At 39.4% G+C, this 61,541-nt stretch overlaps 6 protein-coding genes across 9 annotated transcripts; 3 read left to right on the top strand and 3 right to left on the bottom strand.

Annotated features, from left to right (window-relative positions):
* Positions 1–6,161: 6,161 nt before the first annotated feature.
* Positions 6,162–11,653, bottom strand: hsd11b1la (hydroxysteroid (11-beta) dehydrogenase 1-like a). 2 transcript variants are annotated; one of them, XM_046856724.1, is made up of 6 exons: positions 10,731–11,653; positions 9,831–9,934; positions 8,697–8,900; positions 8,283–8,376; positions 8,043–8,208; positions 6,162–7,132 (listed from the first exon to the last, which is right to left on the bottom strand). In XM_046856724.1, exons 1-6 carry the CDS (start codon positions 10,816–10,818, stop codon positions 6,949–6,951), a joined length of 840 nt encoding a protein of 279 aa, XP_046712680.1. In that variant the 5' UTR covers positions 10,819–11,653; the 3' UTR covers positions 6,162–6,948. The 2 variants fall into 2 exon arrangements, with proteins under 2 accessions (XP_046712680.1, XP_046712679.1); XM_046856723.1 differs by having other exon boundaries at positions 6,164–7,132; positions 9,804–9,934; positions 10,731–11,646.
* A 3,181-nt stretch (positions 11,654–14,834) lies between these two features.
* Positions 14,835–18,330, top strand: micos13 (mitochondrial contact site and cristae organizing system subunit 13). The gene is given in 5 exon segments (XM_046857771.1): positions 14,835–15,004; positions 16,025–16,053; positions 16,056–16,180; positions 16,765–16,816; positions 17,907–18,330. Coding segments are annotated over 5 exon segments (333 nt in total). The 5' UTR covers positions 14,835–14,975; the 3' UTR covers positions 18,005–18,330.
* A 662-nt stretch (positions 18,331–18,992) lies between these two features.
* Positions 18,993–22,925, bottom strand: LOC124391527 (anionic trypsin-2-like). 2 transcript variants are annotated; one of them, XM_046858153.1, is made up of 6 exons: positions 21,599–22,925; positions 21,444–21,502; positions 21,198–21,348; positions 20,977–21,115; positions 19,604–19,870; positions 18,993–19,210 (listed from the first exon to the last, which is right to left on the bottom strand). In XM_046858153.1, exons 2-6 carry the CDS (start codon positions 21,499–21,501, stop codon positions 19,052–19,054), a joined length of 774 nt encoding a protein of 257 aa, XP_046714109.1. In that variant the 5' UTR covers position 21,502; positions 21,599–22,925; the 3' UTR covers positions 18,993–19,051. The 2 variants fall into 2 exon arrangements, with proteins under 2 accessions (XP_046714109.1, XP_046714108.1); XM_046858152.1 differs by having other exon boundaries at positions 20,977–21,118; positions 21,599–22,922.
* Positions 22,926–25,852: 2,927 nt separating this feature from the next.
* LOC124391525 (kallikrein-7-like) lies at positions 25,853–31,923 on the bottom strand. Its single transcript, XM_046858150.1, has 7 exons — positions 31,869–31,923; positions 28,130–28,180; positions 27,772–27,839; positions 27,393–27,543; positions 27,173–27,308; positions 26,820–27,077; positions 25,853–26,328 (listed from the first exon to the last, which is right to left on the bottom strand). Exons 1-7 carry the CDS (start codon positions 31,910–31,912, stop codon positions 26,170–26,172), a joined length of 867 nt encoding a protein of 288 aa, XP_046714106.1. The 5' UTR covers positions 31,913–31,923; the 3' UTR covers positions 25,853–26,169.
* Positions 31,607–33,133, top strand: LOC124391526 (mast cell protease 1A-like). The gene is made up of 5 exons (XM_046858151.1): positions 31,607–31,705; positions 31,891–32,041; positions 32,132–32,276; positions 32,523–32,786; positions 32,902–33,133. Exons 1-5 carry the CDS (start codon positions 31,648–31,650, stop codon positions 33,058–33,060), a joined length of 777 nt encoding a protein of 258 aa, XP_046714107.1. The 5' UTR covers positions 31,607–31,647; the 3' UTR covers positions 33,061–33,133.
* Positions 33,134–35,281: 2,148 nt separating this feature from the next.
* On the top strand, positions 35,282–37,978 carry LOC124391528 (mast cell protease 4-like). 2 transcript variants are annotated; one of them, XM_046858155.1, is made up of 5 exons: positions 35,282–35,624; positions 36,111–36,261; positions 36,762–36,903; positions 37,309–37,563; positions 37,648–37,978. In XM_046858155.1, the coding sequence occupies exons 1-5, from the start codon at positions 35,567–35,569 to the stop codon at positions 37,798–37,800; spliced, it is 759 nt and encodes a 252-aa protein (XP_046714111.1). In that variant the 5' UTR covers positions 35,282–35,566; the 3' UTR covers positions 37,801–37,978. The 2 variants fall into 2 exon arrangements, with proteins under 2 accessions (XP_046714111.1, XP_046714110.1); XM_046858154.1 differs by having other exon boundaries at positions 35,284–35,624; positions 36,759–36,903.
* The last annotated feature ends 23,563 nt before the right edge of the window (positions 37,979–61,541 follow it).

The following is a 61,541-nucleotide window of genomic DNA, read 5'->3' as shown; positions in this document are numbered from 1 at the left end:
TTAATTAATCAATTTATTAATGGTACTACTACTGATAAACACTGTAAAGGTGCACTGTGTTATTATAGCAGACATGCGCAATAAATTAATAAATAAAATGAATAATTAGTTGATTAATTAATAACTACTATTATTAATAATTAACATTATGCAATGTCTCAATTAGTAAATTTTTTTATAGTAATTTTTTTCTTAGCAGAAAAATTGCACTAGACATAACAAACTTAAATAAATAAATAAATAAATAAATAAAATGCCTCAATTATTCAATAACAATTTTTTTTAATTTTTCCTTCATACACGTCATAACCACATCTTCATGAACCATTTGTCACAAAATAATGTGTGATTTTTGCACACACAAAAAAAAAAGCAAACTTTTAACCACTGTAATAAACGAAACTGGTTTAAAATTGGATGCTGCACCGTCTTTCGCTTCAGTGATGTTCCTTGTGGCCTCCAGAGGAAAAAGAAAAAAGAAAAAGAAAAAAAGAATAAGTTCAAACTGACGAGATGACAGAAAAGCAGAAGAATGGCTTCATACAAGCTTCACCCCTTGGGTTGAATTCGGACACAGGCGATGAAACTTAAATAGAAAGTGGGAGGGAGGAAGGGAGGGGGAGAGAAAGAGAAAAATAGAGAGTGGGTAAGAAAGAAAGAAAGAAAAAATGAAAGAAAGAAAAAGAGAGAGCGATTGGGGGAGCATGGCTTTGGCCTGCTTCACAGCACCTCTGGCTCTCTTCCTCCCCTCCGCTGAGCACATAAACAATAACAGTGTTCGCTCTGACAGGACACAGGTGTCAACCATTGTGCACTTTCTGAATGGCATCATGGGGGGGAAGAAAGACAGAGAGGCAGATAAAGAGAAATGGAAAGAGAGAGAGTGAGAGAGAGGGGAGGGGGAGGAGAAGAGCCTCCTACATCACTCCCCTACATCTCCTTCAATGCTGATGTGAACCATGTTCCTGCTCAGGCCTGCACACGAGAGCATATTGTGGACCTCAAATCAGAAATATTTTGAAAGTAGAACAACATTAATCAACATTTTATTAATCATTTACGAGTAAAAATGTGTCAAACCAACAGGTGCAGTAGTTTTGTATTTCTTATACGAGATGGTATCAAAAATCTGGAGACTGTTTACAAGAAAGTACTTTATTTATCTACATTTCCACATGATCACCTTCAAAATAGTCCCCATGCACAGTAATACAGCTCCCCGTGTTCTTCTGGAACGTGTCCTTGAAGTCTTCTTCTCGAATCGTGTCAAGAATCTTCTGGGATTTAGGCCAAAAGAGTGGAGTCGACAGGAACCGAATCTGGCCAGTGGAATTCACCAGAGCTGCACAGGTTGTTGCTGGGATCCTCTTCCACTCTTCCATAATGACATCACGGAGCTGCTGGATGTTGGACACATGGTACTTCTCCACCTTCTGCTTGAGGATCCCCACAGGTGCTCAACAGGGTTCAGGTCTGGAGACATACTTGGCCACTCCATCACCTTCATCTTCACCTTCCTCAGCGAGGCAGTTGTTATCATGGTGGTGTGTTTGGGATTGTTATTATGCTGGAAAACTGCTGTTTGGCCCAGTTTCTGAAGGTAGAGCATCATGTTCTGCTTTAGTTACAGTACATGGTGGAATCCATGTTTCCCTCAATGAATCGCAGCTCTCCAGCACTCATGCAGCCCGAGACCATGATGCTGCCACCACCAGGCTTGACTGTGGGCAAGACACAAGTTTCTTGGTTCTCCTCACTATCTCAGTCTCATCAAACCACAGAACATGGTTCCAGTAATTCATGCTCTTGGACAGGTTGCTCTTCAGCAAACTGTTTGAGGGTTTTCTTGTGAGCAGCTTCAGAAGAGGCTCCTTCTGGGACGACGGTCTGCAAACCGACTTGTTGCAGTGAGCAGTGTACGTTCTGAGCACTGACGAGTGGACCTTCAGGGGTCTGTTTTTTAAAGCAGTTTTTGCACCTGATGCGCAGCATGAAGACTCAACTTCTTTGATGGTCCCTGTGAGGTCTGTTCCAAGTGTCTTGGGAATCCTCTGTATGACCTTGAGCACTGTACTGTAACTCAGTTTCAGGGTGATACTGATCTTCTTATCACCCTGGCCATTGTAGAGGACAGTAAATGTGTAATGCTTTACAAGCTGCACATTGACTTCTCTAAAATATATACATGATCATTTCTATAGAATTGCCTCTTCAGAAGATACAAAAAATGTGAGGGTGTACTTTTGTGAGATACTGAAACATTTAAGAAGGAGTCCAGCGTCAGCTCTGTGAAGCTGCCAGGATGAAGAACTTCCTGCTTTCCTCTTGCAATTTCTTGATAACATCCAGCTGTGTTGTGAACATGAAAAAAATAATTATATTAAATATAAATAGATAAAGGTGAGGTCCTGAGGTGAAGCGGAGAGCACAACCAGTCGTGGAGCATCACCTTATACCATGGTCACTTCCCAGCATTGAGGAGTTCAAGCTGTTATTGATGTTTGCAGAGTAAAACTGACTCACAGAACCATACACACACACTGACTGCAGTGCAGTTCGATTACAGTGCTCAGGGTCACATGGGAAAAGACGTATGAACGAGGCCCACACTGACATGCGTTTACAGCAGAGACAGTGATGTATGAGCCGTAGCATCACCCCGCCAGCAGCTCCTCTCTTCCTCTTAGTCTCACAGGAGATTCATGGGGTTCAACCTCAGAAGTGTTATAGCAGCTGCTCTTCAGAAGTGGAAAACATGGACCGACCGACCTGGAGACCTGGAGACCTGGAGAGCAGATATACATTAAGAAGCAAACTCCCACATCGGCATCGACTAAAAGCAGAAAACCAGCATGTAGTGATAGAAATATGCAGATATAAATACAGAGAGAGAGAGAGAGAGAGAGAGAGAGAGATAAATTAGTATAAAGGCATCATTTTAGTGGCTATTACCGCTGTAAGAGTTAACACAAGGAAACTTTGCTTAATTGCAAGGATTTATAAAGTAAAGACATACAGACAGAGAAATTAATAGAAGGATGGACAGCTGGTTAGATAGACAGACAAACAATAGATTGATCGATAGATAGAGACAGGTAGGCAGACTCAAGGGTAGATAAACAGACAGACAGATAGACAGATGGAAGGGTAGATAAATAGACAGATAGATTGACAGATAGATAAACAGACTGTCTGTCTGTCTGCTAATTGTTTATCTACCCTTCTGTCTGTCTATCCTTCTGGTTGTCTGTCTGTTTATCTATCCTTCTGTCTGTCTGTCTGTCTGACAGACAAAAGGATAAAAAAAAAAAACAGACAGACAACCAGAAGGATAGACAGACAGAAGGGTAGATAGACAGACAGACTGACAGACAGACAGACAGACAGACAGACAGACGGGTAGATAGACAGACAGACAGACAGACAGACAGAGAGACAGACAGGTGGAAGGGTAGATAAACAGATAGACAGGTGGAAGGATAGATAAACAGACAGACAGACAGACAGAGCTGTGTGTTATACTGCCGTTGAGGGGGATGGGATTTATTGCCCGCCATTAGAAGCACTAATCTGTTGCAGGTGGTTCAGGCTGTGAGCTGCAGCTCTGAGGCCTGCAGTTGTACCCCATGAGGCCCCACCATACATGTGTAAGTGTGAATGAACAGGAGAAAGTTTGTGAGGAAAAGAGAGTTTGATGAGCTGTACATAAACATGCAGAACCCAGTGCAGATTCTACATCAGGAGTGTGATGAGGGTGGCTTTGCTACATCTGGATCATCTGAATGGCTTTGCTACATCTGGATCATCAAGATGGCTTTGCTACATCTGGATCATCAGGATGGCTTTGCTACATCTGGATCATCAGTATGGCTTCACTACCCTGAGAAAGTGGGAGAAAATAAAGCTCAGTGCACATCAGCAAACATTACATCATCCTGTACATTACAGAATAAATAAATGATCTACGGAGAATATTCTCGGCTCAAATCCTTCAGTAACTGATGAGTAGAGCTGCAAACTTTTACTGCAAACGACATAATGTATAATTACACAAAGCTGATAGTGGAAGACATTAGAATTGTTCTACATTCTGTATTTTTGGCCAAAATAATGTGCACAGCCACGTGAGACTAATACACTATTATAATAAAATACTGCCTCTTGGTGGACAAGTTTAGTCATTACAACTAATCAGGTGACGCTTGTAAACAGGAGTCTACAATCCACATCCAGAGCAATATTTAAATACTGAATAAACTGACAATTATCATTTTTAAGGTGGAAATAAAAGGTCTAGCAGATCGTTTGGTCTTCTCGATTACATTTATGGTGTTTGGCAGGTACCTGTTATTGAGAGCATCTCAAGGGCTTGGCTGAAGGGACCAGCAGGTTAAGGGTCTTGCTCAAGGGCCCAGCAGTGGCAGCTTTGTTTGGTGGTGCCAGGATTTGAACCCATAACCTTCCACAGTCCAATGCCTTAACCACTGAGGTACCAGTTCCCTCTTGATAGCTAGCAGACTTATTAACTCATTATACCTCGAAGTTGAGCAAGAAAACATTCAAGCAGGTCTTCCAAAATCAAGAATAAGAAAAGACAGAACATCTTCAGCCTGACAGGACCTCCAAATCATTTCTACAGTTTCTGGTATCTACAATATGGATAAAACCTTATGTAAAAGATGTTTACTTTAGAAAGAGATTAGAATAGAGTGTAGAAAAGACTGAACTGTGATTCAGTCCCCATGTGCTCTTCTAATAAACTTCACTCTTCTGGCAAGATGTTCCACCATTAGGTAGTGATGTAGGGGAGAAATTGAGGAGATCTGGGGTTCAGTCAGAGTTCACATTCATTATGTTTAGAGCTCGACAGATCTTCCAAACCATGTAAAGCAGATCTTCATGGAGCTGGCTTTGTGCGCAGGAGCATTGTCATGCTTAAACACGTTTGGGTCTCCTAATTCTAGTGAAGGAAAAGGTTCCAGACCACCACAACCAAAGACATACAAGTGTGTATTCAGCTTTCAGAGGAAGAACCACACATGGCTGGAACAGGCAGGTGTCCTGATTCTAGAACATTGCAGGTTTGAACACGAATGAGAGCTCAGTTTATTAAAGATGAAAGTCTAAACAAAGTCTGACAAGCCCGTGGTTTTTGACCTTCTGCTGCGATATCTAATCTGTAACGTGATAAGAATAGCAGCGATCGTATCTCACCTCAGAACAGCTTGATCCTGTACTCAAAATCCTTTCATTCTCAGGTAGCGTGTCTGCTCCAAGTGTAAAGAGACACAAAGCTTGTGTTCGCGATGCTTTTACTATTTCTTTCACATCTTTTAGTTGGTTAATAAGTTCATGATGTATTGAGTCATAAACCTGCAGTGCAGCAGACCAGGAGAATTTTGCGTTGTATTTTATTCAGATTTTTTTTTCAGATCAGATCCATCAGATAATCCAGTGTGGAATTACACATTGTGCAGTGATGTTTTAATAACCAGTGATAATAATCTGTACTGTATCTCAACACTCTTATTGTCAGGGTATTTAACATCGAGCAAACAATCCAAACTGCAGAACGCTATACTAAAATGTTTCCCATAATCAGGAGGATCAGAAGAACCAGAGGGAAACCAAGAAACAGGGATAACAAACACAACATCCACAGACAGTAACCCACGATTAAGATTGCAGTCGGAGGCTGTGGAGCAGATCGAGATGAAAACAGGGTGGATGCTTTGGATATTGGTGTTGGAGGATACTATTTCTTCCTCCATGGTACATCTGCTGATCACACAAATAACTCAGTGTTCCATCACTCAGTCATTTACACAATATGGATGCAGGAGCCTGAAATTTTATTTAAACCTGTTCCAGCACGACGATGCTCCTGTGCACAAAGCCAGATCCATGAAGATCCTCCTCATCTTCTCACCTCAGTACCTGACTGACCGCTGAAGCTGTGGTATTAAAAGGTCTCTAATATACAGAGGCAACATGCAGCTTGTTTCTTGCCAAAACCTCAAGACAATAAAAATAATAAAAATGCTGTAAAGGGAAAAACCCAAACGATAAAAATGCTTGAAAAAGGAATCAGAAGCCGATTAAAACAAACCTTCAACATTCAGCCGAGGCTGTGAAATAAATACAAACAGTGTAGTATTTGGTAAAAGTATTTTTATATTTATTTCAAATAAAAATTACAATTATGTCATTAAAAAGGAAAATAGAATGATGAATGAATTAAATATTATTATTAATATATTTGTTAAAGACGTTTGCACGTTCCTTTCATTTCTATGCAACAGACGAAGTCACGAATTTTAAAACTTCGGCGAATAAAAGTAGGTTTTGGATGAATGAAATGTAACTGTTACCTTCACACGTTTATGTTTTGGAGAAGATGCTCACTCATTTTATACACATGTACGTGACATGTAGGTAAAAGCAACCAACATGGCAACCATTTCATACTTCAACACCATGCAATTCCGTCTGGACTGCGGCTAACAGTCGTCTGGAGGGAGGGAGGGGGAGAGAGAGAGCGCTCAGACTAAGAAAGAAAGAAAGAAAGAAAAAAGAAAGAAAGAAAGACAGAAAGAGAAAAAATAATCTCCAACTAGTGAAGAACATCTTTGGTGAGTTTTGCTGAAGGTTTGGAGAAATGCTGAGTGTGTGTAAATCTGAAGGGAGGATTTTTAATGAAAATAAATCTTCTGGACATTAATGGATTTGTTTGGTTGAAGGAACCGAGGTACCGTGTTTGCTGAATAGAAACTAAAAGGAACATGCATGTGTCTCTCAAAACCCAGTAACTCCCAGATGTTTCCACACTTTTCAGACACTTTATAGCATTTCTGCTTTATACACTACATCCACGTTTCCTTTTTTCAAGTTTTCTCTCCAGAGCTCCAGATGAACACTCCACAAGCTCCTCCAGTGATCAGCACCTGCTCAGGGCTTGTATTTGTAAACCATCCTAATGACCTGATCTCTGTGGTACGGGAACCAGTCTCTGAAGAGGGTGGAGTAGTAGGTGTACCAGGGGTAGAAGGCCTCGCTCTCACGAAGAGCTCCGGCCTTGATGATCTGATACGCAGCCTCGTGTGCAGGATACGCAGGCATGTCGATGTAGCCTCTGTATCGAGATATGAAAACATCCTAAGTATTCATACCCCTGGAACTGGTCATAAGCAGGAATTGAAACAGACTTAATACATCAATATAAATGAATACGATGTGGTGCCACCGTAAATCGAATCAGCCCAGATGATGTCCAGCAAAAGGTCAGTGAGACTCGATATAAAAATCAGAAGCAAGATGAATAGGACAACATCTGCTAGACACCTAAAATGGTTTATTACCCTGAGGAAACCAGGCCACAGTGAAGCATGGTGGTGGAAGTATCAAGATGTTGTAATAATGGATTTTATGGCGCATGTGCTTTTTCAACGTCTCATTCCAGATACAGTGTAGAAGATGTTCAGCTAGATTTTGTGGAGATTTATTCAGCCACAAGGCTGTTATTAGTAAAGTCAGGTAGCGAACGTGAGAATGTGAAGTGCTCACATTTATTATGTTACAATAGGGTTGGAGCTCTATAGCTGGAGATCCTGCAGAAGCAGATCTTCACGGAGCTGGATTTTGTGCACAGAGGCATGCAGAACAGGTTTGGGTCTTCCTAGTTCAAGTAAATGCATCTGTGTGCCTCCACATTTGTGGGAACAGTTTGAGGTAGAACCATACAGCTGGAAAAGTCGGGTGTCCCAATACTTTTTGCCGTGCAGTGTAAATAAATAAATACACTATGAGCAGTAAATATGTGCAGAATCTTTTGGGAAAATCTACATGCTAGAACAACGAAAGTGTACGATAACTACTAATCAATTTATTCTAAACTAAGCTGGAATCAGGGTTTGGGTTTAGAGCTTCGAATGGACCTTCTCAGATCCTCTTTGATAACCCACCACAATACAACAAATAAAATACAGCCAATAATCGTACTTATATTCAATCCACCATGACATCAAACTCTGAGCAGATCTTACTTGATCTTCTCCATGGCTGCCTCGGTGTCGATGAGGCCCAGGGTGCAGATGGTGATGCTCACGTTGCTTTGCTTCATCGCCAGCTCATGTTGGAAGCTCCCGAAGAAGCCGTTCAGGGCAAATTTGGTAGCGATGTATGGCAGAGCGTACGGAGAACACATTTTACCTGCAAAAGTTCAACAATGTTCAAAAGGACTGCTTTATCAGAACCTCCAAGTGGGAGAACAAAACTCTACTCACCCAGTAAGGAAGAGACGACTATTATCGATCCATTGGTCTTCTCCAGTCGTGGTAAAGCTTTCACAGCCATGTGCAGGTAACTGTGGAAATTCACCTTCACAGAGTACAGGTAAAGGAGAAATGCAAGAACATAGAACAGGTATGTGATTATTTCCACCAGTCAGGAGAGTGTGAATAAAATAACTACTGTTTTATTGCTCTTAAACACAGCAATCTGTCGTTGATGCTCTACTTTTAAACAGGGACGGGCAACTGACAGCCTGCGGTATCTACAGGACCATGACGGTCTAATTGTTTAAAGAAAATAATAAAAGACTTGATGTTTATTCTCCAACCAGGAGAGGGCGCTAGTTCCTGCCTGTATAGTACCATACTAATTAAAACATAATATGGTAAAGGGTTGAAAGACCTCACCTGCATGAGCCATCGAACATGATCCAAATCTTTATCCCACATCCTGTACGGACTCGGCCCGATGTGGTTAAGCACGAGGTAGTCGAGCCCGTTTAGATGCTCTTCAGCAAACTCCACCACCCTGCTCACGTCAGCCGACTCGGCCATGTCCGCTGAGATATACAGAGCTTTCTGAGCTCCAAGATCCAAACACTTCTTTACAACCTGCAATCAGATCAGCAACATGCAGATACAGTAAAACCTTTCCTGTGGAGTAAATTCCACATTTAGTCGCCATTTGCTGTTATGATAAGTTCCACTCTTCTGGGGAGATGTTCCACTAGATTTTGTGGAGATTCATTCAGTCACAAGGGTGTTAGTAAAGTTGGGTACTGATGTAGGTGAGAAGGTGAGGAGGTCTGGGGTGCAGTCAGTGCTCACATTCTTCATGTTTAAAGGGTTGGAGCTTTATAGCAGGAGATCTTTCGCTCCAACCCTCGAAAGGCAGATCTTCATAAAGCTGGTTTTGTGCACAGGGGGATTGTGATGCTGAGAACTTCTTAACCCTTACATAACAACAGAGCAGAACAGGGTATGTTCCTTCTAGCTGGATTTTTATAAAGTGCAATCAAAATGTTTCAAGACTACTTTTGCAACACACCAACAGAGGACAGCACAAGGCTGCACGCACAGTCACAGGGAGCACAGACCTTTATAAGTCTCATTGTGCCAAAAGACATCGTCCTGTGTACATCAGGAGCTGTGCAATTGGTACTTTTCTCCTCACACGGGAGTTTCTCTCTCTCCGGAACACTTCCGCAATAGGGTTATTTGCCAAATTTGGCTCCTGCGGACTTCACACTCTTCCCGGAAAATTAAGATCCAGCTCAGAGGTCTCCATTTTAAAAACTTTCAGGAGATCCGGAGAGAAGAGCAGAAGGTGCTGAGACACTTCAAAAAAAGTTCCAGAAGAACGCTGGGATCGTGTGCAAACGTAGATGAATAAAGAACTTTCTTGTAAACAGAGCGACTCTCCAAACTTTTTGACTCGACCTCGTGTTCTTCAACATCGTAATCACATACAAATGCGAAAGGTTTTATAATTTCAGTAACGTCCCACCCACTGACCTCCTTTAATACATGTTCTCTTCTCGCCGTGATGACGATCTGAGCTCCCATGCGAGCGTAGTGGTACGCCACCTGCTCCCCGATGCCGGTACTCGCACCCGTCACCAGCACCCTCGTTCCTTTCAGAGACTCTGGTGGAGAAGAAAAATGCAGACTTTCAGGTAAATTTACATTCACGTGAAACAGGACTCAAGACAAAACCCCACCCTGAGCATAACAACCTTCCTGCATGTGAGTGCAACAAACCGGTTTTATTCACAAAGAAAATGAATCGAAGGAATGAAACTGTACCACAAACTTCCTCTTTTTCACAATCGCACAGATTTTGTGTTTGTTTTTCAGGCACTTTTCTGTCCCTCTTTTAAGAATCAAATACAAGATCATATCATATCATATCATATCATATCATATCATATCATATCATCGTACGTCTTATTGAAAGTGTTTCATTATTTTTTTTATTGTTTTTAATGTTTTTAGTGTATGTAAGGAGCCCATGCAAGGCGATGAAATCAGCAAACGCATGAAAATAAATAAATAAATAAATAAAATGTACTACTACTATTAATTATTATTATTAATATTATTATTTTTAATATTATTATTATTATTATAATAAAGGTGGAAAACTATTACTTCCTTCCTTACACATATTCTGTGTGATTGATAGTCAGAAATTTCCTAGACGGATAAGATTGTCTGTAATTTTTTATATTCAGTATAGGAGAAGCCGAAGAAGAAGAAGAAGAAGAAGAAGGAGAAGAAGAAGAAGAAGAAGAAGAAGAAGAAGAAGAAGAAGAAGACTCTTAATTGAATTGTTATATAATCACGTGTGAGGAACAACCCAGTAAAGTGTGAACAAGGTTGTTATCCACGAAGTCAAATACAAGGAAATAAATTCAGGAAATGAAACCACACCGAACGTACCCTCGGTGAAAGAAGGTCCACTCCATTGGAGCGCAATCAGAACTGCGCTCAGACCTCCAAAGAAAAGGATCTTCACGGGGAACTTCATGGAGAAGAGCTGCGGTGACCTTCTGTGCCGAGTTCAGGGGAAAAGCTCTGATTGTAAAACAAGAACCTTCCTGGAGGCCAAAGTGTTCCTGCAATCTGCTTAATCTCCAGCCAAAGATCTCCAACCATCTCAACATCTCATCCACATCAGCGTTCATTATTTCTAATATTTCTACTCGCGATTTTATACTATTAATATTATTGTGATGGAACCTATTTGTTTGTTTGTTTGTTTATATATGTATTTATTTGTTTATAACAGTGTTGCACTTCAAGACAAATCAGTTCCGTGTATTATAGTGATGTGTCGTTCATAAACGAGTCGGTCCCATGAGCCGATTCTTTGCAGTGAACGTGAAGAGTCGACTCCCGTTGAGGAGAGTCGAATCTTCAGCCACTCCTGCTCGGCTCTACTGAGAATCCATGCGTGCACTTTTATTTTTATGAGCAAATAATCACAGAAACATGCAATAAACACTTTGATCTAAATTCTCATAAAGTCAAAACTTTAAAATACACCGCATTATATTGCACGTGTATTAGATTTGTTTCCGTAATCCCGTCCGGTGGAAACAATACGCCGCAAAATGAGTTCCGGTAATTGCATTAAACATAATTTATAGTTTTGAAAAATATATACATTTAAAATCACCTAAAGATGTATATGCACATATTCGGTCTACTACTTTACATTGTGTAGTATCCATCTGTAACATCCTAACATATTACTACAGGACCTTGTAGGGATTTTGTAGTTCAGTCCTTAAGATGTTGGGGTTTTTATCAGATGGTTATGAGGTCAAATCCCCAAACACCAAAGTTCCACTGTTAGGCCCTTGAGCAAGGAGCCTAATCATAGAACTGCTACATTTTTATAAACAAAATAAATAATTTATCCTGATAAGAGTGTCTGCCACTTTTAGTTTTTTAGTCTCTGCTTCATATTTGCACATTTTTATTTATTCTGCTGTAAAATGAAAATCATCCTCACTGTGGAACGAATAAAGGTTTATCATATCTTATTTTAAATATGTAATGTAGTAAAGACAATACGTATGCATGGGAATCAACGATACTCAATTATATTTTTTACTACATAATCTGACCTTCATTTAGTCCATTAACAAAAACGTGGTAAAAAGAAAAAAAATCCGTTTTTTGTTATAATCTTTGTTATAGTATATATTTTATGATTGAACTATTTTACTTTGATTAACCGTATTAAGGCTAAATGGTTTGGTATATTATGTTTTTTTTTTACTTTATTATATGCTCTCGCACGTTTATTATGCCGTGTTATTTTCCACCAGCTATGTTTGCTCCTGATGGGGTCATCGCTAAAGTTTGGGTTTTATTTGCAATAAAACAAACCTTGAATTTTGGTTTGAATCAGCAGAAATAACAAGTCAAGTGAAGTTTATTTCTATTGCGCTTTTCACAACAGACATTGTCTCAAAGCAGCTATACAGAAATCAACAGTCAAAGTGAATGGTGTGTGTTTATCCCTGATGATCACCATGGAGACTGTGGTGAAGGAAAATCTCCCTTATACTTATCCCTTATATAACTCCCATATTGTTTTATTTCAGTCCCATTTACATGTTAAATAGAGATCTACCCAACAAGTGGTTTATGGAGGGCAGGGAGGCTCTCTACTTTATAGGGAGCAGAACTTTGGATCAGTAAGAGAAGGTCATGTGGTCTGTGGAGTCTGAATTCAATTCATTTGTGTTATTGTAGTGCTTTTTAACAATAAACATTGTCTCAAAACAGCTAATCACTTAACCAGTGGTGAGGGAAAAACTCCCTCAGACTTAAGAGAACTCCAAAAGGAAACCCATCATCCTGTCTGTTCATTACAGTTCCATCATTAATGAGGTGTACTCTTTAGTGATGGACGCTTAAATGCGGAACTGTTTATGATCCTGAACTATTTTAGCAGACTGTTGATATTACAGCCCAAATCCAACGTCAAAGTTCTTGAGCAAGAGCCAGAAGGTAACACAGACATGAGGGACACATGGGATAAGAGACACCACAGTGGATGGAGGAGACAATGCATCCAAAAATTCCAGTTTTAAAACACTGTCCATGATCCCTCCAGATCTGATTCTTTACCTCACAAACACCTGCTGACTAAAGACTCGACTAAATATGTTTTCAGCCTCGAACACCGAGACGGTGTTCCCAACAGTGTTCCAAAGACTGAATCCCAAACACTGATTAAAAGGTTGTTCCATAACAGGTTTCTAAGAGAAACATCTGCCCCCTGCTGGAGTCTTCATTATTCGAGGTACCAACAAATAGCCTGCACTTTTTGAACTAAGTAGGAGCACCATATTGTCATGTGTATTTCTATTGCGCTTTTCACAACAGACATTGTCTCAAAACAGCTTTACAGAATTCAACAGTTAAAGTGAATGATGTTTATTTATCCCTGATGATCACCATGGAGACTGTGGTGAAGGAAAAACTCCCTTAGATGTTATGAGGAAGAAACCTTGAGAGGAACCAGACTCAAAAGGGGAACCTCATCCTCATTTGGGTGACATCAAGAGTGTGATTATATTCTTTAAACTCTACAGAACACTGGAGAGTGAGAACTAACATGAGCACTGGAGTGTGTGATTATGACTGATGTTCTTTCTACAGTCTTTTACAGTCAGATGAGATTATGGAACCAGGAGCTACTGAGCAACTCATAAAATAGCTCAACATCTGAGATCATCACAGATCCAACACCAGCTTCTCCATGCCAGAGCCTTTAAACACTCCAGCAGGTCCAGTGTCCAAACTCCACACATGAAGTGGGATCCAATTGGCACTGGTACGTCTCTAGATGGTTCAGGATGTTTGCGAGTTCGGCATCTACTTCTTTAAAGGTCTATAATCTTCATGAGGTGGAAACAAGTTCCATAACAAGAAAAGGCCAGCAGTGTCTGCTTCTTGAGAAAGCTGAGGAAGGCCTAACTCCCACCACACATCCTCACAACGTTCTACAGAAAGAACATCATGGGCAGCTGCTTCACTGCCTGGCTTGCAAAACCCTACTGTAGATAATGAGGAAGACTGAGAAGATCACCAGGGTCTCCATTTCCTCTATTTACACCATTAGCTGCATCTTTAAAGTGAACAGCATTTTGACTGATCTCTCACACACACACACACACACACACACACACACACACACACACACACACACACACTGTTTACTGCCCCACGTCTGGGAAAAGTTTCGTTTCAGTGTGAACTGTATTGTATGTGGTTCGAATGACAATAAAAGCTTAATTGACGTGACATTTCATTATATGAATTTCCAAACAACACAGAAATAAGGCTTAGCACACTTAGCTTTACATTTGTATGAAATAAATCGAGCTCGAACAATACGTTTATTAAAAAGTATATATTTATATAATATTTAATTATATATTAAATGTTTGTACATTTATTCTTCTTTACTTAATGATTAAGGATATTTGAGTCATTTTTAATTGATAAGGTGTCAAGATCCAGAGGTTTAACAATGTTTCGCCTGTAGATGGCGCCATTGCTTCCTACACCAATATTTCCTTTGCAAAAGATAAACATTTTAGTAAATTAATTTATATTAAGCCCCGAAAGTTTTATATATTTAGTTTGATATGGAGTTTTATTTTAATTTTTTTGTTTAAACAACACCGATTAAAAATCGGAATAGAAAACTACGGAGAAGCCAACGTTTAAATTCAATTCAGTTTTATTTCTATAATAACGCATAGAGGGTTACAGAAATTAATAAATGCGACAATAAATTATATAAATTATATATATTTTTAATAATGAATGAATCAGAGGTGACTGGTGATGGAAAAACCCTGAGACTTCAAGTGGAGACTTTTATTATAAGGTATAAAATATTTATTATTTTTATTATTATTATTATTATTATTATTATTATTATTATTATTATTATTATAGACGTCACGTGGAACGTGGAAATTATTATTTTTATTTTTTAAATTAAAAGCCCACTTCCGGTTCCGGCTGCTGCCCTTGTGTATGTTGTGAAGCTCGCTAGCTGTTTGCTGCATAACCTGTTCTATTCTTCTTCTGATTCCGTTTCCACAAACTGATCAGAGACTCATATTAAGATCTGGATCAGGACTTGGAGGCGGCATGGCAGCCAGGATTCTACCAGTGGTCAAGTAAGAGGTTTTTCCCCCTAGTTTTTTACTGAAATAGTACAGTGGAGATTAGCATGCTAACATGTTAGCATGCTAGTTCATTAATAACAAGTTGTGGAACTGATGATCAGGTGTGTGTGTGTGTGTGTGTGTGTGTGTGTGTGTGTGTGTGTGTGTGTGTGTGTGTGTGTGTTAGATACAGTAGGTCATCATGCACAGGAATAATGGAGAATTTGTATTATACGTATTAAAATACAAATTATTCTGTGCATGATGACCTACTGTATCTAACACACACACACACACACACACACACACACACACACACACACACCTGATCATCAGTTCCACAACTTGTTATTAATGAACTAGCATGCTAACAGAAATGGACAGTCAGGTAATTATATTATATTAAATATAAACCTGACTGTCTCAGACTTTTATTGTGTTTGAGAGACACGTGCATGTTCCTCTTCTGTATTTATATGCACCATGTAAATCCTTTCTGAGCATAAAGAACAGATTTACCCACATTCAGCATCCGGACAATTCGTTTCTCCAAACATTCTGCTGAAATTCTTCACTAGATGGAGATTTCTTTCTTTCTGTCTTGTGATGAGGTTCATCTCAGAGCAGTTCAGTAGGATTGAGGTGTGGTGACTGGGCAGGTGATAAATATCACTGTAGACGTCTCTCTAAATAACACGTACAGAACTCAGACGTACGCCTCGGCTCATTGTCTTGTTGTACGGTGAAGTCGCTTCTAATGAGACGCAGCCCAGACGGAACTGCACAGTGATGAAGTGTGAAATAGGAGTCGTGTTGGTTCACTTTAACTTTCTGGAATCTTCTCTGCTTCAAAACAACCCCAAACCATTAAATCCTCCACCTCCATGTGTGAGTGTGGGGGTGAGGGAGTCTGATCACATCTTCTCTCCTGTTCTCCATCTTACACAAGATCTTCTGTTAGAGATAAAAACTCCCTGTCGTCCCTCCATTCACTGTCTGATTACTGTGTGTTTTCTTTGTTTGTTTTTTAAGGTTAGCCACAAAACTGGGTATCGCCGGAGGGCCGTGTACATGGCCTATGACTCGGGACTCCTCGGTGGGAGCGCTGAAGGGTCCGAGGCTCTGAGCAGAGCTCAAGCAGCCGTCCGTCCTGCCGTGGAGGAGTGGGCCAAATACTTCAGCCTGGAGGTAGAGTACACTTCCACTAATCAGACATTTAAATTAACTCTGTCCCAACCTGATCCTGTGTTCCATCAACCCGATCCTGTGTTCCATCAACCCGATCCATCAACCCGATCCATCAACCCGATCCTGTGTTCCATCAACCCGATCCATCAACCCGATCCTGTGTTCCATCAACCCGATCCTGTGTGTTCCATCAACCCGATCGTGTGTTCCATCAACCCGATAGTGTGTGTTCCATCAACCCGATAGTGTGTGTTCCATCAACCCGATAGTGTGTGTTCCATTAACCCTAGTTCCATCAACCCGATAGTGTGTGTTCCATCAACCCGATAGTGTGTGTTCCATCAACCCGATAGTGTGTGTTCCATCAACCCGATAGTGTGTGTTCCATCAACTGCGTTCTATCTGGTATTGGTACAGGATTTCTGTATAAAAGTCATCTTTCGGTATCATTAGAACTTTATAGATCCATAAAGAAGTCTGATGTGATGTTAAATATTGAATAGTAAACTGTAAAGCAGTAATGAAGATGATTCTGAGCAAATCGCTAATAAACAGGTTTTTCTTTTATCTGGTTTCTGCTTCAGCTTCCTGCAGCACCTAAAATCGAGTTTTCTCCAGGTGATGCCTGGAACACAGGTAAGAGAACAAACTTCACCTGTTTATTACAAATCAATATTTACATATAAAATAGGTGTTTTATACAGCAAGGAGGCACAGTGGTAGCGGATATTCAAAAGTATTGGGACACCCGCCACTAATGTGTACACACTACTGTATCAGACGTCTTCGGATGCAGGAGACCCGAACCTACGCCCCTGTGCACCAAACCAGCTCCATGAAGATCTGCTTTTCATGGGTTTGGAGTGGAAGATCTTGAAGCACCATTTGGGATGAATGTAAACTTGTGATGGGAAGATCGGATCATTTTAGAGGCTCGGTTCTTTGAATCTTGTTTATCAAAATGACTTTTTTAGTAATTTCATTCATTTAATCACCTTCATATCGTCTGTGGGAGTCACGTGATAAAAGAACGGACAACTCTGACTGAAAGAGTCGAGATTTAAACGACTCGGTTCTGTTTCCTTTAAATAACTCAGAGATTCACTCTTTAAAACGACTCGTTCTACTGAGTCACATTAAAGACTCGTTTAAAATGAACGACTCGTCACTAACGTGAACGCTGACTGCACCCCAGTCCTTCTCACTTTCTTACCTACATTTATCCTGCATGAATCTTCACAAGATCTAGTGGAACATCATCTGAGAAGAGTGGAGCTCATTATAACAGCAAATGGAGACTAAATGTTGGATGTTCTCCCACCCATGAAAAGGGTCTTCATGGAGCCGGCTTTGTGCATATTGTCATGCCTGAGCACGTTTGGGTCTTCTAGTCCAAGGAAGGAAAGTTTCATGCTCCTGCATCCAAAGATACGAGAAGAATCATATATGGCTGGAAAAGTCAAGTGTCCCAATACTTTTGGTACTTCTTTTACGACTCGTCGGCAAAGATGCATTTGTTCTGTAAGAATGGTTTGTGGTCTGCAGCGTTATCATGTGTGTGATAAGAGCTTATGAACATTTTGCGGTTCATGACAGATGTTTTCTCAGATGTAGATGCTCTCGTGGTTTCTCACGAGTTTGATGAGTCTGGCGCCTGAAAAAATGGAGACAAAGGACAGACAAAACGGACGGTGCGATGACTTGGTGTGTGTTTTTTCTCTCGCAGGAGTCCGTAAATCCATCCATGCTCTATCGGTGGCTCCGAGCGTGGCGTGCGAGTACACCGGTCACGGCATCCAGTATGTCAAGAACCTTATCAAATGAATGCATTAAATAAAAAGATCTGCATTTCTGATTCCTGTGTGTGAGCTGAACGCCGGATGGAACAACAATCCCAACACAAACGAATCCCATACTTTCACTTGAAATTAAAAAGAACGACTGAAGACGTGGTCAGGTTTTTATTATAATTACAATCGATACCTGTTTTAAAGGTATTCCAATAAAACGAGGAGAAGATCAACATGGGATATAAACATCTATATTATTATTATTATTATATTTATCTGCTCCTGGTACCTTCTCAGACCGCTGAGACCAAACTAATGTACTTTGTTGACTATAAAAATAAACCAGAGACTTATTTGGAAGGTGTGTGGTTTTGTTTTATATTATAATCCTGATCACTGTGATGCACAGGGTAGGTGTGTGATCTTCACTGTTCAGTTAACACACAGATAAAACACCTCACACACATTTACCAACATCGATATGGATGGATGAAGCCCTGTCTGACCAACTGTATTTATCCTACAGTCAGTGTGAATAGTGGATTGTGATTGGCTGGAAGGAGTTCAGGTGTGAATAGTGGATTGTGATTGGCTGGAAGGAGTTCAGGTGTGAATAGTGGATTGTGATTGGCTGGAAGGAGTTCAGGTGTGAATACTGGATTGTGATTGGCTGGAAGGAGTTCAGGTGTGAATACTGGATTGTGATTGGCTGGAAGGAGTTCAGGTGTGAATTCAGAATGTTGAACACAGGTAGGTAAATAAATAATTTTGTGATTCGGGGAATTGTAAATGTTATATGTCGTATACAAAAAGCGTAATGAAAATAAAGCGTTATTTTGATCCATTAATAGAATAAGGTGATGATCCACTGTGAGATGTGAGACCTTACACCATTATAATGTTCTCCACTTCACCTTAGGACCTTCTTCATATCCACATCTACACCTGGATCATTCTTCACTTTTACATTACACATTTAAATATCACCTCAAATGTTTAAAGAAAGATGCCAGAAATCTGTTTTGTTCTGCCTCAGTTTTTTATATCTTGATTTCAGGTTTTTTTTTTGCATGACATCAGTTCAAGCATTTTCTTTGATCACACTGTTAATCCAGTCAACATACGGAGCGATTTCAGTGTAGACATTAGGGACGTCTGGATAGTCGCAATTATTTCCACGATTGAAGGACACGATGCCGACCGCCACACCACTGCACACCAAAGGCCCACCAGAATCCCCCTGTCAGAAACAGCACAAATGTGTCAGCCATGAAGATCTGCTTTACATGGGATAGCGTGAAAGATCTCCTGCATGATCTCATCATGGAGATCTCCTGATCTCACCTACATCACTACCTGACTTTACTAACACACTTGGAGTCATACAGATTAACATGGCAGAGGCAGAGCTGCATTACATGGCAGAGATCATTCTCCACTCATGGTATTTAAGCCTACAGACCCTTTTTTGAAACATCATGTAGGTGTGGGTGAAAAATGATCCTCCATTAGGAGATCAAGAGAACTCTGAGACGCTCTGTTGTGAAGATCAACCAAATCTCTTCAGCTCTACCTGCATGTTAATATGTACTGTGCTGCTGCCACATGATCTGTTGATTCGATAACTGCATACCTGGCATGCTCCACTTGTGGTTCTGTAGCCTCCTGCACACAGGATGTTGTCCGGGAGTGAAATATTCAATGCATTCCAGCTCTTCTTACAGTCTGTCATATTAATGATGGGCACCTGAGCCACCATGAGGTCATTCACCCGTAGTTGGTATTCGGTTCTTCCCCATCCTGCGACTTCGCACTTGATGTTTGGATCGACTGCGCGGCTCATACTCGGGATTTTAATGATCTTCAAATCCCTGTTGTTCAGATTGACTTTCCCTGAAAGCTTATTTAGAGAATTCGTGTCAAAGGAAAAACAGGACAGGGCAATAATTAACAGGGATGTATGCTAAGTTCATTTTTTTTTTTTACTTTATTGCACATACATGCAATCCATGGTTTCTGTTATCACTTACATTATAGCAGCTGCATACAGATGTGCGTTGTCTAGACGAGGCATCATCACATCATACATATATCTATAAAATCCTGAAGGCTTTCTGGATTTCTCTTACCGACCAAATACTGACACTGGAGACTCCTTCATTATTAATCAACGCCCAGGTTTTTAAAGTTATTTCTTTTAGAAATAATCGCAAAATAAATAAATTAACGTCCTTATTATTTAATCACAATGAAATAAATGCATCAATCTGACGTTCGGAGTTAAAAAATATTGTGAATATGATTCATTTACATTCTTTCTTCTAAACTAAAAGGTTCCTTAGTTATTAATAGAGGTCGAGCAACCGATTTCGCTGTCATTAAGAGAGCGCCCTCTAGAGGCGAAGCACTGACACCACGTGCTGTTTTTAATTATACAATTATGTTAATTAATGAATGGATTCATATTTATTTCCTTTAGCACGTAATGTTTTGTATTTTATTATTTTTTAATAACGTTCAGTATTATTTTACATGCAGTGTGGTGTTTTTTTAAATTATTTATCCAGTATCCATTTTAAAAACTATCGATTGATTAATTTTTCCGGCGAGTGCAAACCACCCTGGCTACCTGTCGACCTCTAATTATTCATTATTTGTTAGATTCATTATGCATATGCATAACTAAGTAAATCTTTAATTTCAATATCAATGAATATGAAAAATGGCATTCATACAAATTAACACAAAATAACAAACTAATCCAGCATTAGAAGGTAAAACAAACTTGTTTAAACTCATAATAAAATCTCCACAATAATACTGGTGGTCACTCCGGCTCATGTGATGTTCTGTTACAGACCCCGATTGAAGAAAGGACAAATGATATGACCCTGATATGAATGATATGACCCTCAAAAACAGTTTGTGGACCCCTGGTTTAGGTCCCCCTGGTTTTGCAATGTTAATGAATAACGAGGTTAATGAATCAAATAGAGTTCTTCGTACCTTCAGAAGCATGATGTCTGACCCAAATTTGGGATGTCCCCTGTATGATGGATGTATAAACATGGCAGTCACTTGGTATCTTCTCATATGGTTCGTTTTCCAATCGATGTTTCGAGTCCCCATGACGACACTGACGTGACTGCTGATTTATAAAAGAGACAGATTTCAGCCACATTTATAGAAAAATGTTAATTAAGAAACACGCAACACGTGTAGCCTACCTTACGTAACAGTGAGCAGCCGTGAGCACGTAGCCGGGGTCTATGAGGAACCCTCCACATATGTGCTCACTTTCCCTCTGCACAGACACCATGTACTGGTGGGAGTTCATGCTGGCTTTCTTGCCATGGATGATTTCTTCTCCATGTGCAGCTGAAAAACGTTTTATAAAAGAGTCTAGGATTCACGGTATTACACTTCAGGAATCTGTTCCTTATCCTTCATTATTTTCAGAAATAAGAACTTACCATGAAAACCCACGACGCCGAGAGCTGCAGCAAACAGCAGCGCGTGCAGCGTCTTCATCCTGCCAAAGACACACAATGAGATAAAGACTCCTACGTCTTATATAGATTTCATGACTTGTGGTTTTCTAAATCAGGCCACAGTATTCACATCTCACCATCTTTACACTTTAGAGTGAAGTGTCAAGCATTCATTAAATCTTCTATTCCAATCCAAATAGTTATTCGTGTCTAAAATTGACGCTGTTATTGTTCAAGAAGTGCAAAAATTTCTACAGGGGAGACAATAAAGATTTCCAGGTTCACAAAGTAGAATATTGGGGCGTTTCTGATTATAGAAATGAAGCAAAACATGGTGGAAAAAGGCAAATGTTTTATTATCATGCCTCATATCAGGCATATTAACATTTGGTATTTTGATAAATGATTGCCATAATACCCAGTTGAAGACCACTGTACACCAAACACCCACCAAAATCAACCCAGAAACTGTTATTACTGATTCACTGTTTTATTAGAAGGCAAAAAAAAATGTCTGTGTGCTTCTTTCTGAACATCTCATTCCACATCTAGTCATTTGCTCTTATAAAATGTGCTTATAAAAGCTGAGCATCCCATCCATACTGAGCTCCCTGATCTCCAGTCCATCCACAGCACGGTCCAAAGCCAGGAAGATGGAGAAGGACCTCAGGCACTTTCCTTTCCTGAGCCCCAACACTGAGAGAACTAGGAGGTGTTTCTCCATCATCTAGAAGAACATCAAGAACCAGAGGCTGTACGCATTACACAACACTCCATACATCCACCTGAATTTTTTTGTAGATCTGTAGAAGCTTATTGATCTTGAAGTGAAACTATTTTCATATTCTATTGTTATTCTTCCACAGCGTGATAGAACATGATGAGCTGCAATGGTGTGCATGACACAAAAAAAGACAAAACCCCAAGACTCTTATCTTCTCACGGAAAACCTCAGTGTGTTAGCTCGTCTAATCTTGTTCGATCTCTCCAGACACCAGATGCACAGCGGATCACGTCTCTGCTCTTTCATGTGACCCATAATTGTATTCGTGATCGTGTGCCTTCTGGCAAATCGATTAAGATTTGAGGATTCTTTTCTGTCCTGAACCTTTCAGCAGAGATGAAGTTGGAAAGCTGCATGTTCAGTCTGATGTGGGCAACCAGACACAGACATGCACTTCGGAATAAAAACCCTGATTAGATCAGCAGTCTCTCATGCAAGATTAGAAGATGCTTCAGACAGGAAACAAACTTCTGACTACCGCTCTGGTTTGAGAATCTACACTGAAACCGTTCTTTGCTCACAGAACAACTTGAATTTATTCTGGCATGGGTTTCACGAGCTGGTGGAAACATTCCTTTTGAGATTCTGGTTCAAGCCGACATGATTGCATGATGTCACTGATGAAGATCGATCAGATGCACAGTTTTTCCAGTGCTAATATGCAGAGGTGCAAAGTAATAAATTACATTTACTCACGTTACTGTAATTAAGTAGTTATTCTGTGTTCTACTTTTTCTTTTATTTAAAATCACATTTGTTACTGAGGGAAAAAATTACAAATGAATATAATGCAAGGCTTCTGAAAAAACTCTCATTATCATAAATGACAACCATTAACGATTTTTTTAACTAATTAATTAATTAATTTATTTTTGTTATTGCACTTTAATTTGTAAAGGTGTTTCTTTTTAAGTTAAATCTGTGAAATCATATCCATTACCGAGGAAAAATAAATAAATAAATAAATAAATAAAGGATGAAAAAAAATCACTTCTGAAACTTCTCTCATGATCATCCATGACATTATAACAGATTTCTTTTATATATATATATTTATGTTTATGTCTATACACATTGGAAAAGGTGTTACTTTTTAAAAGTAGTTTTTAAAATCTGTAATTTTACCTTTATGAAGTATGCTTTATTGAAGTATTTGTACTTAAATAAATTAAAATCATATCTGTTATATCGATCATCAACAGCATGAACTTCTTCAGCAGTTTGAGCTACAGGAACTCGTCTGTTGGATCGGAACCACACGGACCAGCCTTCACTCCTCACGTGCATCAATGAGCCTCGGCCGCACGTGACCCTGTCGCCGGTTCACCACTGTTCCTTCCTTGAAGCACTTTTGATAGATTCTGACCACTGCAGACCAGGAACACACACAAGAGCTGCAGTTTTAGAGACGCTCTGACCCAGACGTCTAGACGTCACAATTTGTTAAACTCGCTCAAATCTTTACGCCCATTTTTCCTGCTTCTAACATCAACTTTGAGGACAAAATGTTCACCTGCTGCATAATGTGATAATGTGATAATGTTATAATGTCATAATGTCATAATGTGATAGTTATAATGTTATAATGTGATAATGTGATAATGTCATAATGTCATAATGTCATAATGTGATAGTTATAATGTTATAATGTGATAATGTGTTAATGTTATAATGTGATAGTTATAATGTTATAATGTGATAATGTGTTAATGTTATAATGTGATAGTTATAATGTTATAATGTGATAATGTCATAATGTCAATGTCATAATGTCATAATGTCATAATGTGATAGTTATAATGTTATAATGTGATAATGTGATAATGTCATGCCTGATCAGATCAGTAATTCTGCAGGACACATGAAACAGCAGAGGTGTGATCTGCTGTGCATCTGGTGTTTGAGAGATTGAACAAGATTAGAAGTGTCACCACACTGAGGTTTTCCTTGAGAAGAAAATAATGTCTGGGGTTTTGTTTTCTAGCTTCATGCACATCGTGTTCATTAAAGCAGCATTCAGAAAGTATTCAGAACCTTCGCTTCACACTCAGCCCTTCATAATGACAAAGTGAAAACAGAATGATAGAATTCTCTGAACATTTAATTGAACACTTCTGTGTTGTCTTGACTGTGTTTATGGTTGTTATCATGTAGGAAGGTGAACCTTTATTCCATAATCAAGTCCTGAGTGCTGTGGACCAGGTTTTTTGTTGAGGAGATCTCTGTACTTTGCTCCATTAAGCATTCCCTCAACCCTGACCAGTTGGCAAGATTTATTTATTGATAGAGACTCAAAGCACGTTTGTACATCGCTCTGGAAACGAGTGTCTACTAAATGCTGCAAATAATTGCATGAATTATTAAATGAATTAATTGAATCAAAAGGTGCAGGCTATTTGTTGGTACCTCAAATAATGAAGACTCCAGCAGGGGGCAGATGTTTCTCTTATAAACCTCACAGTTATGGAACAACCTTCCAATCAGTGTTCGGGACTCAGACACAGTCTTGCTTTTGGTCTCCTCTGATTCAAAAGGGGAAACAAAAAACAAAAACACATATTTGTGGGCTGTAGGCTGAACACATATTTATTTAGTGGAGTGTTTAGTCAGTAGGTGTTTGTGAGGTAAAGGAGCAGATCTGGAGGGATGATGGATATGGAGTGTTTGGTGAACTGGGATATTTGTATGCTGTTGTCTCCTCACTCTCACTCAGGTTTGTTGATGGTGGTGTGGTGGGTCGTCTCTTATCCCATGGATCATCATGCTACCTTCTGGCTATAAGTTTTAGTTCTGCTGTCAGAGCGAGTCTTTATAATGCTTGTTTTTCTCTTTGTTGACTCAAACATGAGGTAGCAGTGTCACATCACATCCTTTCTACTTTCTGGACCATCCTGTCCCTACAGTCCAGATTGAGTTCTTTTTAACTGAAGATCTTGTTACTGCTGAGGATGGTCCCACATGAAAATCCATGAAGTTTCTGAGCAGTATGTGGACTGTTATTGATAGAAACAGACTGTTACAATGGTTTAGGGTGACCATCTCCATGAACAGATGGAATTCAGTTGATAACTTTAACAATGATGGAACTGTAACGAATCGTAACGAAGCATTCGGTGTTGAGGATGAGGTTCTTTTTTGAGTCTCAAGGTTTCTTCATTATGAAGTGTCAGGGATTTTCCCTTGATGTTTGTATAATATTTCTTTCTGTAAAGCTGCTTTAGGACCATGTTGATTGCTTCTTTTACTTAAATATCATTTCAATCCAAATACCTTTCTATCTATTTTCCAAACACAGAGAAATATTTGTGCCCATTTATTTGCTGCTTATTTAGATTTTATTATTGATGTGTATTCGAGTCTGCTGTTATTGTATTTAATGTATTATTTTCCCTGTGTACGGTTCTCATGTGCTTCATGTGAAAGCATTGCATGAAGAGAATTCATGTGAACTTCAGTATCATGTTTGCACTTTACCCCGAGCTCATGCAAACCCACCATGTGCACAAGTGTAGCTTTATTTATGTATGTGTGTGTGTGTGTGTGTGTGTGTGTGTGTGTGTGTGTGTGTGTGTATAGATGGACCTGTTGCACAGGAGAATTTCAGACCTTTGTGTTTATTTCTAATCAAAAATGCAGAGGTTTTACGAAGCAGAGTGCGATAAAAGATCTGGTGTTACACCCATCAGATAAAAACAAAGTGTTTATATAAAGTAATTTATCTCACATTGTTGTTTCAAATTTTCCCCAGCAGTCTAAAGGATGTGGTTCAGCTTTGATGTGGTCTCTGCCGAACATTCTATAAGACCTTCTCAAGTTTCTGTTTCTTCAGGCTCTGACTCATACAATTTTAACCAAAAAAAAAAGCATCAGCTAATTTTATAAGCATTTTATGCCATTGAATGATCTTGAAAAACATAAAATACATCAAGTATTTCTCTTGATCACTTTCTTGATCCAGTCGGCGTACGGTGCAATCTCAGTGTAGACGTTCGGCAGATTAGGATAAGTGCAGTTTCTTTTTAAATTGAAGGACACGATGCCCACTGCCAGACCCCGACACACCAGAGGCCCACCAGAATCACCCTGTCAAAAGCAGAAGTTGCACAAACATAAGCTTCTCATTACCGAGGAGAAAACATACACTGTACAAAGACGGAGGTGCACAATTGTACAGGAGGTCTTTGGATTTGTTATAATAAAATTGTGTTCACTTAAACCTGGAAACCCAAATCTCTACAAGCAGGAAAAGCTTTTGTGCACAAAGCGAGCTCCATTAAGATATGGTTTGGAGTGGAAGATATCATGCTATAGAGCTCTGATCTCCTGAACACCTTATTAAGAGGAATGCGAACACTAACTGCACCAAAGGCCTCCTCACATCACCTACATCAGAACCTGATTTTACTAACACACTTTTGGCTGATGAACACAAATGTCCACAAGTGCACTCAAAACTCTAGTGGAACATTTTCCCAGGAATGTAGCTGGAATTATCCAGCTCCAAAAGCACATACCCTACTTATGACCAGATGTCCGCAAACTTTTGACAATATAGTGTATGTTCTTCATCATACCTGGCACGCTCCATTTTTGGTCTCGTAGCCTCCTGCACACAGGATGTTCGATGGGAGTTTTTTACTCCATGCGTTCCTACAGATGGAGATATCTATAGTTGATACATCAACCACCATGAGGTCATTCACCATGTTCTGTTTTTCAGTTTTTCCCCATCCTGCGACCTGGCACTTGGTTTTGGGTTTGATCGGTTTGCGCTTGTTTGAGAATTTGATGATCTTTATGCCTTTCTCTTTCGGGTTGACTTTCTCTGAAAGCTGTTTTTGAGCAGAATTCACATTATATGCAAGAACTCAAAGTATAGAATAGTATAGAGTATAGAGGGTAGAATATATCGCATGGCATCCTGTACCTTCAGAAGCATGAGGTCAAACCCAGAACTGACATTCTTGTAGGATGGGTGTTTGTATGCACTTTTCACTGCGTATCGTCTCAGCTTGCTCTTGTTTGGATCGATGTTCTGAGTCCCCAGGACCACAGTCAGGCCTCTGTTTATATCAAATATATCATCTATAATCACATTGAAATGAATACATCCAGACAATTCTTTTCAAGAAACACGTGTAGCCTACCGTTCGTAACAATGAGCAGCGGTGAGAACGTAGCCGGGGTCTATGAGAAATCCTCCACACATGTGCTCGTTTTTGAGCTGCACAGATGCCATGTACTTCAGCGTGTTCTTCTTGGCTTTCTTGCCGTGGATGATTTCCTCTCCACGTGCGGCTGGAAAATGGTTTATGAGTCCAGTATGATTTACATTCTTCAGACATTATTACATTCACACTCGTGAAGCCAAAACGAAGTCGAGCAGATAAAAAGACATGAACTCCTCATCATACCATTAATGCATATAAAAGAATATGAAAGTACAAAAATACACAACATACAGTAGTTTAGTATACGTTACAACCTGTGTATTATTCACCGTTATATTCAGAATACAGCACTTACCATGAAAAACGCAGGTGCTGAAAGCTACAGCGAGCAACACTACATGCAACACCTTCATCCTGCAACGACTGAGTCAAACACTGAGTCAAACACTGAGTCAAACACGCAACACCTCGTATACAGAATGACTTCATGAGGTGTTGTAATGGTTCAGCCCATTTTGCTTTAAAGGTAAAAAAACGCCCCTCAAATTCTTGGAAATCAGACTTGGTAAATGCAAGCTGTCAAAAATCCAGTGTATATGACATCAAACTGAGAATAACAGAGTTACAACCAATAATCCGTTTTTGATAATTTGATCCTTGATATTTGGTTTGCATGTGTGCATTTGTGTAGTAGAACAAGAGAAAATTTCTACCTGAAAGAACCCGAGGGTTTGCAGCAGCGTCTGAAGTTCCCAGATGGCTCACTATAAGAAAAATATTGTTTCATCAGCATATGTTTGCACCAGAACCTCGCTTTTTAACCTCGTTTTGTTCTTTTATCCCTCTGTCCAAAGGAACCAAATATGATCTTCTCTATGCTTCTCTATGCTTTTCTGCTTCGCATCCCAAATTGCAAAAATGGTTTGGACCAATGATTTGAGCCACACAACCCACTTTCACTTGGCCCAAATACAGCAGAATTACGGTACATGACTGGACCAGGTCTGGTTGCCAGAACCCCACAGCCAAATGTATAACTATAGCTGGCCCGATTCTCATCCTACATAGGACCAAGCAAGTTAGTTCCACGTGTCAGTCTAAAAAAAAAAACCATAATCAGCCACTTTATACCGTACACACCCATTGGCCCAGATGAAAAATGCATGAACAACAACAGTATTTTAAAACTTTTGTACTAAATATTAAAAATATTTATTGTTTTACATTTAAGCAAAACAAAACAAAAAAAAAGCTTGAATGTGAATACATGTTTTAAAAAGACCTGGAACCTCTGTTTCTGTTTATAAACAAGTGGCATTGTGCACAAAACTCAACATCCAAACCAGTCACAAGTCTTCACAAGGTTTGTTCTGCCGAAAGTTCAGCAAGTCGTCCCTGGTAAAAGTGACATGAAAGACAAAAGACAGGACAAACTAACAAAACCAGTAAAGCAACTGGAGAGCTGCAGCGCCACCTTGGTCTCGCCAGGATTCCCCTCAATTATAAATTTAATCAATTAATTAATAGACATGCGAGACTAATGCAGTTTTATTCTCTAGGTTCAGTGTAACTTATAGTAACTTTTTTTTTTCGCATTTCTATTAAAATTCTGTTTAATGCCTAATACCGTTATCCAAGCTACAATCTCTTATTAACACAATACAGCATATACTTTAATATCATTGTGGTCTAATGATAGACATAAAGACATGATGAACTTTGAGGATGGATTTAAACTGTAATTGATATCAACAGTCTGATACAATGGTCCAGAATCACAGGTTGCATTTAAACGTCCATCACTGTACTGAACACCTGAACAATGATCAACTGTATTATGTATTATAAATAAATGGACATTTGTTGTTGAAGATGAGGTTCCCTTTTAAGTCTCAAGGTTTTTCTTCATACCATCTCAGGGAGTTTTTCCTTCACCATAGTCGTCACTGGCTCAGAGATATACAAACCTGATTCCAAAAAGTTGGGACACTGAACAAATTGTGAATAAAAACAGAATGTAATGATGTGGAAGTTTCATATTTCAATATTCTATTTAGGATACAATATAGTTGACATATCAAATGTTTAAACTGAGAAAATGTCTCATTTTAAGGGGGGAAAAATAAGTTGATTTTAAAATTTCATGGCATCAACACATCTGAAAAAAGTTGAGACAAGGCCATGTCTCCACTGTGTGGCGTCCTCTCTTCTCTTTATAACAGTCTGCAAACGTCTGGGGACTGAGGAGACAAGTGGCTCAAGTTTAGGAATAGGAATGTTCTCCCATTCTTGTCTAATACAGGCTTCTAGTTGCTCAACTGTCTCAGGTCTTCTTCTATCATCTTCCTCTTTATGATGCACCAAATGTTTTCTCTGGGTGAAAGATCTGGACTGCAGGCTGGACATTTCAGTACCTGGATTCTTCTTCTACACAGCCATGATGTTGTAATTGATGCAGTATGTGTTCTGGCATTGTCATGTTGGAAAATGCAAGGTGTTCTCTAAAAGAGACGACGTCTGGATGGGAGCATATGTTGTTCTAGAACTTGGATATACCTTTCAGCATTGATGATGCCTTTCCAGATGTGCAGCTGCCCATGCCATACGCACTCATGCAACCCCATACCATCAGAGATGCAGGCTTCTAAACTGAGCGCTGAGAACTACTTGGGTTGTCCTTGTCCTCTTTAGTCTGGATGACATGGAGTCCCAGTTTTCCAATAATAACTTCAAATTTACAGGCTGACCACAGAACAGTTTTCCACTTTGCCACAGTGCATTTTAAATGAGCCCTGGCCCAGAGAAAACACCTGCACCTCTGGATCATGTTTAGATACGGCTTCTTTTTTGACCTATAGAGTTTTAGCCGGCGACGGTGAATGACACGGTGGATTGTGTTCACCGACAATGTTTTCTGAAAGTATTCCTGAACCCATGTTGTGATTTCCATTACAGAAGCATTCCTGTATGTGATGCAGTGGCGTCTAAGAGCCCGAAGATCACGGGCATCCAGTATGGTTTTCCGGCCGAGACCCTTACACACAGAGATTGTTACAGATTCTCTAAATCTTTAGATGATATGATGCACTGTAGATGATGAGAACTTCAAACTCTGCAATTTTTCTTTGAGAAACTCCGTTCTGATGTTGCTCCAATAGTTTTCGCTGCAGCATTGGGGGAACTGGTGATCCTCTGCCCATCTTGACTTCTGAAAGTAACTGCCACTCTGAGAGGCTCTTTTTATACCCAAGCATGTTGCCAGTTGATCTAATAAGTTGCAAATTGCTCCTCCAGCTGTTCCTTATATGTACATTTAACTTTTCTGGCCTCTTATTGCTACCTGTCCCAACTTTGGAATGTGTAGCTCTCATGAAATCCAAAATGAGCCAATATTTGGCATGACATTTCAAAATGTCTCACTTTCAACATTTGATATTTTATCTATACTCTGTTGTGAATAAAATATAAGTTTATGACATTTGTAAATGATTGCATTCCTTTTCTATTCACAATTTGTACAGTGTCCCAACGTTTTTGGAATCGGGTTTGTACAGTTCAGCATCAGTTCAACATCAAGCAGAACATTTAGAGACGAATAAATGATGAAGAAACTCCAGACTCGAACTCACCACAATTTTATGAAGAAGGTTTTGTGTTCATGATCATTATAATAGAAATCAATCAGTGTTTGAGTCATTAATATCATTCTATTAATAGATCAGTGTGCTGAGAGTCACATTCGAGTCTTTACACAGAAACTGAGGTGATTAAGTGAAGAATCTTGTGATAAAAATGAACATTATAGTTATAATAAATCATAATATTTTGGATACTTAAGTACATTTGAAGGCATTGTGTACTTCGTCCATCACTGCCGTTCACATTCATCCCAAACAATCCCAAAGCTTTATAACAGAAGATCCATATCTTCATGGAGATCGCTTTGTGCACAGATGCTTTGGCTTGTTGGAACAAGTTTTCTTATTCCCTTTTTCTTCATTCTTAGATCAGAAAAATATCTGAGATACTTCAGGGTTGGGTCGATGGTTTGTTGGATTTTTTTTAGAAAGTCAATTCTCACATACAGGCTACAAATGTACACTTTTTTACAGCATGTCACATGAAGCAGATACGACTGACCTTTAAAGAAGAAAACCACAGAAACAAGCTGATGTGGTGAGTTTATAAGCAGGAGGAACAGGTCTGTGCCTCAGTGTGTTTAGGTATCAGAATGAAGACGCTGCACATTTTGCTGCTTAGTGCAGCTTCCTGCATCATTGCTTTTACTGGTAAGTGCTTATTTCTGAATTTCTCAATTATAAAGCATTTATTAGAACATACTACTGAAACTTAAGTTTTAGTCGTGTATTTTGTGCACTTTGTTTATACTTTGACTTGAAATGCACCTTCAAAGTAAATGTGAGTGTGAAGTGGAAATGGCGTGAATCTTACTGGACTGATAAAACCTTTTCAGCCGCACACGGAGAGGAAATCATCAACGGCCAGAAAGCCGAGAAGAACTCACTGCAGTTCATGGGGTCTGTGCAGAAGAACAAGAAGCACCAATGTGGAGGATTCCTCATACACCAAAGCTTCGTGCTCACTGCTGCACACTGTAAAATCAGGTAGGATATTAATGTTGTTTCCTGACAAAACAGAAATGCCTGGATTTATTTAGTTTTAATATAATATTATATCTGACTTGTTTTTTAAAGTCTCAGTGAGCTTAGTGTGGTCTTGGGGACTCACAACATCAATCCGCAAAACAAAAAGCTGAGAAGATACGCGGTGAAAAGCATGCACATGCACGAATCATACGTGAAAAGTCCCGGGAACGGGTATGACATCATGCTACTGAAGGTACAGATACATCATTGATATCACATCTTTCACAATGGCGATCATTTTACAAAGGGGAATGTGCTGTTGCTTTTATACAACAATTCTATAAACAAGAAATTCTCATTTTTGTTTTCATTGTTGCTCTTATACCAACTACCTGCATTTGCATCTGGACCAGATCTAATAGTTCATTACTGTACTGTAACAGAAAACCATGTCGTGTTTGATTGCTAACATGATCTACTTTCTGCTACCAAACACAAGCTTGCAGAGAAAGTCAAGGTGAATAATGAGGTGAAAATCTCCAAAATCCCAAAAAAACGCCGAAAGATCAAACCCAACACCAAGTGCCAGGTCGCAGGATGGGGAAAAACCAAAAAAAATGAAAAATCAGTGAACAAACTCCTGGTGACCAACGTGTCAACTATAGATATTGAAATCTGTAAGAAGAAGTGGAATAAAGTGTTAAAACTTCCACCTAACGTTCTGTGTGCAGGAGGCTACAAGACCGATAAAGGGGCGTGTCAGGTACGAAGATAGAGATCTAAATATATTTGCACGTTTGTAAACATTGAGAAGGTTGAAATGGTGCTTGCAGATTCCATGTTAGAAACACTTATGCTGTTTGTCCTGTTTCTGGCAGGGGGATTCTGGTGGGCCTCTGGTGTGCAGTGGTGAGGCAGTGGGCATCGTGTCCTTCAATAAAAATAATAATTGCACCTATCCAGACGTCCCTAATGTCTACACCGATATCGCATCATACGCAACCTGGATTAAGGATGTGATCAACAAATACGCTTAAAGATTTTTCAAGATGTTTTGATGTAATTGTGGAGAAAAATCTGATCCTAAATAAAGATACAGATGCAGAAAAAGAGCGTGATTTCTCGAGTCATCATTTATTAAAGAAAAGGGAAGGTCAGAGTGCTATTTGACAGAGTGAGCAGTCTGACTGAAACCGAAACCTGACACCTCGACGCCTTGAGAGCTGAGCAGCAGAAACCAGATTAATGTCCCACCACCACTTCACATTATTTTAAAGCATTAACAAGCACGCAAACGGCAATTACTTCATGACTTATCGGCTCTAAAACGCTGGTTATGCAAATAAAATCATTTTGAGGTTGCAATCATCTCGTTGCAGTTGTAAACGTCCGCTTGTGGGAAATCGGCCTTCCGTTCGTTCTGACCGCGCTGCATGAACATGTTTCTCATCACACAATGCGCTCATAAACAAAACACTCAGTACAACACTCAATAATTATTATTTTTATTATTATTATTATTATTATTATTATTATTATTATTATTATTATTATTATTATCAATTTTCATACGTCGCCTCTAAATCAATTTATTCGTAAAGCGTTTTTGTGACATTGTATCAAAGCAGATTTACACATAAGTCTGTTCCTTCTAATTACAGTATGTTGGTGATCAGTAAATGCACCAAACGCCATCAGTTTAAAACAGAACCTTCGCTCGATCCTGATTGGTGACTCGCTGTGTGTTTCACCAGTTACGTTTTTATCCTCATTAATAAAAGATTTGACTTTGACGTTAAAGTAAAAGTCTTGTTTTATGTTTTAACAGTTTGGCTAATACCGAAACAACAATATACATAATTGATGCTAATCTGTTTTGTGGGTGGAAAAGTTTTTGGATTGAGTCATCAATGCAAAGGACCACCATTGTTCCATCAACCTTCATAAATGTTCCACTTACTCAGGTATTAACTCACTTACATCCTTTTTTTCCTAAAACCCTTCTTTGTAATAGAATGATCTGTATTTATCTGTTATGTATATAATTGTCTCAATAAGAAGTGCAGATTGATGAATTTATATTGAATGTCACTTCTACTTTGCTGTCATGTGATGCTTTTCATCAAAACTGCACCTTTAGTTTTACTTCATCCTTCAATTAAAAACCCAGAAACCGAACTGAGGCTTATAGGTTTGTACATTTTCCTAATAAATTTGATTACATTTATCTGATAACTAAGCAGCTTAAGGGCCTCGCTCAAGGGCCCAGCAGTGGCAGGTTGGTGGTGCTGGGATTTGTTGACCCAGAAGTTTCAGAAGGGTCAAATTATTGGCATGCATCAAACAAAGAAAACATCTAAGGAGATTGCAGAACTACTAAAATTGGGTTCACTGTCCAGCGCATTATTAAAAACTGGAGGAATCTTGGGGAAACCATCATCTTCGAGGAAGAAATGTGTTCGGAAAAAATCTTGATCATTCTGGATTTGGTGAAAACAAACTATAAAAAAGCAACAGTAGAACTTACGACTATGTTTAATAGTGAAACGAAGAGCATTTCCACGTGCAAAATGTGAAGAGAACTCACGGGATTGGGACTAAACAACTAAGCAAGATAAGAAAACCACTCATCAGTGCTGCTAATCTGGAAACAAAGGCTTCAATTTGTGAGGGAGCATAAAGATTGGACTCTGAAACAATGGAAGAAGGTCATGTGGTCTGATGAGTCCAGATTGACCCTGTTCCAGAGTGATGGTGCATCAGGGTAAGAAGAGAGCAGATGAACTGATGAACCCATCACGTGCTGTGATCTGGGGTCACTGCATCTGGTCAGGTCTCGGTTCAGCAACATTATGCTTCCAAAGAATGAGGTCAGCTGACCACCTGAATATACTGAATAACCAGAATATTCCATCAATGTTTTTCTCCTCCTGATGGCACGAGCAGACTCGAAGATGACAACGCCAGGATTCATCAGGCTGAAATTGTGAAAGAGTGTTTCAGGGAGCATCAGATCATTTTTACACATGGATTAAACACCACAGCGTGCAGAATCCCATTAAAAATCTTTGGGATATGCTGGAAAAGAGTTTGCGTAGAAGATTTAAAGCTGCTTTGAGACTCAAGCTACCAAGATCTACTTCTGGTATTCATCAGCACTTCACTAGAAGCAGAAATGAGTGACCACTAAAAAAAAAAACCCACAAAAAGCAGGTCAAACTGTGTGTTTATAGGAAAAAGGAAACAAAGCTTTGCCACAGTGTGCGTAAGCGTCAGGATGAAGATGTCCTACACGCAGTGGTGCTGCATGCTGGAGCGTTTTGGAATGAGATGTTTAAAGGTCAGGTATCCTTTCGTTTATGCAGTGTCATTTTCCACGATTGTACTCAGAGTGGAAATGCCGCACCTTCAGGGAGAAGCTGTAGTGTAGTCGTCAATTCTTCAGACAACGTGTGAATGTGTGAAGTGGCGTTTGTGGTTTGAACAGCGAGCTATTTAATCATGTGTTCCTCAGCAAGAAGAGCGCATTTTCTCTGAGACACCATGGCTCTCGTCTCAGCGTTTCTCTTCACTTCTGTCCTGCTTCAAATAGCACACTGTGGTAAGGGGTGTATTTATATATTTATATTCAGATGATGTTTCTTAATGTTGAATAATTTGCATGCAAAGTCTCGAATATCTATAAATAAATAAATAAATAAATAAATAAATAAATAAATAAATAAATAAATGGATAAAATCTAACCAGCATTCTCTGCTAACTGCTTTAAAATATTAAGTTCTTTGAGTTTCATTTCCAAAGTACTTCATTGGTGGGATTTTTGAAACAACATTTGATTGCTGAAGCATGAAGCATGGGTATAAAATAATTCAGAACATAGTATAATAATAAATATGCAAAATGTAATAATAAATAAGTTCAAATACACTGAAGTAAATAATTAGTATAATGAATAAGATGTATGTTGGGTGTGTAAAAACGTAAACATCAGAGCATCTGAAAGATGAAGGTACCTACAGCAGGAGCTCTCAATAACACCAGCATGTGCTCTTCTTCTGTTCCTTCTCTCTCCGTCTGTCTTTGCAGCGTACGTCGACATGCGCATCGTGAACGGCTCGGTGGTTAAAGCACATTCTAGACCCTACATGGTTTCTGTTCAGAAAGACGGAGAACATGTTTGCGGCGGCTTCCTGGTGGCTGAGAACTTCGTCATGACGGCTGCACACTGCTGGGAACAGTAAGCGTAGTAAATTGTCGAGTCATTGTTACACCCCCAGTCACTGAGAGTCATATGGGAGATAAGAGATGGTCGTTTCAACTGTTCAGTTTAAATGAAATGGCTGAGAGTTTCTGAGAAAAGGGTCTTCACGTTTGTACATTCACTTTCACAATTACACGTTATGTCTGGCACCACATTATCAGGGAAGATCAGAAAACTCTGAGGAACTCTAAGGGAACTCTGGGGAAACTCAGACAGGGTGAACGTGTAAATCCCAGCACATCCTCTGCATTGAACCAGAGGATGAATGATTTTTTTTAGCTGAATTAATAAATCAACCCAAACGTTTGCATTTAAGTGTAAATACATGATATATAGTAATATATATATATATATATATATATATATATATATATATATATATATATATATATATATATATATATATATATATATAAAGAAATGTCTCCTGGTTTACTCTTAAAGGTCCAAAATTCTCTCTATGTTCTCTCTAGCAGAGGTGTGAAGCTGACGGTTGTAGTTGGCGCTCATGATCTGAAAAAGACCAAGTCAGCTTCAAGCCGTGTGGAGGTGAAGTTCTACCACATCCACCCCAAGTTTGACTCAATAAACCTGCTGAATGATATCATGCTGCTGCAGGTAAAAAACCACCACCACACACACAATATGTTTCTCGGTTTGATGAAAACGAAAGACAGAAATATCACGCGAAAGTGTAAACGGACATTTAGAGTTCGGCAGCAGCCTCCGTGTGGTTTCACAGGGTGTCTTCTCACTTGTGTAGAACCTGGTGAAAGTGCATCATTGATTAATAGATTATAATTTAATGTTAGAATGTGAAAATACACAAATCCTTAATGCCTCGTGCTAAAAAAAACAATAAAAAAAAGAAGACAGCCTTCAGTGGAAGAATGCAGGAAATGAATTCTCAATTTTGATTGGTCAGAGGATTTCATTAGTTTTTAGATATTATGAATAAATGTAAAATCATCTTCTCCTCTCATGTTTCATTTCATAGTTAAATGTATCCTGCTTTTCTCATAGTTGAACAAAACTGTCATGAAGACCAACAATATCAACTGGATCTCCATACCGAAAAAAAAAAAACAGGAGGTAAAGGCCAAGCAGGTTTGCAGCATAGCAGGCTGGGGGAAGAAATCTGAAGACGGTGACTCTAGTAGACGTCTCATGGAGGTTGATGTCACTGTCATGGACATAAAGGAATGCGAGAAAACCTGGGGACAACCTTTTGTCGTCTCCAGTTTGGTGTGCACTAAAGGTCGTGGGGGGTTTTGCCAGGTACGCAAATTTAAACACCGACGTTAAACTTATCACACAGAATAGATGGTTAAGATTAATAACAACATGTGCATGTCGTTCCAGGGAGACTCCGGAGGTCCTTTGGTGTGTAAGAACACTGCTGTTGGTATTGTTTCATTCAACAGCAACTGCAAGACGCCAGTGGTGGCCAACGTCTACACCAAAATCTCCAAGTTTCTGCCTTGGATTAATGGTATTTTAAGACCTGAGGAGTGAGAACATTTATCTCTTTATTAATTTATACATTGTGTTTAAGTGTCTCTTCATCTCACAGTTTTGATTTGTATTTATCTTTTGTACGCGATGGACAGAAGTTTGTGGAAACCTGACCATAAGATTGTAATATGCTCTTTGAACATCCTGTTCCACAATCAGTCCTTATTTGCTCTTATAATAAACTTCACACTCTTCGGACTGGATTTTATTTTCTGGAGATTCATTCATCCACATGGGTTTTAGTAAAGTCAGGTACTGATGTAGGTGAGAAGGTCAGCGTTCACATTCATCATGTTAAATAAAGTTGGAGCTCTAAAGCAGGAGATCTTCCACTCCAACCAATGCAAAGCAGATCTTTGGAGCTGTAGATCCTAAACAATTGCTTGCCTCCAGCTTTGTGATAACAGTTTGGAGAAGAACCACACGTGGCTGAGAAGGTCAGGTGCCTCAACACTTTTGTCCAGATTAGTGTATAGAGCTTTCTATTTATACCCCAACCCTCATTTTTATTGTGCTTATGTGTAGACACAATTAAGAATGAATAAATGAATAAAAAAATTACTAAATAAACAATAAAAATATTATTCACATTGTTTAAAAACTCTTCTTTTATTATTTTATTACATTTTCCATTTTTTTGTTCATATGCTAATGACGGGTGTTTTTTAAAACATAGCAGCACAGAAAAAGGAAAATAATAAACCCGTTTATGTTTCATGTGTTTGCTTTGATTCTTTTTTTTTAACAATCTTATATATAGTATAAAAGGTGTGTTCTAATATATATATAGTATAGACTTGTGCACACACTTGTGTAGGACGAAGCATGAAGATGTGCTGCATGAAATTTTCCCTTTACAGAAATAGATAAAAACATATACATTTTACATTTATAATTTAGTCTCTTTAAGTTTATCCATAATAACCAGAGGTGACAGTAGTGTTTTAAAACTCCCTGAGATGGTATGAGGAAGAAACCTTAAGAGGAACCAAATTCAAAATTCGTTAATTAAAGTTTTATCATTGTTGAGATTTTCATCTGCTCACTGATGGAGACTCGAGTGCAAAATTGTTCATGGCGATCGCAGCCCTGAGCCCCTGTCACAGACTGTCACAGATTATCGCACACTGTCACAAACTGTCACAAACTGTCGCAAACTGTCGCAAACTGTCACAAACTGTCGCAGACTGTCACAGACTGTCACAAACTGTCACAAACTGTCGCAGACTGTCACAAACTGTCACAAACTGTAACAAACTGTAACAAACTGTCGCAGACTGTCACAGACTGTCACAAACTGTAACAAACTGTCGCAGACTGTCACAAACTGTCGCAAACTGTCACAAACTGTCGCAGACTGTCACAGACTGTAACAAACTGTAACAAACTGTCCCAGACTGTCACAGACTGTCACAAACTGTAACAAACTGTCGCAGACCGTCACAGACTGTCACAAACTGTAACAAACTGTCGCAGACTGTCACAGACTGTCACAAACTGTAACAAACTGTCGCAGACCGTCACAGACTGTCACAAACTGTAACAAACTGTCGCAGACTGTCACAGACTGTCACAAACTGTAACAAACTGTCGCAGACTGTCACAAACTGTCGCAGACTGTCGCAAACTGTCACATATGGTCACAAACAGTCTCAGACTGTAACAAACTGTCGCAAACTGTCGCAAATGGTCTCAGACTGTCACAAAGTGTCACAGACTGTAACAAACTGTCGCAGACTGTAACAAACTGTCGCAAACTGTCGCAAATGGTCTCAGACTGTCACAAAGTGTCACAGACTGTAACAAACTGTCGCAGACTGTAACAAACTGTCGCAGACTGTCACAGACTGTCACAAAGTGTAACAAACTGTCACAAACTGTAACAAACTGTCGCAGACTGTCACAGACTGTCACAAACTGTCGCAGACTGTCACAGACTGTCACAAACTGTCGCAGACTGTCGCAAACTGTCACAAACTGTCACATATGGTCACAAACGGTCTCAGACTGTAACAAACTGTCGCAAACGGTCTCAGACTGTCACAAAGTGTAACAGACTGTCACAGACTGTCACAAAGTGTAACAGACTGTCACAGACTGTCACAAAGTGTAACAAACTAGTGTTTTAAAACTCCCTGAGACGGTATGAGGAAGAAACCTTGAGAGGAACCAAATTGTTGCAAACTGTCACAAACTGTAACAAACTGTCACAGACTGTCGCAGACTGTTTATATTAATTACAGTCCAAATCCATCTTATAGGTTCTTGAGTAACCTCATGGATCTATAGACTGTTTATGTGGAGCTTTCCTCAGCAGGGGCAAGTGTTCTCTGATTAAAAAGAACTCCATCTAGTGGTAGGGCATCATAATGAATCAGACAGGTCTGGAATGAAGAGAGGGGTCAGATCACTGCTACTTTAAGTAATTAAGTACAAATACAACAAAATTGTGTGTGACAACTTTCAGCAGGAGCAACATACATCATGAAAGGAATTGACGTTCACGTGTGTGATTCCGTGTTTATTAAAATGTGTTCTGACAGGAACATCCTGCACATAACATGACAACTGTATCTGTATTTCAGTACACTTTCATTACACTAATGATTATTTATTCTCTTCACACTGATTTAGATCTCTGTTGCTTCTGTCATGAATTTCCTGTTCTAAGAAAATGGATGGATTTGAAGCATGTTTTTGATATTTATGTAGAATATGAATAATTAAACACACACACAGTCTGGGCCAGAAAACATGACCTTATACTGTATTAATCTATTTATTTATTTGTTTGTGTTTGTTTATACTCTTAAAAGTCCCTAATTAGTCAGGAATGCATCACCCTGTGTGCAGTCAAAGTGGCGGTCTTTTAGGAAGCATGCATTTTATGGTCAAAAGTATTAGGACACCAGACAATACACTGTATAAGTTGCTCTGGAATGAGAGAGTCTGTAAAATGGCAACAATGTGAATGTAAAATGGTCTTTAATACTAACAGCTGGGGACTGGAGGTGGGGGGTGTGATGGCAGCTAAAGGTTTGGGAAAGAAGCTGCACTTCGGTCTGTTTGGGGGGAAAAAAAAACTAATTCACAAAATGACAACAAAGCAAATGCAAGAAAAAAGAGAAAAGTGAAAAACGTGCACAATGTTAAATGCAGAACGTGCGATGTGAACATGTAAACACATACATATACAAAGAATTCAGTGCATTGTACAGATAAAAGTCATGCATGTGTCCAATGCTGCCATTCACAAACCTGCTGGTCCTGAAGTTCAGTGACTGTTAGTTTGACTGATAAAACTGTGGAAATGAGTTACGGGAAAAATATGATTATGGATTAATAACATAGCAACACATAATACTAAATACATTTTATTTATTTGAAGGCTAAAACCATGTGTCACACTTTCATCCTGTCTGTAACATCAACATAAACCTCACACTTTCATGACGAGTCAGCAGAGGCTTTGCTGTGGAAACCTGCGGTTGGTTTAGCAGGGTCGTTTTGTGTTTGGTTTTTTTTAAAGGTTGGTGGGCTGCAGTCACAATGCCACGACAGAGATATGAACTGTTTACCGTAAGCTTGTTTTTTTTAACAGGAAAATTGTGTGCGGTGAGAAATTCTTACTCAGCAACTCAAGACACAGTAACAGAATCTACGTATCTATCTATATGCATTCTTACCTAATCTCATTGTTGACATAATGATTCTTTATTATCTTACTGTTACACATGTAGAAAGGAACTGAGTGCAGATTAAAAATAAATAAATCTATGCAGTATAAAATGCTATCATTATACTATGATTTTCTTGTTTCAGTTTAGTTCTACATGTCATGAATTTCCCGTTCTGAGAAAATAACAGGGTATTTAGTAGGTTTTTTTATATTAATATGGAATATTATATTCCAGTGAAACTATTAGCAATAGCTGTGCATTTATATGAGAACTAAAACAATTCGATTTTATGTGCATGCAACCATTCAGTGCACTTTCAGTGACGTGCATCAGTATTTCCCTCTCCTCACATTGTGTTTTTTAGAAATTAGGATTTTAACTAATATTAATAATAATAATAATAATAATAATAAACAATAATAAGGGACAAAATAATCTAGAGATGAAATATAAATAAATAAATAAATAAATAAATAAATAAATAAATAAATAAATAAATAAATAAATAAATACACAAAAAGCAAAACCTGAAACCCATAAATTATTTGCCCTCGAATGCCCCATGGTAAGTCAAAAACCCTGAGTATAAGTTCTTTTAGATGACGTACTCCAGATATCCAAAGTGATTGTAAAAAGGTAAATATGCTTTTACTTCTCGCATGTACCTACTACGAAATTTGTTCTTCATTCAACGTCAGAAAACTGGAGTCAGAATGTAGGAACAGCCATGGTGCGGCGCCCCCTGGAGTAAAAGGTTTAAGTGCCTTGCTCAAGGGCCCAACAATGGCAAATTGGTGATGCTGGAGCTTGAACCCCCAACTTTATGATCAGTAACCCACGGCTTTAACCACCACTGCCCTGCCCTGGAACAGCTGACTCTGAAGTTAGAAGGACACGATTGTGTAGGATATCTTTCAATGTGTTAACATTACATTTTCCAATGACAATGCTATAAAACCAGATTCATGAAGCACAAACTTTTGTCCATATAATATCAGTTTCTTTCAGCATTGTTTAGCATCAAAATGAGATACACTGTACTCCATATAGAGTGTTTAACCTGTTACCGGAATCAGCAGAATCACCCCTGAGAACATTCTGAGAACATTCTGCACTTTGAGCACACGTTTGTACTCTAAAGCCACAACAAGCAGCAGAATTAGGCAGCGTGTTTCTCCTGCCACAAAACACACATCCACCGTGTACTCATCACTTCTACATGTTTTATGACCTGCTTTTTTTTCGCACAGGGCCTTTCATACCTTTTAAACGATTTGGACATAATCTGGCAACCAGACATACACAGTGATGCAGATAGAACATTAAAGTGATGAAGGATGATGATGAACGTGTGGAGGGTTGACGAGGAAAAGCGCATTAAAAAAACACAATGTGAACAAGAGTCACTTTGAGTCATCAATACACATAACAATACACACACACACACACACACACACACACACACACACACACACACATTAGCATGTCAGCATCATTTCTGTCATTAGTAATCTCTGCTTCAGAATGAGTATGGATTAATTGTAAAAGCTGACACAGATTCACAGGTAAATACTCCAAGTGTATCAGCCTTCGCTTCTCACGTGCATCAATGAGCCTCGGCCGCACGTGACCCTGTCACCGGTTCACCACTGTTCCCTACTTGGAGCACTTTTGATGGACACAGACCACTGCAGACCAGGAACATCCCACAAGAGCTTCAGTTTTATAGATGCTTTGATCCAGACGTCTAGAGGCACAATTTGTCGCTCAAATCCTTACGTTCGCCCATTTTTCCTGCTTCTAACATCAACTTTGAGGACAAAATGTTTACCTGCTGCCTAATAACAGGTGCCATGATGAAGATTATCAGTGTTTTTCACTTCACCATTTAGAATGTTATAATGTCATAATTCAATTCCTGGTCGATGTCCACCTTTGAGACAATGTCCATTGGTGAAATCGTTCAACTAATGAAAATAAATTAGCTTGAATTTAACCTCTAAAAAATGTCCACGGTGAAACAACAAGTGAAACACGTGAACTCAGTGTCTCTGGTTTACAGCTTCACGATTTGGATTTGTGTGGAGTTTCACGTCTGCAGGTTTCAATATTTCATAAATGGTTTGTTGAATTTTCTTTAAAAACACAATTCTCACATACAGGCCACGAGTGTACACTTCTGACAGCACGTAGCTTGAATCAGATACGACTGACCTCTAAAGAAGAAAACCACAGAAACAAGCTCATGTGGTGAGTTTATAAGCAGGAGGAACAGGTCTCAGTGTGTTTAAGTGTCAGGATGAAGATGATTCACATTGTGCTGCTTAGTGCGGCTTCCTGCAGCATCGCGTTCACATATTACTGAAACTGATCTTTAGTCCCCCGTGTGCTGAGCTCCTTGTATACTGTGCACTTTGTATTCTATTTTACATTAAACGCACTAATTGTGATTTAATGTCTACTTTATATTTATAAAGTAAATGTGAAGTGGAAATGGTGCTTCAGACCGAATCTCTGGACTAATAAACATTTTTAGAGAAAATCATCAACTGCCAGAAAGCCAAGAGGAACTCACTGAAGCTCATGGTGTCTGTGCAGAAGAACCAGAAACACAAATGTGGAGGATTCCTCATACACCAAAGCTTTGATGCCCTCATCCAGAGCGAATTACAATTATCTCCTTTATACAACTTAGCAGTTTATGATGTTCTGATCAGCAGTCCAACATCTGAACCACTGAGCTGCCACCTCCCCTGTTGTTTGTTTCTCAATAATCAGAAATGCCTGGATTTTTATCAGCATTATTAATGCTTTTAAGTTATTTTTAAGATCTGGCCTGTTTCTATATTCATGCATTTACAAATGACTTAATTAATCGATTAATTAATTACATTTAATCTTTTTTGTCATAATTCAGGCTCACACTTACGACCGCAATGCATTCTGGGATTGATTTTTATTTTTGCACAAGTTTTAACTTCTAGAAGTTTCTATGCTAAGCTAATCCACTTCAACCTCTCAGTGATTAGCTTTCAGAAATGAGCTTCAGAGGGTTTGTGTCTGTTCTGCAGCCACACTGGGGGACTTTAATGAAAAAAACTCATAAATAATTATTCATATTAGAATAATATACTTATATAAGCTTATTGAGCATCGGTTAGCTTTCCATTAGCATTGTCTTCCCCGTGAGGAGAATCGATAAGCGGCACTACGCCAGATGGAAAAAACATTGACTTTTTCTTCAGAATAAAACTTATAGATGGTATGAGAAAGAAACCTTGAGAGGAACCAGACTCAAAGTGGAACCTCATCATCAAGAGTGTATTTATTAATCATTAAAACATTACAAAAAACAGAGAGTGATAAAGATCATGAGCACTGGAGTGTGTGATTATGAGTAATGTCCTTTTTACAGTTTTATACAGTCAGTTGAAGTTGTGGAACCAGGAGCTACTGAGCAACTCATAAATCAGATCAACGTCTGAAATTATTATAGATTCCACAATGCCAGAGGTATTAAATGTTGAATGATGGAGAAACAGCAGAAGTAGAAGTTTATTTTGAGAATCAATTAAGAGGTTGTTTATCCTCAAAGTCCAAGATCTAAAATCTTCATGAAGATGACATATCCGTCATCTTCAACGGCAGGTGTTGAAATTTAAGTGTGTGTGTGTGTGTGTGTGTGTGTGTGTGTGTGTGTGTGTGTGTGTGTGTGTGTCCGCATTATATCTGAATTAAATTAATAAAAAATGTATAATAAATATAATTTTCTGTATACAAAATATATAAAATATACATAGATTAGGGCTGTCAGAATGAATGCATTAATAACGTGTTGACGAAAATTAATTTTTAATGCACAACTTTTATTATTGCCCAATTAATGCAGCGTGCACTTTTATTTACCTGTTTTTATTTTAAAATATATAAATAAATATAAAAGAGGCGAAATTAAACCCTTCAATGCAACACACATTTATTCACGCCATCCTTCTTTACTCAGAATTATAAAAAAGTACAAACTCCACCAAAAAATCATTTTTAATCACTAAACATTTGTTTTACTGATGCGCCGAGTCGGAAATCGAGCACCAAAATCCGCCATGATGCACACATCCGGCAATTAAAACCGTCCGTGTGGAAACATAGCAAAAGTTACATTAGGTGTCCTGATGAGTCCTGATTAAAACATCATAATTACTTTAAAACATTTACAAGAATATTTAGTCTTCATGCTCTATGTTGTGTTTGATTTTTTTAATAATAAACATACATATGCGTAAAGCATCAATATTTGTCCATGCGCATGTTGATTGGAGTATTAAAAACTTGAAAAGTATTAATTTAAGGTTCATTCAAAACAGATGCAAATGTGCAATTTAGTTGTGATTAATCCTGAGTTAACTCGTGACAATCATGCGATTAATCGCATCAACACAGCTGCTGCTGAGAGTGTACCCAGCTTTAAGATCTTAGGAGTCCACATCTCTGGGGAGTTCACCTGGTCTCTGAACTCTTCTCTCCTGGTCAGAAAGGCACAACAGCACCTGTATTTCCTGAGGAGACTTAAAAAGTCCCGTCTGTGCTACAAGATACTGGAAAACTTTTACCGCTGTAACATTGAGAGCATCCTCACTAACAGCATCTCAGTGTGGAACTGCAGCTGCACTGCTTCAGACCGTGAAGACCTTCAAAAGGTGGTGAAAACTGCCCAACCAATCATCTGCACTCAGCTTCCCACCGTGAAGAACATTTACAATAAACGCTGTCTGCAAAGGGTGAGGGGCCTCATCAAAGATCCCTCTCACCCCAACCACAGACTATTCACCCTTCTCCCATCGGGAGGCGCTACAGGTGCCTCAGAGCCAAACAAACAGACTGACGAATAGCGTTTTTCCTGTAGCTGTTCCTGCACTGAAGATCTGATTCAATACTGCAGTCACTTTCTGTGTTTTTCACACCATCCACACGGTAAATTCCACCCATATTTATACTGTATATTCTGCATCATACTTACATTTATACATGTACATCACTACATGATGTCATTGAGGATATTATCTACTAACATGTTTATCTATGTATAATCTTATTACCTACTGCATCTTCTGTACATTATTCACCCTCATCCCTGTATATATGAACCCCACACCCTCATTTATCACACTGATATTCATTTATTGTAAACAGGCCACTAATGCACTTCTGGTTAGATGTGAAATGCATTTCATTGGCTCTGTACATGTACCTTGCTCAATGACAATAAAGTTTAATCTAATCTAATCTAATCTAATCTAATCTAATCTAATCCAATCTAATCTAATCTAATCTAATCTAAATAGTCTGCACATTGAAATGTAGTACACTGGTTGTGCCAGATGATGGAGCCACTGGGGTGGGGAACCTCACTACCTGCTGCACACTAAGTCATTATTATTATTATTATTATTATTATTATTATTATTTAACAAAATCACGTGTTTGATTAAAAAACTTCATTTTGCATGAGATTTGAATTTAATCTGTATATATCACAAAATCACAAAATCACAGTATAACAGCTGGACATCTGAAATAAGCAGTTATTATCTAAATCTGATCTCACTTCCTCTCTCTTATACAGTTCACGATATCAGAAATCTGATAACATGAAAACTTCAATCTCTATATTCCTTCACCTGTCACCACAATGCACTCTGATTTTGATGTTGATTGATTGTTTCCTTCACTGCAACCTGAGATGGTGCAAAAGAAAATGAAAGATGGCTGATGACAACAGTGGAGGTGGCAATATTTACAGATAAAGATTACAGTTTTTCTCAATTGCTAAAACACTAAACTCTATTGTCTGAACCAAATGCTCAGTTGCCTGAACCCACTGATTGAATCAATCACTCTTTTGGCAAAACCATAAGCACTTTTCACCTGTTTAGACACAACTTGCCAACACATTTTCATTGTGATGCACCCGTGCGGCATAATGGTGAGCACAGGTGACAAAAGTCAAACACAATTAAAGCACAAGTGTCACCACTTGAACACAACAACTCAAAATGGATCACACTTGTGGCTAATGATGTGAGGGAACATATAGAGTAAGCCAGTTCAGAGAGCACTGGTTTGTGAGACCCTACAATGGATAGAAATCTGAGAGGAAGAGTTTGTGTGAGAGAAGGTGGAGGTGGTCAGCGAAGACAATGAACAGTAATATCTGATGAAATCAGAGCTACTGTGATTGACCATGTTCTTGTTCATGGTATGAGCATGAGGGAGGCTGGACAAAGGGTACAACCAAACATCAGTAGATTCACTGTGTCCACCATAATCCGAAGATTTAGAGAAGAGAACAGGTAATTACCTTGTTTTGACATTATAGTACAGTATGTAAATGTTGACAGCAATTACTGTATGACAGACTATATACTGTACCACAGTATACTGTAAGTAAATATATATGTTTCAGTACATCACTGTACCACTGTACTGTAGTATTGTAATGGAGGGTTGGTCTAACTGTCTGTAGGCCCAGTATTCCATGTATATTATTTGTAACTCCATGTTCTCTTTTTGTAGAATTGAAAGACTGCCACATGGGGGTGGGAGGACAGGTATGTTCTCCCCACACCAAGAGACCCTAATTGTTAATATGGTCCATGAGAACAATGCCATTAAACTAAATGAAATTCAGCAGAAGATCATTGAGGACCATGTAAATTATGAGGGTATCATCAGTGTCAGCCTCTCTACTGTTGATCGTGTCCTCAAGCACAACAGACTGCGCATGAAACAGCTATACAGAGTGCCCTTTGATCGCAACTCAGACTCAGAGTCAAAGAGCAAAGATTCCAGTATGTACAGGTTGGCATATATCCAGACACATTCAATGTTGATTACTCTAAGTAGTGATTTACTGTAGTGGCCTAAATCACTTTTTCCGTATCACTTACAAAACTATATCTATTTCTACAGAGGGTTCTTCAACTGGATGCAATGGAAAGACCCCATGAATACGTGTACATGGATGAAGCTGGGTTTGATCTCACCAAAAGGAGAAGGAGAGGCCGTACTGTGATTGGCCATCGAGCCATTGTTGGTGTTCCTGGGCAGCGTGGTGGCAATGTCACATTACGTGCTGCCATCAGCAATCATGGGGTTGTCCACCATCATGCCAACCTGGGGCCCTACAACAACCACCAGCTCCTCATTTTCCTCAATCACACGCGAGATGCTCTGTTAGGGCAGCAGGATGAGCATCCCATCTATGTTGTTGTTTGGGACAATGTGATTTTTTACAGAGCCCTCCAGGTTAGAGAGTGGTTCAATATGAACCAAGGTTTTATCAATCTTTGCCTTCCACCGTACTCCCCTTTCCTAAACCCCATTGAGGAATTCTTCTACTCCAGGCGATGGAAGGTATATGAACACCAACCTTACACCAGGGTACATCTCCTGCAAGCCATGGGACTTGCCTGTGGTGACATAGGTGTGGAGACATGCCAAGCCTGGATACGGCATGCCAGGGTTTTTTTTCCCCCGGTTACCTGGCCAGACAAAATGTGGCCTGTGATGTGGATGAAGCCCTGTGGCCTGACCCAGTACAGAGACATGATGCTGTGGCTGAGTAATGCACTTATTTGTATATTTTTGTACTTTATTTTTACATGGGCTTACTGTACACAAGTGGCAACCGCATAAGATTTCTGTTTGTTTTTACAAGTGCTACGTGTAAATGCACAAGATTTCTGTTTTGTCTTTTTGTACAAGTGCTAAATGCATTTATCCTACAGTGAACAATAAACATTTATTTCTCCAGCTTGATGTCCTGAGCATTGTGTTTTCTATTTTTCTGCGTAGTGTTTAGTGACTGTTCCGTAGTGATTTTAATTTTGATTGACTCGGGGCACGATTTGACAACATCGTTCAGTTCTGAGCACAGATTGAACTGTTTTGAGGTGAAAGTTTGGTTTTGCAAGAAGAGTCTGAGGTTTTGTGAATGTAGCTTGAGACTTGGGTTTTGTGTTCACAGTTTAGAGAAAAGGAGAGCATCTTTCAAGAAATGTGTCTTAGCAATCGAGAAAAACTGTAACAGACAACAAAGATGAGCAAACTCGAGTATAATTAATGGAGTTAGAATGAGGAAACTGACGGGAAACCACATTAACATGTTCTGAACATAATGAACAGTATGATTATTTACTTCTTTATTCTTGTGCTTTTTTTAAAATCTTTTTTTCATTTTTTTTCTCTTTCTAATTAACGTACAATAAATGTGTGACAAATGAGCAGTAATGAATAAATGAATTAAAACTAAGTGACTGTGTTACACCTGTATAACAGATGTTAACACAGTGCAGGTGTAACCTTTATGAGCGACATCTCTCTTCACAGACACAAGATATTTACATGAGTGTCTGAATTCACTCTCATTTCTGTTCTCTTCTTCCCCTATAGTGAACTCAGCTTCCGTGCACTCTATAGAGATTAGTGAATGAGTGACAGCTGTAGTTTCATCAGTTCTGCATGTAAGTGTCCATCACTGAACTGTACACCTCAACAATGATGGAAGTGTAATGAATGGACATTCGGTTCCCTTTTGAGTCTGGTTCCTCTCAAAGGTTCTCAGGGAGATTTTCCTTCACTACAGTCACCACTGGATCAGTTATTATGGATAAACTCATAAGGAATGAAAGTCATAGGCACATTTTATACAACTTTACAACTGGTTTATCTCAGAGAAGCTGCTTTGAGACGATGTTGAAACATTTATCAATTTGTGTATGTAAAAAAAGAGAGAGAGAGAGAGAGAGGGCGACAGAGAGAGAGAGAGAGAGAGAGAGAGAGAGAGAGAGAGAGAGAGAGAGAGAGAGAAAGAGGGAATATAAGGAGGACAAAGATGTGAAAATAGTGGGGCAGTCTCCTTAGCACAGAAGTACCTCCTGTGTTTTTCCCCTTTCATTTCATACTCAAGCACAGATTCTCTCTCTCTCTCTCTCTCTCTCTCTCTCTCTCTCTCTCTCTCTCTCTCTCTCTGTCTCTCTCTCTCTCTCTCAATCTCTCTCTCTCTCTCTCTCTCTCTCTCTATCTCTCTCTGTCTCTCTCTCTCTCTCTCAATCTCTCTCTCTCTAGCTCTCTCTATCTCTCTCTGTCTCTCTCTCGCTTTCTCTCTCTCTGTCTCTCTCTCTCTCTCTCTCTCTCTCTCTCTCTCTCTCGCTCTCTCTATCTCTCTCTCTCTCACTCTCTCTCTCTCGCTCTCTCTCTCTCTGATCTCCAAACTATTTCTATGCAAAATAAAGGGCCTCTAATACTATAATTGGATGGCTGTATAGATTAGGAGAGAATTTCTTTCAGTCTTATCTCCAGCTTTGATACTGCCCGAGTCCCATTAAGTGTCCGATGAGTGCCGTCCACTCGTGTTTCGTTTCTTCTTACTGTAACGCATTCAAGTTTTTATTAATAGAGTCGCTGCTTGTATTGTAAATATTGTTTAGCTCAGGAGAAGCTCTTAAGGTTCTTGCGGTCACGGACTCGTTCCAGTGTGATTACATTTCTCAAACCCCCAGTCTGTCATTTTAGAACAGGTTTAACTGCAGATCCGAGAAATGTGTGCCGTCAATCCATCTGAGTGACTGGGTTGTTTCCTTGATTTATTTTTTCAAATCACTGGGAATCGAACAGTTTGTGTCTGGATACACAATAATTTTATTAGTTTGATGGTACAAAGTAGTTACAGGGTCCTTCAGTAATATCCTTGTTATACTTATATCCTTGTTGTTCACCTCCTCACATCACCCCGGGGTTTCCTGCATTATTTGTGCATTTTTTTCTCTGCATTACGGTTTTTCTAGGGCTTTGAAACGAAGGCAAATTGTGTGTTTTTGTGAAAATCCTCTGGGAAAGAAACAAAAGAATAAAGGGTTCAGTGAAAAAGCTTAACAACTGTTTTGAAATGTGTGGTCGACCTTTCCTCAGGATGTCCAGCTTTTCTTCAAAAGTCCGTCTTGTAAATGTCCTTTTAAGTGCATCTTCAACCAAATCACAAACAAACAGCTTTGAAATCCTCATGAATATATTTGAGCTTGTGCAGTTTGCTACAGTTTGCTATGCTCTCTGACCGTCCAATTAAAGGACGTGACAACGCTGACATGATTGGACGCCTTCTAGAAGGCCTCAGAGTCAGCAAATCTGATTGGTTAAAGTGTATTGTAAGCTAACCGTTCATTTCTGCAGGCCTTACAGCAGTACGTGATGCGAGCTGTAAAACGAGGAAAATGGATTATTGGGAATAATATAATACATATTTATGGACAAAAATACATTAAAACATAAGTCAGTAATTCTGAGAGTGTTTAGGATAATATAGAAAACATAGAACATAGAAAATGTTCTACATCTACATTTTTAAGTCACTTTTATACTTTTACTCACAATGTTAATGATTCAGCACAATACTACATGAATCAGTGGTCCTCAAACCCTGGGCCGTGGACCGGCACCGGTTCGTGGGTCAATTGGTACCAGGGGCCGCACAGGAAGAATACATAACTTACATTATTTCCAATTTATTTATTATCTGATTCTGAACAATGTTTTATTTTGGAAAATTACCGGATTTACTCCTCCACATCTGTCTATGACTCACTCTTGATGCAGGTCATGATGCCTCGGTCACATGACTTACCTCCATCCTCTACCTTCTTAAAGGAGCTCCGGTCACATGACTTACCTCCATCCTCTACCTTCTTAAAGGAGCTCCGGTCACATGTCTCACCTCCATCCTCTACCTTCTTAAAGGAGCTCCGGTCACATGACTTACCTCCATCCTCTACCTTCTTAAAGGAGCTCTGGTCACATGTCTTACCTCCATCCTCTACCTTCTTAAAGGAGCTCTAGCCGCTAACACATAATACATTACCGCTAAATTCAAACCCCCAAGAGAGCAAAATGAACAAAAAACACCACCACAGTGGATTCACGTTTATTATTATATTTAGAAAATACCAGTTTTTATTGTCGTATAATTTTATTTTGTTGTATTTGTCCTCCACACATTAAAGACCTAACTGTAAAAAATATTGTCCGACATTAAACCGGTCTGTGGCACAAAAAAGTTTGGAGACCACTGATATAAATGATTTACCCCCAAAAGAAACGTATTAAGCGTAATAAAGGCAGAGAGTTTTTTTTCCAGACAATTATTAAGCTTTATTATTTATTATTTTTGGCTAATTGCATGTTTCTGCCCCCAGAGTGAAATGTTTTATAATTAATTTTATTATTATTTAATTTAATTAAAGTTAGGGTTTAAAACGTTTAAAACAGATGTCCGTCTTTCTTAATGTGTAATAGTTTATCTCTCATTTTGTCCACCATCAGTAGTGAAAACTGCATAAAGCATATTAATAGTGTTAGTGATGAATTTGTGTAAAAACTGTTGGACAATTTGTCGAAGTGTCAAAGTGGACTGATCTGGATAAACACAAACGCACACACTTTTTCTATTTTTGCGCTGCATTGTCGACAAAGGCTTGGCACGACTCTGGCTTTGCCTGAACCCATCTTGACTTATACCTTTTCCAGTCCCCTAACAGCCAAAGACAACCTTGTGATGTTGTGATTGGGACGGCAGCCAAAATCCAGGCTGCTTCAGCTGGCCAAAGCTGTCGAGCTGAGAGTGAAAGGCTCTCCGACTCCTCTCTACACTCAGCACATCCGCCATCATTGGACTCAGCCGCAGGCATGCAGGGAATGGCAGCTCGGGGCCCGAAGGCTGAGGGGACTTTACAGTGTCGGCACATACCTCAGCGAAGGGGCAGGTCAGGGTTTTTAAATGGGCATGGAGAGCGTGTGCCTCGAAGACCGCTGCTTCTCATCTTCCTCCAGTCGCTTCAGACAACACACACTAATCCACAATGCGATGAAAAGACCTGTTGTGACAGATATGCTCGTGTCTGCCAAAATGGACAAGAGAGCAGGACATTCTGGAGCATGAGAACTGGGGACGTCTCATCATTATAACTGGAATTCTATGATTACAGCGGAGTCGAATTTGAATACAAAAATGATAAATTCCAGGGCAATGCTGGAGTGAACAGATTTGACAACAATGCAATAAGCACAGATTTAAAGAACAGTGGGTTTATAAACACAAATGCAAGAGCTGCGGAGACTGATGTGGAGACATTCAGGTGCTTTAGCAGTGTCCTATTAAACAAAATGCACAAAAAAGTCAACACACACATGCACTAATAAATAATTACAGTCCACTGTGTGCAGCTACATGAGGAAAAATCTTAATTTCTTTTTATTTTATCAAATTGATTCTGTTTCTGCCTTAATGGAGGATTATGTTTTAAACCCCTTTTGCATGACGTAGAAATGAGTTTATTAGAGGGACAGTGCATGTAGGATGTTTTGGAGACAAGGTAAGGGAGGTGAGATTGAGATGGTTTGGACATGTGCAGAGGAGGGACATGGGGTATATCAGTAGAAGAATGCTGAGGATGGAGACACCAGGAAGGAGGAAAAGAGGAAGACCAAGGAGGATGTTTATGGATGTGGTGAGGGAAGACATGCAGGTAATTGGGGTGAAAGAGGCAGATGTAGAGGACAGGGGGGTATGGAGACGGATGATCCACTGTGGCGCCCCCTAATGGGAAAAGCCGAAAGAAGAAGAAGAAGAAGAAGAAGAAGAAGAAGAAGAAGAAGAAGAAGAATCTTTATTGCCATGTGTAATGGGTCAATAGAAATTTTGTCAGTGTGCAGGTGGTGAAGAACTATAAATACATTTAAAAAAAGGAAATAAAATAATAAAGAAAGAAAAAGGCATTGATTGTAAAGTTTGTGCAGGGTATGTAAAGTGAGACAGTGCAAATAATAATGTGAGTGAATCCATGCAATGATAATTGTTCCTAAATAAGTCCAAGGTGCAGGGTTGCAATATAGTAGTCCCTGTTGATTGTGTAAATGTAATACAAAAATGAATTTCAAAATTGTTCTTTAACACAAAATCAAATAGAGGAAAAATAAAATCAGATCTTCACTTGAGGATGGAATTAAGGCTCAAATTAAACATATAAAAAAAAAGTACCTTCCTGGATACTGCTATATACATTGTATCATCCATCCATCCATCCATCCATCCATCCATCCATCCATCCATCCATCCATCTCAAAATGTATTTTTATTTGTATAGCGATTTTAACAATGGACATTGACTCAAAGCACATTTAAAAGGTTGTAAAAAAATAATGTATAAGTAGAATGTTTATCCCTAATTAGTAAGCCAGACTCTCTTTGGTGAAGGAAAAACTCCCTGAGATGGTATGAGGAAGAACCATTGACAGGAACCAGATTTAAAAGGGAACCCCTTCCTCATCTGGGTATAAACCAATATAGAGCTTCCATGCTATGTTCACATCATCAATTTCAGAATCTCAACCAGCTTGTCAGTGCAGCATTGAAGATGGAAATGTAATTTGTAGCCTGGATGTTCATTGAAGAGCATTTTGATGCATACATTACTACAACAGTTGATAATAAGTGATGAAACTAGAATGATTAAATATTCGGTGTCACCCAGATGAGGATGAGGGCTCAGTCTGGTTCCTCTGGTTTTTTTGGTTAAATTGTCTGCTGCTGTGTGATGTTTATTGTTAAATGTGCTATATAATAAAATTAAACTGAAATTTGACAGGCCATGAAACCATTCTAGCTTCATGGACCATTTTTTTTATTTTATCACTGATTAGGAAAAAAGTGCTCAGGCAAGCCATACTTGTTCTTGCATACTGGTGGGAACACACATATGGAGACTTTTCAATGGCATATTAACAGAAAAGCACCATAGTATCATAATAAGCACTTGAATAAATAAAGTTATTGTAACTGCAGGTTCCCCTCTGTTCCATTAGTAGGAACCTTTACATAAATTCTGAACACTTCTGGGTCAAGGGTCACTTCCTGTTTGTAGCCTTCTTATGCAATGCTAATGCCTCACTTCTTTGAGAAGTATTGTGTTTCTCAGTGCGTACTGAGCCGGTTCCCATAGTCCATGCCTTTTGTTTCATTGTGTACCGAACTTTGTTTCTGTTTCTTACGTCTCTTCCAGGCCATTGTGTTTTTTGGGATTTGGTTGCTTCGCAGACTGCTTTCATGTGTGTTTTGTACTTATTTGCTTGTGACCATGACTTGTGTTTTGGATTATGTTTGAGCTATTATACTAATTAAACCGCATATGCATTCTACCATGCCTGGCCCGGGATTATGCCACAGAATACAACCCAACGAAAATCCAGCAGAGATTCAGAGATCCTGTGATGAAGCATAAAGGAGACATGCTATCGGCGTATCTCGAACAACTTAAGTAGCAGCAAACAGCTAATGATCATCTACTGCAAATTTTAGCACACTATGAAGGCTTGGCATTCCAAACCACCAACCATGGTTCTGCCTGAAAAGTTCAGCTGACCGATGCCAGGGGTTCTTCGTCAATGTGGTGTCTACTTTGCACACCAGATGGAGTATGACGGGATTGAAGCTACGAAGTGTTGGCTTCTACTGACACTGCTAACCAGTAAGGCCTTGGAATTGACACCTGCCATTTGGAATAATGACAGTCAGTTAAGGAGTCCTTACGAGGTTAGGAGGATTTCAAAAATTTAGCTGGGGTCTAGATGTTTAAGGACAAATCCTGCAACTACAACAGGGGTCGGACACCGCAGCGGAATATGCCAGGTGATTTCAGACTCTGACGGCACAAAGTGGTTGGAACGATGTCTCAGTATATCAAACTTGCCATGCGCCTAGACAATCTCTTTTGTAACCAGCACCCCTCATGTTGTCTCAGGTCCTTCCAAGTGCGTCCTGAGCTACAACCATACTCTGACTCCGCTGCGCCGGAGCCCATTTACCTGGGAAAAGCATGAGTGTCCCAAGAGGAACGCTGACGGTGAGTATGACTTTAACCTATGTTTATACTGTGGCCAAGCTGACCATTGTTGCACAACATGCCCAGAAATCCTGAAACCTGCAAAGGTGAGACTGACCCCATGTTCTCACAGTGTCCTGCTGCCAGTCAAGCTTCATATCTCTCAGGGACTCCAGGCCTTCTCTTCTCCATTCAGGGTTGACCGTCAACCTCATACACCGCCAAGTAGTGGAGGACCTCCAAATACCAATGGTCCGTCCCATGTGTCACCCCACTGAAAATCACAGCTGTGGATAACAGATTCATCGAGAACAACTACATAACCCATTAGATCACACCATTGAAATTGCAAGTAGGACTGTTTCACATAGTGAAAATCTGCTTATTCGTCATCTACTCCCCAAGAAACCCCATGATCTTAGGTTTTCCTTGGTCTAAGCCCAAAACCCGTTGATTTTATGGGAGCATAAGGAACTTATACGGTGGTCGGCTAGATGCCAGCTGCACTGCATGGAGGGGAGCCATGACCTACCCTGCCGCTCCACCTCAGTTGAGAGCCCCAAATCCACAGTTTCTGTTATCATCCCCACAGAATAGTATGATCTGAAGGAAGTATTTGAGAATCGAGATACTTTCAAATATGGCTCCCCCCAGTGCAAAATTTACCCCTTATTGGCACCAGAAACAAAGGCAATGGAGGATTATATGGAGGAGGCCCTCAAAGCAGGGTTCATTCCTTTTGCATGGTTTTCCTTCAAAGTGAAAAAAGATAGAGGACTCGGAACCATCAATGCATCGACTATATGGGCTTAAACGCAGTAACAGTGCTGTACCCATACCCTTTAGTGCCCTCAGCCTTGGAACAGCTCCAGGAGGCACTTTTTTCACCAAACTGGACCTCCACGGTGCATGCAATCTGGTAAAGATTAAGGAGGGAGATGAGCGGAAGACGGCCTTTCAGACCACCCGGGGGCACTATGAGTACAAGGTCATGCCGTATGGCTTAATGAACGTGTCGGCAGTTTTTCAAGATTTGATAAATGATATCTTTCAGGATTTGCTGAACTCATGCATCATCGTATACATCTTGGTATACTCCTCGACGTTCAACCTCCATGTTGTCATTAGATATAATCAAGTCATTAGAATCATTTAAATCATGTGGCAGATGTTCTTATCCAAAACGACTTACATTTTTTATTTATCTGAGCAGCTGAGGGTTAAGGGCCTTGTTTAAGGGCCCCTTGTGATTCTGGGGTTCGAACTCGTGACCCTTCTGATCAGAAGTCCAATGTGCTACCTCCTCCCCTAGAACTCTGCACTTGGGGTCAAATATTCTACTAAAGCATATGCCAACAAACAAACATTTTAAACAAGTCATGACTGCTTTGCTTTTTGACTCAGGTTTACAGTGAGTCTGCTTTTTTTCTGGCAGGAGGAGATCTGCGACATCAACACCTTCCTGTTATTTTGAACCGAGAAAAACCAGGATTCACAGCTCCAAACTCCAGCACCATGTCAAGGTACTACCAAAGCTGTCAGTATGAAGAACAAGACGTCTCTCCAAGTGAATTAACGGCTGGTGTGTTTGTCATCAGTACAGTTGAATAGTGTTTCAGTGCAGCCATTTCATTAAAAAGTAGATCAAATAATATTATAATTGATTGTATTTAATATCAACCAGGTGATTAAAGACTAAACAAAATAGTTTGCAGAAAAATAATTTTAGTTTGGCAAAGAAATATGTAAGGTATGATAAATGCAAAGCAGAGAAGAGGCAAAAAAAGAAAAGAAATGAATAGGAGAGAAGAGAAGTGAAGAGACTGGATGAGAAGAGAGATAGAGGAAACGTAAAGAGGGAAAATAGGTGCAAACCAAAATATTTTGAATGCCAGGATATTTAGTATTCATTTGTTCTGGAAAAGAAAGGAAGGAAAGGACGGGAGAGGACAGGAGAGGGCTCACTACTATTCATTGCATTAACTTCCTGAACTTATGCACCTGATTGGATGAAGTATGGGTAAAATCTGCAGCTCTGTCAGGTTTTGCAAAATCTTGCTGGAATCGTCTAAAACCATTTCCACCGACTAATCACGGTCCATGTTAATCACATCTCACACCATAAAGGAACTTCTGGTGCTTGTGGATTAACCGACGTCCCACCACCTGAGTCCTGCACACTTACACACACCTATACGGCTGAAGACGTCCTGCAGAACTGCCGTGCCCCACTGCCCTCCTGCTCCCTTTAAAGCATTTTACCTCGATTCTCCATGCAGAAGCTGATGATCAAAGGTCCGCCGCTTTGATCTTTCGCTCCCGGCGCTGCCAAGAGATCACTCCGGTCTCTCTGGCGAGGGAACTGACAGGACAGTAGCGCAACAATGATAATTACAGGCTCCTCGGTTTTGTTTCTGTGCGTCTGGAGCAAAGGCCTGGCATGAACAGATGGCTTCACCTTAAAGCCAAGAAGTAGAAGGAAAAAAGACACGGGACCTGAATTCCTTAACTGTCACAAGAGATGAACACAGGTTAGGAGACGTTTACGCTAGATACTGAAGACGTGGAAAACAGGATTAATATGTCGAACTGCATGCTGTAACATCGGCCTGTTTTTATCTAGAGCCTTTTATTTTCTCAGAGCTTAGGGTTTAAACATCTCAGGGAAATTCCTTTCCACCAGATGCTAATTTCTTGACTCTCAGCTCATGGGAATAAAGAAGGAGTGGCTTTCTGCTCATTACTTCTATTTCTTTTGTAAAGCTGCTTTGTGACAGTGTTTGGTGTTAAAAGCATTCTACAGACTGAATTGAATTGAACCTATATTGAGTCAGACATTGGTCTGAGTCTCGTCTTGGTCTTGGTTTGGAGCAAGAGTCTACATGAGGAAAATCCTACAATACACCAAATCTATAGTGCAGAACGATTCTGCAGGATTATAGCTCACTCGCAGGGAAGGTTTTTAAGGTGTAAATGATGCGTTTATGAGGTTAAGGTTTTGCTGGTCTTGAATTTGACCCTCTTTGCATCTTCTAGCTCAGTCATGTTGTTGAACTTTTACAGTTAGACTTGTGAAGCAGTGAGTTTAAGTGATGAGGCGAAGTAAATGAGGCAACATTCAGCAGAGACGTTGGCTGTAGTGTTGATTTATTTAATAAAGAAGAAACAGAAAACAGAACAATAGTTTTGATTGCTTTTCTTTTTTTCTTCAAACATTTTGAGGCTTGCAGCTTCCATAGCTAAAGCAAACATCAAAATCCAGGACTCAAACCTCTACAACTGCTGCTAGACATAGTGACATAATCCACAAGCTGTTATTTGGATCAGTCAGAGATACGGAGGTGGGCGCATCTGTTTTTATTTATTTATTTTTTTGACAAAGAGCTTCCTCATGTGATTACACAATGGTGACAAGAAATCCATCCTTCAGCATATGGAATGAAAACATGGTCTGAATGAGCTAAAAGGCTTCAGGCTTCTACCAGGGCCCTGTTTTACTCATGAGATGTTGAAGAAACTTTTGCAACAGCAAAACTCTGCAAGGCTTACTGTATTTTCATGATTTCATTCCAAAATGTGAACATTTCTATAGTAATAACATTGAAAGGACAGACATGTCATATAAACCATGCGCACTGGTTGGTTGTTGGTAGTTTTGCAGAATTGTTGCTTATTTTGCATTTTTTTTGGGAGGAGTCTCCAGTGTCAGAGCTTCGTAACAGTCAGAGGTAAAGCTGCAATGTTCAAGTTAAGAAGCTGAGTTTTTGTCTTGGGTTGAGAAAATGATCATTTATAGCTGTTTACATGTAACTTGTTTGTGTTCCATGACATTATATGTAAAATGGATAAAAATGCTTTAAAGGGAAAAGTATAATTGTTGGCAAAATTGCTTTAGTATAAAAGAAAGAAAACATGACATTCTTTAAAAATCATGTTGAACGTCGAGACGCTTCACATCACCCTTCGAGTTATTTACACTACAGAGCAAATGTTTGTGGACACTTGAGCAAACCTCTTATTTTGGGAAGATGTTGCACTGGATTTTATGGAGATTCATGAAGCCACAAGGGGGGGATTTTAATATTATAGCGTATTTTCTTATCAGCACATTCCTAAGGTTTTTTCTTTCCTTACTTGTTTCCAGCAGATCTGTTAGAAATGACTCACAATTTGTCTGTAGAATTTCTTGGTCCTACGTTGTTTTGGGGCAGAAGCTTAAACAGGGATTGGACCAGACTTTCCAATTCACCTGACCTTTACTATCTAGGTGGAGTTGTAAGGAAGCCTGGAGATACCGCAGTATAATGCTAAAGAAATGAGTGTATGTGTAATGATAGTGTAATGTATGTCTTTTTTTCACTATCATCACAGACGCTAGGTAACATAACGACTAGAATTCAGCCAGCTGTTTTGGATTTTTCTCTTTCGGCGAGACGCCCGACGTTCTGCAGCGCTAGCTCTCGGCCCAGCACGTCGCACTTTTACGACTTGAAGATGCTAATTCGTGGAACAGACTGGCAGTTCAAAAAGACAAACAACTAAACAGGAACAGGAATGCCTCCACCTTGAAATAAAGTATACGGACAAAAGTTGTGGACACCTGAGTACAAGGATCGCATAAGCTTTTTGAACATCAAATTCCACATTTAGTCCCCATTTGCTGTTATAATAAGCTCCACTCTTCTGGGGAGATGTTCCACTAGATTTTGTGGAGATTTATTCAGCCATAAGAGTGTTAGTAAAGTCAGCAGTGATGTAGGCGAGATAGTGAGGAGGCCTGGGGTGCAGGTCAAAGCTCTTCAGCAGGCCACTCAAAATCTCAAACCCTTGTAAAGCATCACTTCATGGAGCTGGTTTTGTGCACAGGGGCATTGCCATGCTGGAATAAGTGTCTCTAAGTTCAGGTAAAGGGAAATGTTCATTCCAGCACAATAAAAGACGCCTTATGTGCCTCTGAATTTGTGAAGGAACCACATATGGCTGAAAAAGTCAGGTGTGCCAATACTTTTGTCTGCATAGTGTATAAGAAATTGTCTGATTTAAACACAAAAACTACACAGTGTCATTTAGAAGTATAGTCCAGTGCACAATCTCAATCCAGTCCATTATGATGATCCGTTTTTGTGTTTGACTT

The sequence above is a fragment of the Silurus meridionalis genome, chromosome 9 (assembly GCF_014805685.1).
Source record: "Silurus meridionalis isolate SWU-2019-XX chromosome 9, ASM1480568v1, whole genome shotgun sequence".
NCBI lineage: Eukaryota > Metazoa > Chordata > Actinopteri > Siluriformes > Siluridae > Silurus > Silurus meridionalis.
This window is presented reverse-complemented; position numbering and strand designations above follow the sequence as displayed.

Bases quoted from the DNA above. Each gene is read 5' to 3' on its own strand.
- hsd11b1la (XM_046856723.1), bottom strand. From the start codon at position 10,818: ATGAAGTTCCCCGTGAAGATCCTTTTCTTTGGAGGTCTGAGCGCAGTT. The intron at 8,377-8,696 runs GTGAGGTCTTTC...TACTCTGTGAAG, and splicing joins ATGTTCGATGGCTCATGCAG to GTGAATTTCCACAGTTACCT. The intron at 7,133-8,042 runs GTAAGATCTGCT...ATCTCGATACAG, and splicing joins GCAGCCATGGAGAAGATCAA to AGGCTACATCGACATGCCTG.
- LOC124391527 (XM_046858152.1), bottom strand. From the start codon at position 21,501: ATGAAGACGCTGCACGCGCTGCTGTTTGCTGCAGCTCTCGGCGTCGTG. The intron at 21,119-21,197 runs GTAGGCTACACG...TTTATAAATCAG, and splicing joins GCTGCTCACTGTTACGTAAG to CAGTCACGTCAGTGTCGTCA. The intron at 19,871-20,976 runs GTACGAAGAACT...TCTCTAAATAAG, and splicing joins CAGACATCATGCTTCTGAAG to CTTTCAGGGAAAGTCAATCT.
- LOC124391526 (XM_046858151.1), top strand. From the start codon at position 31,648: ATGAAGACGCTGCACATTTTGCTGCTTAGTGCAGCTTCCTGCATCATT. The intron at 31,706-31,890 runs GTAAGTGCTTAT...AAACCTTTTCAG, and splicing joins CTGCATCATTGCTTTTACTG to CCGCACACGGAGAGGAAATC. The intron at 32,042-32,131 runs GTAGGATATTAA...TGTTTTTTAAAG, and splicing joins GCTGCACACTGTAAAATCAG to TCTCAGTGAGCTTAGTGTGG.
- LOC124391525 (XM_046858150.1), bottom strand. From the start codon at position 31,912: ATGATTTCCTCTCCGTGTGCGGCTGAAAAGGTTTTATCAGTCCA. The intron at 28,181-31,868 runs GTAAGATTCACG...TTTTTCTTATAG, and splicing joins GAAAAGGTTTTATCAGTCCA to TGAGCCATCTGGGAACTTCA. The intron at 27,309-27,392 runs GTAGGCTACACG...TGATATAAACAG, and splicing joins GCTGCTCATTGTTACGAACG to AGGCCTGACTGTGGTCCTGG.
- LOC124391528 (XM_046858154.1), top strand. From the start codon at position 35,567: ATGGCTCTCGTCTCAGCGTTTCTCTTCACTTCTGTCCTGCTTCAAATA. The intron at 35,625-36,110 runs GTAAGGGGTGTA...CTGTCTTTGCAG, and splicing joins GCTTCAAATAGCACACTGTG to CGTACGTCGACATGCGCATC. The intron at 36,904-37,308 runs GTAAAAAACCAC...CTTTTCTCATAG, and splicing joins ATGATATCATGCTGCTGCAG to TTGAACAAAACTGTCATGAA.